Source organism: Equus quagga, chromosome 9 (assembly GCF_021613505.1).
Source record: "Equus quagga isolate Etosha38 chromosome 9, UCLA_HA_Equagga_1.0, whole genome shotgun sequence".
Lineage (NCBI taxonomy): Eukaryota > Metazoa > Chordata > Mammalia > Perissodactyla > Equidae > Equus > Equus quagga.
The window spans coordinates 101,817,535-101,889,623 of NC_060275.1; the positions used below are offsets into that span (position 1 = coordinate 101,817,535).

At 36.0% G+C, this 72,089-nt stretch overlaps 1 pseudogene; it reads left to right on the forward strand.

Moving 5' to 3' along the window:
- The first annotated feature begins 30,566 nt into the window (after nucleotides 1–30,566).
- Nucleotides 30,567–45,470, forward strand: LOC124244613 (uncharacterized; annotated as a pseudogene).
- The last annotated feature ends 26,619 nt before the right edge of the window (nucleotides 45,471–72,089 follow it).

Here is a 72,089-nt window from a genome sequence, read left to right on the forward strand (position 1 = left end):
AAAGCTGATGTACTCTTGAGGTCGGAGAGTGAACATGTATTATTAGACTAGCCGGCTGAAAGCAAACTGCCTCTAGTGGTCGTTACAAACAGTTAGTGGGGAGAAAAAATTGCCAGATCACTAGTTGCATACCAAAACCAGAGTATGGATAAATTTGCTCAAGCAATGAAACAAATCTGGAACAGCAGCTGCAATTACAGTCATCACCTGGGTGAGATTACGATAATCCACTGTCATTTGCTAAAATAGAGCTGTTTCCTGTGCAGAGACAAGATCTTCTCTTTAGCAAGGCCAAATTCTCTACTATACAAGATAACCCCTGACCTTTCATCAAGGATTCCCTCCCCGCACCAAGTCAGATGCTTAACATTTGGAGAAGCCAATTTGGGGATAGGGATAGATTTAAAGAAAACAGCTAATCTATCATAGCATCTCTAGAAAACAAACAGATGAGCAGTTCTCTAATTTCTTACTTGATCCACACAAGCAGAAGGGTTCTAGGCTGCATGAGCAGAAGTCTAACTCAAATCACCAAAACAGAGACTCACGACCCCTTAATAAATTCTCAGACTTGCGCCAGTTTATAGACCTAGAATCTCTTAAATGAAGAGGAGGCAGGGTGCACTTGAAAAAGGAACTAGCATCACTGATAAATATTTATGCTATTAATATTTCTCCCAGTGTTTTCCAAAGGGACATATGACAATTTACCAGGTAACTTTACAGTGGGAAATCAGACTTTATAGGGATTCCAGAACACTGGCATTGAAATGACGCTAATCCCAGGACACCTTAGAAGGCACTGTGGCCCACCAGTCAGAGAAAGGGTTTACGAAGGCAAGGGGGTCAGCAGAGTTTTAGCTCAGGTCTGTCTCAGAGTGGATTCAGTGGATCCCATGACTCTAACCTATGGTATTTCCTCAGCTTTAGAACGTGTAATTGCACTGGATATACCCAGCAATTGACAGAAATCCCACATGGTCCCCTGACCTTTTGTTGGGCTTTTATGGCAGGATAAAGGTAGAGGAGAGAAAGACTAACAGCTATATGATTTGATTCTAGTTTATTTTTACACTGTGACCAGATATACTTTTTAATACACTTACTTACCCAATCAAAAATTTTTATAATTCTTTGTGGGCTTTTATGGTAGAAAAGGCCAAGTGCATGCCATTAGGACAGTCTCTCCCTACAAAAATTGAAAACCAAAAGTAATCCTGCCTTCCTGGAGGGACTGCCGAGATTAATACTATTGTAAAGGATGTGAAAGATTCAGGAGTGGTAATACCACCACATTCCCATTCAGCTTAACTATTTGGCCTGCATGGAAGGAAGTCAGTTTTTCGCAATAGATCTTATATTTCCTACTGGTTCTGTTTCTCTGGTTGAACCCTGACTGATAAAGATTATGGTACCTGGTGTGGAATGCTGCTGAAAAATAGTTGAAAATATGGAAATGGCTTCAGAATTTGGAAGCTGACAGAGCATGGAAGAATTTTGATAACAATGATAGAAAAGAATCCTACATATATTTGATCAGACTACTAGTATAAAAATGGACCTTAAAGGGATTGTGGGTGAGGTCTCGGAAGCATAATAGAGAAAACCTGTTTCATCTTAAAGAATATCTAAATCATCATAAAAAGTCTTTTTGGAAGTGAGGGCTCAAAAGGAAACGAGGAAAATGTTATTGGAAACTGGAGGAAAGGTGATCTTTGTTATATAGCTGAGAAAAACATTATGTTGTATTGCAATGTATCATATGATGAATTGCATTATAAAGATGTGTGAAAAGCAGAACATTTAAGCAATGAACTTAGGTATGTAAATAAGGAAATTTCCAAGTGAAGTGTTGAAGACGTGGTATAGTTTCTTCTTATCCTTATAGTAAAACTCTAGAGGAAAGCGATAACTGGGGGAAGAACTATTAAGTGGAAACGAACCACACCTTCATGATTTGGGAAATTGTAAGCCTATCCAGATTGCAAAAGACACTAAAATGAAAAGATTAACTTTCAGTAAAGTGTGCTCTTAAGAGAAAGCCAGCATTTTGCTAGTGTTCCAGCAGTGTCAAAATATCAGAGTATTTAGTCACACAGAGGGAACCTTTGAAGGGAAGGTGATGTGACAACAGAAGCAGAGAAAGGAAGGGAGATGTGACAATGGAAGTAGAGAGTGGATTGATGTAGGGCTCTGAGCCAAAGAATGCAGGCAGCTTGTAGAAGCCAGAAAAGACGAGAAAATGAATTCTCCCCTAGAGGCCCTAGGAAAATCGAAGCCCTGCCAACACCTTGATTTTCACTGGCTGAGGCTCATTTTGTACTCTGAACTCACTCAAGAACTGTAAGATAATAAGTAACTTGTGTTGTGTTAAGTCATTAAGTTTGTGGCAGTCTATTGCAGCTGAAATAGGAAATTAATACAAGAACCCAAGTGGATTCTAATAATTCAAAAGGGATCTTGGAAAAGACCTTGTTATTATTATGGAAAAATAAAAATATCATTTCTCTCCTTTTGTGTTCTCTAAGAAGAGTTATTCTCCCAACATTTTCCCCAATATAGTTTAACAAATATAGATTATTGATTCCAACAGCCAAATTTCCATCAAACTTTTAAAGATAGATTCCACTTTTCTTTATCTGTTTATGGAAATATTAATCCTAGAGCCAAATAAGAAAATTAATTTCCACTATTTTTTAGTTCAGAAAACCAATATTAAGTAATAAATAACTAGACCTTATATAGTGTTAACTTGTGGTCTGTAATCATTAGAAAAACAGGATAACTAATAAAGACTGAACCTTTTTATCAAATTATATTATTTTCATGACAAATATATTTGGATTACACTTGGATATATTTGGCTTATCTCTCCTCTTCCACAAAGATTTCTGAAAATAGTCCGTGGATAAACTGTGATTTTAGCACATATACCCTTAGAGAAAAACAATTTGTATGGTGTACTATTTTGCTATGGCTGCCATAAAAATAAACAAAAAACCCACAAACTGAGTGGCTTAAACCACAGAAATTTATTTCCTCACAGTTCTGGAAGCTAAAAGTCCAAGGTCAAGGTACCAACATGGCTGGTTTCCTCTGAGGCCTCTCTCTCACACTTGGTCCTCTGTGGATTCGTGCCTCTGGTATCTCTTATGTCCTAATCTCCTTCTTTTTATAAGGACACCAGTCAGATTGGAATAGGACACACCATCACGATCTTATTTTAACTTAATTACATTTTTAAAACTCTATCTCCAAAAAAAGTCATATTCTGAATTATTTGTTAAGGATAGGACTTCAACATATGCACTTGGGGGAGCTCAATTCAGTCCATAACGGAAATGTACATTAGTGTTACATCTATCTCCCAAATTATATTGTGTTCATAGAACTAAATATACTATAATCATTTTTTGTGGCTCTTTTGTAAGAATCCTTCATTAATATCTCTTTGGTCCCTGCATCCTCATTTTCTAAAATATTATATGGAAATATAGAGAACATTACACACTTTTTTAGTTGGTTTAATAATTTCTTTTAAGAGAAAATCTGAGTAATTCCTTGATAGACCAAAATGTGAAGGAGAAAAAAGAAGAAAACAGTTCAAGGACTTTGAATTTTGACTAATCCCTTTCATTAAAAACCTTTAAATAATGAAATACTTGGTGAAACTATTCTTGTGTGAAATAATAAAGAGAGGATGAGTCATCCAACTAAAACAGAGAGAAAGTAAAGTTAGCAGACGGAAACCCTAGGACTGAAAACAAGAGGAGATTCTGAAACTCTGTGGGAATTCACAGAAAACTTAGGGAAAGTTGGGACTTGCCCAGACTAACAAAACCAAGGGCTTGGAAGGGGACCGTGGGATGGTGACCTTCCAAGGAAATTTCACCTGGAATGCAAATACCGTTGTGCATTTTTTTATTTGTTATGGATTATTCAATTGGACAGCCTATCACAAGTAAAAGCATTTTTCACGCATCATGCAGACAGACTATGTTAAAATCACTGTTTCCTGGTATATCAGAAGGATTAAATTACCAACATTGAATGCTTTCTGAAGGAGTTTACAGAATTAGAATAATCAAAAATATTGCCCCAGTACATAGAGTTAAATGTGCTGTCTGCTCTGATAAGCTTTGATGAAATGAGGGTAAAGGTGGAGCTGGGCTGAGGAGAGATTTTTCCAGGAAGTATGCTGATGACAAAAACACAGAGGTGAAGAGAGCATTTTACTTGAAAGACAGAAATCTCAAAGAAGCAGCTATTGTCACAAAACAGAAAAAGATTAAAGGTTTGGAAGGGGCAGTCAACTGCAGTGAATAAGATCCTTTTGCCAGACCCCAGGGTATGCGGAATATCAAAGAAAATGCAGCCTTCTCCTAAAAATCACGCTTTCCTTCTGTCATCTGCTATAGCCACCATAGACTACTCCTTTCCTGAACAAATCAGTCTTTTTCAGGCTGCCACAGCTCTCTTAATGATGAGGAATTTTAGGCTGCTTAATTTTAAAATGGTTTATGATGAGGATTTTTAGGCTGGTTACTTTTAAAACTGCAGATGAGAAGCAGGCTCCGAGGACTGGAATTTTGCTTGCCCTTTTGAGACATTTGCGTTTGTGAAGGAAGGGGGGATGACCTTGTAGGGACCTGAAATTGGCCACCCCAGGATATGTCTCTTTGGCATCAGGATTGTTTTGGGCTGATTGCTTTCGATAAACTGGGACAGGGAAGGAGGCTCTGGGGAATGGAACTTGCCCTTTGTTAGGACACATTTACATTTGTAAGATAAATCTCTATCTGTAAAAGGTGCCTCCCTCTCTGTACCAGGAAGAAGAGGAGCGATGACCTTGTCCCTAGAAGCTCTTAATGGGGAAGGCAAGAACTTCAGTTGGGTTGCTGTCTGGCAATCTCATGTAACTGGTTTAGGGTGGTGGCGTCTAACCTTTCTAACCTTTACTTAATCCGATTTGATTCTTGTCTAAAAGTCATGGGATCACCCAATGACCAGACCCCACCTGCACTGATACCATTTTAACTTTTTTTTTCATGTTCTTTCCTTTGTCTTGTAAAGAGATGACTCACATACCTATGCCTTAAATTTAGTCCTAACCCTCAACTCGGGGCAGCAGCAGGAGCTCTGCCTGCCTATGGGTCCTGTCCCCATGTCAGCGGGGGCAGCAGCAGCTGCTCTGCCTGCCCATGGGCCCTGTCCCCATGCCAGCGGGGGCAGCAGAAGCTCTGACTGCCCATGGGTCCTGTTCTCATGCTACACTATTCTCTAAATAAAAGAGCACTTCTGCCAGATCTTAAGAGTCTAAGAAATCTTTCTTTCGACTCCTCGGCTCACCGACCCCGCATCACTTAATACTCTTCCTTCTGCTAAGAATTGCCTCTACCTTGTTGACTGATGACTAGACACTGATGGAGGTTCACCTCAGACATCGCCTTCTCTTGAAGTCTTCCAAACATCTCTAAGAACACTTCAGTATTCCTTTGTTTGTGTTCTCTTATTATATTGTGAAGTTTATTTTACTTTTGTTCATACTGGAGAATAGGTTACTATTTGAATACTTTTGCCTACAATAAAATGTGCTTTTGGAGCATAGAGATGCAGCTTTGTTATCATTATATTGCCAGTCCGCACGACTACCGCTCCTTTGGCCTCTGTGCCTCCATTGGTACGAGTCAGGGGGGATCATTATTTCCCTTGTCTCCAAATCACCATTGTCAGGAGTGAAGAGGGGTCCCCAAGGTCCTGGAAAGATCCCACCCTCTCACCTCCTCCAAAGTCTGAGACTGAGAACCCAGTTCATCATGCCATTCATCTCTGTTATGTCTATCATGAGAAATTTAGGATTCCTGAGATATTCCTTATTCCCGGGCTGTAAATCTCATGAAACTCAACGAGTAGTAAGTAAATTCATCACCACTCTCCCACTCTGTCCTCTGTCTCTCACTTCCACTCAGCCTCATAGACTTAGCATTATCTGATGTTCTATATATTTCACTTCTTACTTATTTGTCTGCCTCCCCTCATTAGAAAATATGTAGCATGAAGGCAAGTTTTTATTTGCTTTCTTCGCAGCTGTACCCTAAGGAACTGGTACATTTCTTGGTCTATATTAAATGTTAAATTAATGTTTATGGAATGAAAACATATATGCTTAGAATATAGTGAGTCCTTGATAAATGCTTGTAAAATATACCAAAATGTTTATTTTATATAGTACGGTAAAATAATTACAAGGCGACTTGTATTAGATGCAAATTGTCATGATAAGGTAAAACTTAAAAGTTTACTTTTAAGTAAAGAACACCGAAGAATGACTGACACAATTGCCCTAAGGTTATAAGAAATGCTAAATTAAAAAAAGTAATGTGAGTGTTCAGGGATTTTTCTTAATTTTATTTTGCTTATTTCCAACTAAATATCTTCTATGGAGACAGTAATTCGTACATGGTCTTCTACGTATAAACTTGTAAGATGTTATCATGTGTTTTTGTTTTAGCATATATATGTTTTTATTTGGAATGTATTTTTCCTAAATTTTTCTTCATAATTTAGCAGTCTTTATCATTAAGTTTCTTGATAAAAGTGTTCCATTTTTCTCCAATATTCTAGAAATTTCTGTCCAGTGAAAGAGCTATAATTTCCGACAATGCAGCATACTCATTTACAATAAACTACTTCTTTCAATCTCAGCTCCTAAATGTAGCAAAATAGAAGCAGACGTCCCTGAAGAGCCTGCTCAGCTTCCAGCTGTGCTTATGCTCCAAAATGAAGCTGCAGTTTTGTTTTTTAACAGGGGTTATTTTATTAGTAATAAAATAGCTTCTACCTGGAAATTATATTTATGTATACAAGAAATCAAGAGAAAAAACTTTTAACAGATGTTATATCTTAAATATTCTTGCTAGAAAGAATAATTCCCTTTACATAATGTTTTTAGCAAGTCCTTTCATGTTTGTATTAGTACATTTCATTTATTTCTGCTCACATAACCTGTCATTTAATATAACAGAGTTGTTGGCATGTTGCTGATTTCTTTCTTTTTTCTTTTTAACTGAGAAAACATATTCTTGACAGAAAACTTAAAAGCAAGTGTCATTTTAAACGTAAACTTGCAAAGCTAGTTCCATGAAAAATTCTGTATACACTCACTGTGTTCTCCAAATTCTAAAACAAGAATATACTATAACTCAGGTCTATTCTAAAAGAAAAAAAGTATAAAAATTTAAGGCATGGTAACTAAAATTTAAATGCTAATTTTTATTCAGCTAATATGTAAAACAAATTCATACTTACATGCAGAAATTGCATCACACTTTTATGCACGTCAGGAAACTAAAATTTAAACAAGAAAATTATCACAGTAATAGAAACAAAACCTTGCCATATCTCAAAAAAAGAGAGATGTTTTAAAACTAAATTAAATAAGCCAATAAAATAAATAAAAATACAAGAAAAAGAATCCAGAAGAGCTTGACTTTATAATGATTCAATTGTAAGTGTACTGATGATTTTTCTTAAAAAAAAAATAAACCCTCAAAAATACTTCTAAGTGTACACTTCCAGAATAAAATGAAAACAGATAGACAGTTTATTATTTTTTTCTTTGTATATGGATAGTTTTCATTATTTTTTCATTTTGGGTGAAATTTAGAGTTAAATTATAATGTAAGAGAAGAAAATTTTTTTAAAAATATAAATAATGCATTGAATGAAGTAATAATTCCTTTTGCCTTCATAACCCTTAAAGTGTAAATTAAACATATGGAAATGGAGTAATTTTCTTCTCTATTCCTTCACTTTATGTGAAAATGTGAGGCCAAATAGAGCTTAGAATATTTAACAACATAACCATATAGTACTTTTTAGCAGATTCATAAGGTGTCAGTCTTTCGACTCAACTCCAGTAATCTTTCTCCTGGACCATTCTACTAGGCATCAACAGTCTTCTAAACCAGCGTAAACCTCTCTTGACACTTTTAGGGGGCTGGTTTTTGAATATTTTTATGTATTTATTCATTCATCCATTCAGCTTTTGTTTATTGATCTATCTCAATAGCTCTACATTTTAAGAGGTGTAATGATATAAACATTTAAAATATAATGTGATGAGTAAAACAGTGGAGCGATGTCCACCATGCAGCAGTTTCCTTACAAAGGAGGGGGTTACTTTGACTGATGTTCAGGGAGTTTTACGCTCTTGTTTCTAAAGGGTGATGAATTCGCCAGATGGTCGGAAAAGGAAGGACATGCTGGGCAGTGGGAGTAGCATGGCTGAGACACAGGTTTGAAATTATTGTGCGTTTAGGGATCTTTGAAAGTATGCTACTGATGGTTTGTTGAGTTGAGGATTAGAAACGTTTAAAAAAACAAACCTGGAGTTGCATGCAGTTTCCACACAATTTCTTCATTTATTTGTTGAACAAGTATCGGTTAAGTACCAACTCTGAGCCAGATATCAGGAAAGATTTGGAGGAGGGGTCAAATAATGAGTAAAGTAAACATGGATTGTTCTCACAAAACCTATAGTCCAATGAATAAAAGAGCTTATTCAAAAATGCATGTAAAATGTGAAAGGACTATTGTAGAGATAGTAACTGGTCTGGTCATTTGTTGCCGCATAACAAACTTCCCCCAAGTTGACCAATTAAAAAACTATTATTATTATTATTATTTGCTTGTTTGATTTGGTTCAAGTTGGTGGTTTTCTCACTCAATTGTAGTCAGATATTGGCTGAGGCTGGGTCATTTGACTGGGCTGAAGGACCTAAATGGCTGAGTTGTTGCTGGTAACTAGTGAGAGCTGTTGGCAAGCACACCGATGTACAGCGTCTCCGTGTGGCTTGGCCTTCTCACAGCATGCATGCTGGCTTCTGAGAGTGAGCTTCCAAAAATCAGGAAGCAGAAACTTTGGGTCAAAGCAGTCTCATGAACTGCACAGATTCAAGAGGATGGAGAAATATATACTTTTAGAAAATGCTCCGGTAATCCTAGCATTTACTACCCAGACTGGGTTACTTGTGATAAGGAAAGAGGGCATAGTTTTCTAGATGTGTTTAGTTTTACACCTAACTTATAATTCTCCTTATTTCTGACTTCCCTTGTCATCTAGTGGCTTAACGGTTTCCTGAATCTTGCTGAATGTGTCATGGGCCACAGCAATGCAGGCTGGTATATCAAGTGGCCAGAAAAAAAATAGAAGCTTCTCCCTTACTACAAGGAGTAAGATATCCCTAACCATTTCTACCTCAGAGCATTTTGCTTTAGTAACATGCCCTACCTAATGACCTTGAAAGGGAAATCATTAGTTATCTTGCTTTTGGAGTGGATCCAGAAGAGAGAAAAGTATTATCCATGGCCATTTTCTAGGGATAATCTGTTTACTGAACATGCATTTCAGTCTCTACTAGATGAATACCTGGAAGAATCTGGAAATAAAATTTAAATAGTTTTCAAACCCATCCAGGCTATTTTAATACAAAACATCAAAATAACACTTAAATTAAAAGAAGGAACAATTTCAGAAAAATGCTAAACCAGACAGGAATCTGGGAAGACAGACACAGACTAGACAATCCTGGGCAATCCAGAATACGGTCACCCTAAAGGACATACATATGGCTAAAGGAGTACACTGAGAAAAACCTACTGAAAGTTAATGGAGGACATAGAAGTATTTTCTGGCAACCTAAGCAGTTTTTACTTTATCCTCGGGCTATGCACAATCCAAGCATGAAAATGCAAAATCAGATTGGCATTTCAGAACCGTAACTATATAAATATAGGGAATGGATTGCAGTGTGTATATACAGAGACATGAAAGAACAATGAGGAAGCTATAACCATTTTCCAGACAATAATGTTAGAAGAAGGGTGTGAAGTAAAGTGTAGCAATCAGAACAGAGTAATGGAATTTTATTTAACCAAGATCTGGAGTGAAGAATTAGACAGACATAATTACAGACTTTAGCATGGTGCTATCCTATCACCTTTAAAATAATTTAATTTTAAGATAACTTTAAATTCAATGAATCATGGGATTAGAAAATTAGAAATTCCAGCTTTTTTTAATCAGGGAATTAAGATCCAATTGTCTTGTAGAGCCTCTTTACTGACTGTTAATATTTGATATAATTCAACAACAACAAAATTGGTGTTTATCAAAGCTAATTTCTGAAAAGTCAACTCAAAATAATTCCAGTAAAAAGTTCCAATGAAATACATATATTCTGGGAGGTTTTTTATCAAAGGGACTGTCTCAGATGAGATCTGAGTGATGTTTTAAGACTTGCCTATAGAAAGCAGGCTGACTGACGCATTAGAAAAGCTGATGTTGCCACACTACCCTTTCAAGGCACTCATTCTCTACTGGAGGTAGGGAGATTTTAATTCATTGATTTTTCTCAACTAGATGCTTTTGAGTAATAGACAAAAAGAAATTCAAAACTTCCCTTCTTGAGGTTGGCACACGAATGTGCACACATTGTTTGCAAGCTATGAGGGAGAGTACACAGTAGCTTGGAGAAAAGCTAGAATAGCGAACATAGGGAGCAGGGATCAGATGTCAGAAAACTTAAAAATGATAAAGTTATTATTATCTTAGACCCTGTAACTACGATAGTGCCGGGTTGTAATTTGCAGGCCGTAATTTGTTTCTGTGATAATTTTGCCGTGGGGTATCATGTGCTTTTCACATCTAAGGCCATATACTAAAAACAGAAGTCATAACATTCAATCCTTATCTCCCCTGTTCCTTAGCTTAGAAACTGAAACATGTGTATGTGCTAGAAACTTGAGAGTTATCCCCAACTCCTTGCCTCTGGTCATCTTTCCTTATCCAAGAAAAATTCACCAAGTGATTTCTTTTCAACTGTCTGGATATAATCATATTGATCCATGTCTCCCTTGATATTCTGATTTCAATTTCCTGGGCATCCACAATTTCTCGCTCTAATTACTAGTGATAGCCTTTCTAAGTGATCACTACTCCCCACACCTTAGATAAGATTATCAATGTAAATTTTGTCTTGCCTCTACCCTGCTTTAACCCTTCAATAGCCTCCCAGCCTTTTATTTTTTTATTTTTTAAATATTTATTTTTATTTTCATTTATTCATTTTTTTTGAGGAAGATTAGCCCTAAGCTAACGTCTACTGCCAATCCTCCTCTTTTTGCTGAGGAAGACTGGCCCTGAGCTAACATCCATGCCCATCTTCCTCTACTTTATACGTGGGATGCCTGCCACAGCATGGCTTGACAAGCAGTGCATATGTCCACACCCAGGATCGGAACCGGTGAACTCTTGGCTGTGAAGCGGAAAGTAAACTTGCAAGCTTAACTGCTGGGCCACGGGGCTGGCCACCTTCCAGTCTTTTAGAACCGATTTCAAATCCTTACCAAAAATGTCAAGCCCCTACTCAGGCTGTAGCTTGCTGATTTTGCTCTCCTTTACTCTAGATTCATGGCCTTAATGTGTTACTCAGGCAGGCCAAATCCACTCCTTCCTTGGAACATTCACATGTACTCTTCTCTCTACCTGTAATGAACTTCTGTTTAATCTATCCATACCCAGGAAACTCTCTTCATTTGTAGGGCTCAGATGAAATGTCATTTCCTCAGGAAAGTCTTTTGTCAACCCTAGGAACAGTTTAGAAACAACAGTGATACTCTCATACCAGTCAAATATCGAAGAAAAAAGTTCTCTGATGAAAATATTGTCAATTGTCAATTGAAGAATCAAATTTAGTGAATCTAATAAAAATGTGTTGATGCTTGCCTTCTCTCTTTGGAATAGGGAGCTGCATTAAGCAAGCAGAGGTATTCTTGTTTTTAGTTTCTTTTTCTTTTTAATGGAGATATGCAAGAGTTAGTAAAAAATGAGAAGAATGGGGATAACAAGAGTTGAACATATGGACTTCCTAGTTCAGATATGGATGGTAAAAAATGTTTAGCAGCATTGTGACAACTGGTTTGGGAATAGAACTCATTGTTATTCCACAAAGTTATGGCATTTGCTTGGATGAAAGTGGTGCCCAAAGCAGCCATCCTGAGCAAAGCTTGGCTTCCAGAGCCGCGCAGATGTCTGTTCAGGGGTTTTGCTGCTCCTCATGATGGATGTTTTGTAAAGCAGAGAAGCAATGAATACACCAACTTCAGATTAAGGCAAATCTACACCTCCCTCTCTGTATACATATATACATGTGCTATTGTTAGAGCGAGTGAATATCCAAAGTCTGTACAGGAATAGCCAAAAACAACCCTGATATTGCATGGAAATTTCAAATATTTCTGCAGAATGTAAGCAAATTTGATTCCAAAGACACAACAGTGCTCTGTTCAGAAATATTGTTTATTTTTCTAGTCTTTTAATAGATTTGAGATCACTAAGTTGGCAGGAACACATAGAAAATACCAATCACCCAAGGTTATCAGTAAATTTTTGACACTATTTTCATCACTTTTTCTTGATTAACACTAATCTCATTGTTTAAATATACCAGAGGGATCATGGTTTCTGAGTTGGACAGGAAATGGGTCATTTTGTTTAATTAAATATTCATCTAACAGTCAACTAATACAATCTATAAGATGAACCATATGTAGCTTATATATCCACAAATATTTAATATTTCATAAAATATATGACAGGTTATGATTGTTACTTTCTATTATTTCAGTTGTACCCTAGAAAATATTTGCATACACAAAATCATTAAAATGGAATTACTATACTTAACAAAAGCAAGTCAGCGTTGAAAGTCCTTCTACAAAGATTGCTTATAATACTGTGTTTTACTAGAATTTAAAAAAGGAAGAAAAATATCACATAAATGTTAACCGTGGTGTGCTATAGAAAAATATGAAAACATTCCCTCAGGAAATAACTTGTTTCATTATTTTTATTGCTTCATTATTCTCAGAAAATGAAAATAAATGAAAAAATTGCTGCTCAAAAAATGTAGGGGTTGAAAATTGTGAAATATGGGTGTGCAAAATAGGAAAATAGTTGATACATATAAAAGTACCCACCTCACATACTTTAGGATGCATCCAATATGGATTCTTTTCATCAGGGATCATTCTCCACATTTTGTTTACATTGCAATGCAAAGGCAATGACTACTGTATTCAGACACACTGCGGTTCAAATTCTAGCTCTATGTGACTTCGTCCTGTTAATCACGTCTGTAGGTCCTAGTTTTTTCTTCTGTAAAATGTAGAAATAATATCCACAGGATGGTTACGGCATTAAAGAGAATGAAATATTATGATTAATATCTACTATAATTTTATGTTATTATTGGTAATTATAGGCACATGGATACAGTAGGAATTCATATTTTTGAAATCTCTGAATATGCTTTTCTCTTGCATATTTTCATATGTGTAACTTTCTCCTAGTCAGCCATACGTATTCCAGGAATTTAGGTTTGTTTTCTTTCTTTTTTTTTTTTTCATGAGGAAGATTAGCCCTGAGCTAACATCTGTGCCCATCTTCCTCTATTTTATACATGGGATGCTTGCTGCATCATGGCTTGATATGTGGTGTATAGGTTCATGCCCAGGATCCAAACTGACAAACCCTATGCCGCTGAAGCAGAATGCACAAAGTTAACTGCTGTGCCACCAGGCTGGTCCCACAGGGAATTTAGATTTTAACAGCAGGGATACCAAAAGAAACAAGTCAATGTCCAGCACTTGATAAAGGAGAATTTCTGAGTACATAAGCACACCACAGTCCTGATATTCACAACAGAGATACTAAAAAGGACTCTCTAAATTCAAATCTATACTCAGGCCTGGCTAACTGGATTAGTGAGATGTCTTACAAGCCATGGTTAGGAAGCAAGTCATATAAAATCTAAAGGAAAAACTCTTCCCCAAACCAAATATGGAAATTTCATTCTGTTTTTAGTCTAGTGAGGTTATAAGGACATAAGAAGATGGGACAGACAGTCTTTAGGTGACCCCAATGATCATCAACTCTTGATAATCACAAACTTGTATAATACATTCCTATTGAGTGTGGGTACAACCTGTGATTTTCTTCTAATCAGCAGAATATAGCAAATATGGTGAGATGTCCTCCTTGTGGTTATGTTACCATATAGAGGAGTTTATGTAATTGGCTGACTCATTCTAGAGACTCTCCTTGCAGACTTAAGTAATTGGCAATGTTGGTGATGCCTATGTGGCAAGGAACTGCAGTAAGACTCTAGGAATGTCACTTCTAGAATCTGAAGGTAGCCTCCAGCCAAAAGCTAGCAAGAAGCTAAGGCCTTCTGTCATAGGCCCAAGCAAATACATTCTGCCAGCAACTTAAATGAGCTTGAAGGAGATTCTTCCCTAGTCAAGACTCCATATGAGAATGAAGCCCAGTTGAAACTTTGATTGCAGGCTTGTGAACCCATGAGCAGAGGATCCAGGTAGACTGTACCTAGGCTTTTGACCCAGAGAAACTATAAGATAATAAATCTGTGGTGTTTAAAGCCACTAAGTCTGTGGTAATCTCTATGCTGCAATAGAAAATTGATACAACAGAGAAAGAAGGAAAGAGTGATCCTGAAATCCTCCTGGATGGATTATCTTGGTCATGTATGATCTGGAAAAAAATAGCCTGACCCATAGTGGAATATTAAGATCCTGTACGACCCAGTACATGGTCAAGAGCTAAAGATGCACTGCTTGCATCTAACCAAGCCACGAACACAAAGCACACAAGTAGATTTCACCAACTGACAATAGCTGAGACACCAGACTGGAGAACAGAGAAGATACAGATAGCAGTATGTGGAATTGAGGGTCCCTCTCTCTCATCTCCATGTGGTTTGTCCATTCCTTCTTATAGAATAATTCAAATTTTCATTTTGATCTCATTGGCATTACATATCAGTACCGCAGGTAATGTCCATAAAACACTTTGGTCATCATTGTGCAGTGATTTAAGAACAAAAGCTCTGATGCCACATAGCCTGAGTCTGAATCCTAGGTCCTCCATCTTCCAAAAGTATGGCCGAGCTAACTTCTGTAACTCAACTTCTTCATCTGTTGATTGGGGATACCAATAATCTATACTGCCTAGGGATCTAGTCAAGAATTTAATGAGTTGATACATATAAAAACCCTTAAAACACGGGCTGGGATAGAGTTAGAGATGGGAGATGATCATATTTATCATCCAGATCAGGATACCTTGAAAGAGAAAAGGGAATACTCTTTGTAATTATCCTGGATCAATTGAGGACTAAACCTGTCCTAGGCAAAAAGATACATATAGCCACCTAATTGAGGGTTACTACATGTGTTTTGCAGTGTTACTCTCCTGTGAGTCAACTTCTATTTCACATACACATTCAACAAATTGAAGGCTCCTTTATACCGGACACTGTTATGTACTGATGATACAGCAGCTCTCAAAACATACAAATTCCGCTTTCATCATAGGATGAAAGTCGTTATAGGATGGTGATAGACTTCAATAATTGTATAAATTATTTAGTTATATTTGTAATAATTTTACAAAGGAAATTTTGGTGATTAGGTGGTTATGTTTATTTTGTGTTTTTCTGTTTTCCAGTTTTCTAGGCCAAAATAAAAAGGATTTTACTATATACAGTTAGGCATTTCTCCCACAAAACTCATATAAGCTATTTAAAGTAATCTACTTGTTATTAACCATGGTAAGAGGGAAATAAGATCACACACAATTGTTAGAAACACAAAACAAAAATTGCACACACCACAAAAGTGAAATAAAATGAAATTAATAAACCAATTTGCATTAGCAATTTAAAGCTCCAAGTTTTTGTAATCAGGAATTTTAATCTGTTTTTAAGTATCGTGTGCCTAATGTACTACAAGAAATAAAATGTTAAATGGGAAAATACGTGGCTTGGTTTCACAAAAAAAGAGCTTTTAAAAAAATTATAGTTGATTTGTTTACTTTTAGGTCATGAATTGTACAGTACTGGCTCTAGCATGTGGAAGGAAATCTATTTGAATGAAAAGTAAGTTTGTTATTAGTGCTAATAAAATATTAGACCATTTACATGGACATGTATCTAGATTTGTGTAATATTTCAATTATAACTAATATAATTCATTTACAATGCACTAATAACATTTGAATTAGACATTAACATAAATGTGTGGTGGTCTTATGAGATTTAAGAATCATAGGGCAACATACTCCTCTGTTAGTCAAATTGAGGAATGCAAAGCAAAAACAAAACAAAGCCAAATAATCTGCTGAATTGTTTACCTGTTTTTCTTTTTTTTGGAAACACTTCGTACATGAATGGCACAAATCTTGATTGCTAATCGTAGCACTGGAAAAACTTTCGACTTACTCAATTTGACCCAGAAATATTTCTTGTGTCAGTCTTGAAGACAACTTCATAGATAAATAGTAGATGGTAGGAAATCAGCCTAACAGTAACTCTAGTCCTTAAAAATCTCATTCTTAGACATGTTATATATATATCTTAGTTGATATGTGGAAAATTACTAGCTCTATGGGGCAAAATGTGTGCACATGCATGTGTGTGTGTGTGTATTGAGTGAGGAGTATGAAGTAGAAGGGTTAAAGGATGAGATTAAGCAGTAATCCAGGAATTTACTTATTCGTTTTATTCTGAAACCTTATCGTCAGTAGTTAAGCAGTGAGCAGACATAAGGAATGAACAAGGTAAAGAATTGTGTGTGAAAGTCAATGGAATTTTCCATTAGAAAAGGGTGAGTGTCTGGAATCTATCATGACTATTCTTCCATTGACCCCTGTCCGTCAATGGAACAAGAGCAACACTATCTATCACATCTAATGTTCTGCTGCAAAAGTTTGGGGCCAGTAATATGCATTCCTGTCTTAGGATTGTTCAGGTTATAACCTCTATTAAATCAAAACTAGTAACTTACTCTCTGAACTATGTCCATGCCTCCATTCTTATCAAGAAATAGAACAGCACTTCATTGTTCTTAATTTATTGAGAACTTAAATCTAAGAGTTTTCCCTAGGTTGTATTTCTGACTTCCTAGAAGAAATTGGAAAAGTCATTTACCCTTCTTTGCACTCCAACCACACTATTTGTCAGGAGGAGGAATATTCATCTTTCTCCCCCAGGTACTTGGCTTAATTTATATTAGTACAGAACTTTTCATTTCATATCATATTTCATATAAAAATATCAAGCTTTTATTTCATCTTCATGTACTTCCTGTCAATTGCTTCCCCTGTTTTATTTCATAGTAACATTTTTAGGATCAGTGCCATTGTGATCTCTGAAGAAATAGCTTTCAAGACAGTATATCAACAGAGGACCTACTTTTGTATTGCTTTTGCAGTCAGCAAATGTGAACTGAGTGTATATATTTCAGACATTACATATAACATTTCAGATGTCTCTAAACCTTACAGGGGAAAGGAGGAGAAAAGCTTACATGTATATTTTCAAAATTACTTTCAAATAAGTAGGCTCAATTGCTATTATGTGACATTCCTGAAGATCTTAGAATTTTCTTTGACGAACTTCATAGAGCAGTATCTTAGAATACCTTGCTTCTAGGGATTAATGCACTTTTTAAACACCTAAGTGGGATAAATATGACAAATACATTTGCGATTTCATTTTAATCTTGAAAAAACTGCAAATGATTTAAATTTTGGACACCTAATGTCCTATAATGTGGAAAATGAACTACAAGCAATACAAGCTTGTAAACCAGAGAAATCATGTTTACACACACACAATCCAAGAAATTACTTTACCTCAGGTTATAAAAAGTATAAATATGTAAATTTCTCTACTCCCACAAAGATATTTCCATTTATTATTTCTGCCACAGGGTAACACAGTAACAGCTTTTGATTGTTAATAAGATAATAAGATAGTGTTAGCTGTTAACTCAAAAGGTAGTATTCACACCTTTCTCTTACATTTATTAAAGTTAAGATTTTCCATGAAACGTTTACAATTCCAAATTGAGGGAATTATGTGTACATCAGGAGTTTAATATAGCATAATTATTTTAATGGTAAAAGAGCAAAGTTTTCTGTTCCCAGTTACGTTTCAAAACAACTGTTACTAAAAATAAAGATAATGACAGTAAGATGAAACATAATGTTTTAAAAATAGATCATCTACTTCTTAGGTCTAAAACAAATTTCAAACCATAATTAACAAATTATACTAAAGAAAATCACCTTAGCTTCTAGTGTCTGATATATGCTCATATATATGGTATCTGATATAAGGAAGACAAAACAGATCCAATATCCAAAAAGTTACAAAAGGAATTAGTGTATATTCTTGACTAGTGCAATTGGAGACAACTTTAGAAGGGCTGGAATGCTTCAGTCTACATTCAGTATTTGAATCTTAAGTATAATGATTCACAAGCCAAGCCCACATTGTTTGTTTTGTTTGTTTTAGGTCCGGTGGTCATACATAGGGAGCTCCTCATGAGGCCACAGGTGTGAGCTGAGGGATAGGTGACAACGAAGTACAGGTAAGTACCATGGGAGTTTGAGCCACTTGCTTATACAGTTTAATAGAGTTTTAAGGCTTACTAGAGCTCAATTTCATACGTACCCTTTCCAGCCAATTATAGAGCTCAGTGGTACACCCTGATTTTATGACTCAGTGGATCAGATAACATCCAGCTCATTAAGGAGAGCTGAGGAAAATACATGTTCACTTGGTTCCCCAACAAAGGGGGTTTACACCCTGCAATGATGCAACGTGAAGCCATTTTCTCTTCCAATCCTTAGAGACTGGACTACGATTTTCCTATTGGGCTTACCAGCACCCCCATACTACATTTGTAACTTGTGTTTGGTCACAATAGGATCTGAGACATTATAAGGCACAATTGGTGGAGTGACTTGCACTGCACATTGTACTACCAGCGAGTACTTGTGGCTCTGATCCCCACTCAAAAGTGGTAGCCTCATGGGCTTTCTCATTAAATGGTTCAAGGCAACACATACATGTATGATAAATGTTACTTCTATAAATCTAATAAGCTTGGCAAATTATTGAGCTTCTTTCTGAAGTGCTGGCTCCCTAAATTTTCTCTGGAATTTTATTTCACCTTCTGGGAGACATATTGTCTTAACAAGTTACATAGACATTTGCTACTTCTTGCTTATAAGCTCCAAGCAGCATGCCATCACCAACTGAATGGAACAGCATGATATCCCATTCAATATCAGAAGATCAATGTAACAGTGAGCCTGTTCATGACAGGGAGCTGTAGAACTAAAATAGCCCTGAGCTTAAACAGTAAAGTTGTACTATTGTCTTTATAATATGAAAATACATGGTTTCTGCTGGCCTTTCCTATTTGAAAAAGGAAAAAATAAAGCATTTGTATACAAGGAGACAAAGTCTTGGTTGATTGCATCCAGTAAAGATAAAATAACTAGGACAGCATGTGGAATTGAAGTCAGCACCTGATAAAAATAACAATAATACATACTCATTTATCAATATCTATTTTTCTTTAAAAGTCAAATAGGAAAATTCAGAGAAAGTAATAAGAAAGACACCTCTACATTTTTCATGTCTTTGAGTGTGGCAATGATATTTGCAATCTGTCAGCTATGGTATATTGCTTTCGGTTTATTACTTTGTCAGGACAGAAAAGTTCCAAGGGCTTCCACTGTTCTCCTTTTTCTGTAATAAACCCCTATCTATGATTCAGGGAGCTGACACAGAAATTCTGCCAGCTGTTTCCCAACTATGTATTTAGGAACAGGGAAATAGTATAATGTGTGTTTGTGGGCACATTGAGGCGTATTTGAGTAAACCTCTTAATTTGTAATTTGATCACCTGTGCTATTTATTTCCTCTCAGCTCCAAATTTGCCCCTCAATATATGCTCTGCTGTAATCAATGGAATTTCTTGAAGCATCTCTGCCTCCTAGAGAGCATAGTGTTAAGCTCTTTCAGTAAAAGGCACCGGAGGGACATTGCAGATGGAAGGTAATATACAGAGCTTTTGACTATTAGAAATTCATTCAAACATTTCTACATCTCTAAGTGTTGATTCTTCTATATTGTGACAAAGAAATTCTAAAGCTGTATTTATTACAGACTACTGTCGAATCTAGGTTCATGTCATCCAATCAAGCTAACTATTAGAGATGCTTCTGTGGCAGGCACGAACTCAATGACGCCAAACACTTTGGTATGTCCAGCTTTGTCCAATGCTACATACCTCCCTCCATGGGATAACCCCTTAGATTTTTTTCTCACAAATAATTCATTAGGTTCTGCCAACATAAATAGTAAAAACCTTATATTTCCTTTAATTGCCATTCTATCTCCTTCCAAGAAAGGTTTTGTCCTCTCCTTGAGTGATTTAGTCATTTCTCTCTAGTTATCAGATCTAGTTGGGCCTGGATGCAATGAGAAGTAACGGGGTAGACCTTGAGGAAAGTTGGCATATGCGTGCAAGTAAAATGTCCCTTTTTGGAATTTCACAGTTTCTACAAGTAAAAGTAGGAGGGTCTCCTCAGAAGAGAAGAGGATGGCATTGGCTAGGAGGGAGGCACACTAGCATAGAGAGATTTAATACAGTTGGATTCATTGGAATTACCTTAAGTGCCCGCCATTCCAGTTTCGCAAGTTTTGTCAATTACCTAAATCTAGTATAAATGACCTTCAAGGCTATAAATTATACTTACATTGTAATTCTTCATAGTGTAGTCAGACATTTGGCTTAGAAATTGGATATATTGACTCTGGAGCTACAAGAGTTAGATGATTTCAAGACAGTCATACAAGGTCTTTGGTCTTTCTACCTGGTATTGAACTGAGATTTACAATACTTTTCTGGCCTTTGACATTCTGTAAGTTCTCCAGTGTAATAAGAAGCTGTCATCACCCCAAGTCACTTTAATCATTATTTCCAATATGTCATTCTGTAACTTGTACAACTTCATCTCCTAAATCCTTGCCTTCCATAAAAACATCATTCCAGCCAATTATAAGTTATAATTTAAGTAAGTATTTTGTTACTACATTCTATTTGCCTATCCAAACTCAATTTACAACTGATGATAAGAATCTTACTAACTTGAAATCAAACCAAGTCATATACGGAATTCCAAATTTCCATCTACGACGCTCTATTCTGTGAAAACATTTGAAACACCTAATACTCTATCAAGAAAGATTCAAATGGCAAAACACAAGTTACACTATGCATTTCAAATAAGAAGGATTTAATACAGGGGTTTATGATTAAGAGCTATTGGGAAGAATGGTAACAGAGGGTATTCCTGGGTTTCAGCTTTCAGACACTGTAGGGATCATAGGGAAATAATGATTAATGATGTCAGTTGCATTCAATACCCAAGCAGATGATTATTAGAAACATGCCAAAAAGCCACTGGTAAAATTCCAACATTTGCCTTGTTGCAAAGCAAACAGACCTGTCCATAGTAGCCACTAGACAAATAGGTTTTCATTCTGTTTTACTTTCAAAATTTTGTATGAGTACTTTTCATTAGCAACATTTAACCTGAAGCTTAATTTTTAAGGGAGTCTAAGAAATGAAGGTTTAGGGATTTCAGTCCTTGTGGTAAAAGGGGAAGTATGTAAGGGATAAAGGATAATATTGGGCACAGAGAGACATTGATGTTTTGAGTAAATGATGTGTCTTAGTCTGTTTTAACTGATAGAACAGAATATCATAGATCAGGTGGCTTATAAACAACAGAAATTTATTTTTCACAGTTCTGGAAGCTGAGAAGCCCAAGATCAAGTCACTGGCAGATTTGCTATTTAGTGATGGCCCAGTTCCAAGTTCATAGATATCCATCTTCTCACTGTGTCCTCACGTGGCAGAAGGGATGAGGGACCTCTCTGTGGTCCTCTTTATAAGGGTACTAATCCCATTCACGAGGGCTTCATGATGTGCTGAAAGAAGACAGGAGGAGCATGAGGGAAGAGCTAATGAAGTCAGTTGGGAAGTTTTTTCATTAATCAAAAAGAGAGAGAATGGCAGTTTGCTTCAGGATGGCAGTGGTGGGGGTGGTGATAAATAGTTAAATTTTGGAAATATTTTGAAGATGAAACCGATAGTGTCTGCAGGTGGATTGGCTATGGAGTGGGAGGGAAAAGGTGGAGTCAAAGAACATTGTTTGGTCTGAGCACCATAGGATTGAGCTGCCATTAATGTGGATGGGAAACACTGTGGATAGAGTATATTGTGGAATAAGATAACAACTTTAGTGTACATACACAAAATTTGAGAAGTTTATTAGATATATAAGTAAGAATATTGAGAAAACAGTTGCATATTCCAGTGTGGAGTTTTGAGTGCATAATTTAACAGTCATTGGCATACAGATGCATCTAAAATCATAGACAAATGAAATAACACAAATAGTGGATATATTTATGCTAGAGAAAACAACAAATACTGAGGCTCAAAGTATTCCAACATTAAAAGCTTTGGGAAAGAGAAGAACCCAGCCAGTGACACTAAAAAAAAAAACAGTGGGATAGGACAGAAACCTAATAGGGCGTGTCAGATAAGGACTGCAATGTGACTATTCAACCTAGCAATATAAAGATGAATATTAAATTTGACAGGAAAAAATTATGACAAAATGTGTCCAAGAGGCTGCCTAAAATAGATGTGGGTGAGAATAGGGAGAGAAAGGGCTAGATGGAAGTAAAAGATGTTTTGGAGGCTTTCCAAATTTCCTCACATAAAATACACAGCCCCTCCCACTCCCCAGAGATAACACCTTCAACAAACTAGATATATTGTCATGAATCACGAAAATATAATTCCATGGGTTCAAAACACCAATATTAGTCAGACCAATGCAAAATGACAGCTGTGTGCGAGAAAACAAAGAGAGAAAAGATGGGGGTTTTTTGATAGTCCAAATAGCTTGAAGCCTAGAAATTACCAACAAATATTCATTTCTCCCCAAAAGGATGGTTATCCAATAAGCAGGGAGGAACAAGCAGGTGTATTAATGGAATGGCCAAAACTAGGAGTCATCTCCCTAAGTTCCTTTTGCTCATAAACCCGAGAGGGCCAGAGAATACTTACTGCGGTGGACTGGTTCTCAAAGATCTTAGAAATATCCAATGAAAGATCTCTTTAAGAAATCAAAATTAGAGAGACTATTTAGGGTGGAATCAAACTTTAACAGACAGAACACAGAGGTGAAGTTAAGAGAAGTTTGAACACCAATGGGAGATGAGAGTAGAGCAAACAGACAGAGCTCAGAAGGATTTGGGTGTGGGCAGTCCTTAAGGGAATATATAAGTAAAGCTGACAAAGGCTGATGAAAATTTGTTTGAATATAATATATGAATACATAAATATAATTTAGTTCTCAAACTTTGTTACTTTTATAAATATTATTAAGATGCCCAATGTTTTTAAGCTTCTGAATTCTAATATGAAGATTTAACCATTTATACCCTACATGTCTAGTATTAAATTACTATATATTAAGAAAAATATATTAAACGAGTCTTTGGCACTGTATCATTTTAATTACTATTAAGTATAATTTTGCTTCTCTCTAAAGCCATTGACGTTGACCCCTAAAATCCATTGTCAACTATGTGTGAAGCAATTACAAACTCTGTTCCTGCAGTGACCACGTTCTTAAGATTCTCAACATAAGGGCAGAAGAATGTCTCCTTACATCATCAGAAGATAATGGATAAACTCAACTGTAAAATTTTACAACCATAAGCCCTTAATTCAATTCCTTTGTCATAAAGATACAGTCTTTTATAATATGGAAAGTTTGGAAGGGGCTGCTTCTATTTCCAGCTCTGTAATGTATGAACTTGTAAATAAATGAGAAAATTTAAACAGTGATTCTACCGTTGATTACTATCAAGAGAACATTTTGCAATTCATAAATTCTAGTAAAGCCTATTTTGCAGCTTGTCATCTTTTGTAAATCACCATTTTTTTTGTAAAAAATAGATGTTAGAAATACAAAACAGCAAGGTATATTTTAATCCATCTAAATGTGGGATAAATTGTATTTTTTAATTTGAAGTAGATTAAATGAACACATCAGAAATATAACTTAGCCGTAGCTACAGGACATTCAAGTATATTTTCTAAATAAGACTACCATTGATTCGGACAGATAAAATGAAAATAAATCATGGCTAAATATAATCATCTAGTCTTTGGCAATATTTAATCCTTTTGGGGTTGTGATTTATTTAGCTTACATACCTAGATATTTTACTTTGTGAACAGGTGCTGGTGATCTTAATATAAATGGAATAATTTACTATCTCCCTCCCTTTGCCAAGAGAAAATGAAGGAAAACTAATTTGATTCCTTACTACAAGGGGAACTCGCCTGTGGAAAGTGGTCATAAATATGTGATGTGTACTATTTATTATGGTAGTAGGCTCCCAGTTAAAGTAAGAAAGAAACCAATTACTACTTTATACAATCATACAGCTCTTGGATTGCTAAGGAAGATAGAGATGGGTACCTTATTTTTTGATACTATACTGGCACTCAAAATGGATGCCTGTGCTTGAAAGACATGTGTGTTTGATAAACAAAATTTAATATTAAAGAGACAATCATGCTTTCATTTGCCAATTTTTGGTTAACTATAAAGGAAGTCTGACTGGATCCAGTCTTGATTACGGTTTCTGGGGTGGAATTTGGTAAGCAACACTGATCCTAATACTGAATGCCAGTGCTATTATAGAGAATGATATCAGTCAGGATGACAACCAGGGATCAGAAAATAGAGACAGGTCCAGAAATTTAGATATTGTCCAGTGATCAAAGAAGAAGCTTCACTTAGGGAAAATTGCATATGGTTTCTGAAGGAAAAAAGGAAGAAGCTCTACTAAGAAAATAAAAATAAAATGAAGAGTATCTACAAGAGGCCCCTTTGATGGCTTTTGTAGGTCCTTCCTTTGAGAACCCTGGTGAATCCTTATTTTAATAAAAGCCTTCCAAATTCCCATTCCACATTACATTTCCCTTAGAAATTGTTCCCAGCCTTCAGTAATATATACATGTTACTTTTTTATATGTACATATAATATATATAACCACAAAGGAGATCAAGGAGACGGAAGGCCAGTCAGCCTCATCCCATCCTTGGGACGTTCTATAGTTCAAGGAAGAGAAAGCAGTGGAGTGAATGACAACCTAGGGTGGGGCTGGGACCAGGAGTGAAAAACAGCATAATAAGTGAAGAGATATATAACAGCATAACTTTCTGATTTTCTCTTCATAAGAAAAAAAAATCTGAACTATGGGTGGTGGGGACAGGGTCAATAATTATTACCATGTCAACAATCATTTTCTAATGTCTGGGCAGGACATTATGACAATCAGGAGTTTTTTATCAGGCATATACAGAGAAAAGTCACATGAGAAAATTCTGGAGCACCTAATCTTTCTCCCATATTCAGTGGGTCTTTTGTTGTTGTTAGGTATCATTGCTGCAAAAGCAAAACCTAATTTTGGACCTCTAGTTTCTAATATTGAATAAGTAAATTTAAATGAAATTTTTTTGGAATATATCAGATATTAGTGTGAATGACATAATTTCATCATTCATACTGAAAGTGCAGGTAATGTCAATGATGTTAAGTAGATAGACACTCAGAGTATTGAAAGTAGAATAAAACAGAAATACAATACTGATAAAATTTGAATAAAAAGGTACCAAATGTTATTTACAAATTTCTTAATAACTGAATTTTCAAAACTAAACATTTTCTTGATATTCACACTTTTTGGTCCTTCTAAAAGACCCCATGATTCTAATCTCTCTAATTAGAATTAATTTTATACATAGAGAATTGTTACATTATTATGTTTTTTGTTCACGTTTGTGTTTGGTTTAGTTTGGGTCTTTTTTTTCCTTATATGGGTGGTGTTTAAATAAAAGCTTCATATCGCTGATTGTTATTTGAGAGGGCACTAATCATGCAAATTCATCCACAAAAACAAATCCAGTTTTGACTGTTACATGTTAAGATGTAACCTCACCTTCAAAAGCATTTGTTGAGTTCTTATCGTATACCAGGTATTAATGTTAAATCGTTAAACAACATCAATGATAAATTACATGAAAATTTCTCCAAACTATTGTGTCCTTAAAAGAATAACCAAAATATGTATAATAATATCAGTCAGCTTTACAAACATCAGCAATGAACAGCATATGCATGCATGTATGAATGTATATATTCGTATATATGTGTATAATTATTACATATATGTATATCTATATTTTTAATTGGTTACTCCTTACGAATTGAAATGGATCCTTTATTTGAAGAGTGCCTTTGACATTGATTCAAATTGCTTGGCTGGGTAAATTACACAGCAATTATCTCCTTAACTTAGTGGCTACTAGCACAAAATGAAGCATTTCAAGGTCAAACTGAACTTGCCAAAGGGAAAAGCAGCCTTTCTTTTGCATGTTTAATTTTATTATTCTCCATAATGATTTTTTATGGCAATAATGCTTAGGTACAATGTATTCCTTTAAGGTGAATATTATACATTTTAAAATGTAATAGCTGATCTGAAAAGTAACAGTTTCTTTGAGAAAAACTGAACAGGCCTGTAAAATGTTGTATATTGGTTGAAAAAGAACCAAATTTAGTTTGTGTAAGTATAATTTATAGTCTGTCCTTTACTTGACTTTATCAATAAGCTCTTCCTCAAAATTTAGAAAACCATTTTCTAGAGGGAATGCCAAAATCTATATAAGGAGTTAGTGCTTTTGGTCAATGTGGCACTGTACTTAGCATTTAGTGTATATTTCTCATAGAATATTTTAAAGAAAGTGTAGTAAAAATTATTTTTGTAGTAATTCTTTACTCAATGAAAATACTCGTATTATTTTCAAGGCTTTTTCTTACTTTTTTCACTACTTTCCTTCCTATTTAATTCTTTTCTTTCTTCTTTCCTTCATGCTTAATTACATGATACATAATTTGAGTATTTATTTTTATTTTTTATTATGTTCTGGAAATAGACAAAAGGAGTTTTTAATTTCAAAGTGGGAATGCATACACATTTAATAGATTAGGTTGATAGATAGATGGTAGATGGATAATTATTGAGATTTGACCAAAGTTACATGGGGAGCTGGAAATATCGTGTGCAAGGCACAGTTCATGTGTATATGCTAAGTTAGGTATGACATTCTCTTATTTCTCCACTCAGTCAGTTATCCATTCCTTCATTTATTTCATTTATTAAAAACAAAACTAAAACTGGAGATGTCTATTATATGACAAGCACTGTGATAAACCCTCAAGAACAAAATTTCCAGTAAGATACTGGCCTAAATCTCTCAGAGGTCTCACACTCTCAAGGAGGAGAAATACAGGTAAATCAAACATTTTAGTGTAGTATAAAAAAAACTATAGTCGGTTATCCCAATATCATCTTATAACTTCCGAAAAGTCCTTTAGGCCTGGTTACCATATGCCAAGCATTCTGCTAAGTGCTTTACGTATTTAATTTGAACTAATCTTCAAAGCAACGTGTGACTTAGTTCTCATTATTTCACCCACTATGCACTTAAGAAAAGTGAGGTGCAGGAGGCTAAGTATCTTACCTAAGAGCATTCAGGTCAACGGAGCAGACAAGCTTCAGACCAAGTCTACATTGCCCCAAATTCCATGTTATTAACTAGTCCACTAAATGGCCTCTCCGTGGCATAAAATTAGCCTATATTTCCTCTTTGAAGATAATTTCTTGTTTTTAAAAATCTACTCTATTTAGATTTTGGGTTCTGATTTTTGTGATTGCAGTTCTGAGGAAAAAGAAAGAAATAGCAACTTGCTGACCGAGAGTGCCTGCTATCATACCAGGCACTCAGTTGAAAAGTCAAGGGAATGAAGTGATCATATACAGCTGCTTCATTTGTAGGGATGTTGGTCAACCCTGGGTTTTACTTAGAGGCTGAAATTTCACAGAATGCACAGGAAGAGGGTCACTATTGGAGTCCAAAGACTAGAAGCATTTGTGATCAACATATGGGACTAGAATCTTAAAAATATAGTTGTATATAAATAGAGGGCATCAAACAGCCAGATATGTGTGGCAAACAGCCATAAGTTAAGGAGAAACATGACAGCTAACAGATTCTGCCACTAGGAACAACCAAAGGCTAAAAATCTAAGCCAAGTACACCCTGAAAAATAGAGAGTAATTTTCTACAGAGAAAAAGAAAATATCTGACAGAGAAAAGGTCTGTGATAAACACAACCTGTATTTGATGGCAAAGCCTGCAGAGCTTTACCCACGTAACAAGAATGAATTAGAGAAAGACTACATCTTACAAAAGAAAAAATCCAGCTTCAGCTAAATTTATTAGATTAATATGGCTCAATTTCCTGCCAACATTCTTCATACAACGTCCAGAACTGTAATCAAAAGTTAAAAGCCCAATCAAGAGAGGTACAATGAGTGAAAATTAAAACAGAAAGCACTGTAACCAGATGTACAGGTATACTAAGTATTTGAGTAAGTAGACAAGTACTTTAACTGCATTGATTAATTTAAAAGTTTATAATAAAAGATTAGAAGTATAGAAAGAAGGATATAAACGTAAGCATAAGTGTTGCCACCCAAATTGGGGTTCTCTGCCCGATGTGTGCATAAACAAGACAATTAATTATGGCACCAGCTTTTGATGGGAGAAATCAGCTTTTTATTCTGCCAGATTGATCTCCAGACAGACAGGAGGCGTGTGCCCTCAGATCTGTCTCCCCAATTCATGATTTGGGACTAAATTTAAGAGGTTAGGGAGAACAAGGTGGCACGCAGAAAAGCTGGTGGGACAAGTTTTGATTGGTGGGTTTCCTGTATTTATGGTAATGTTCTAAACATTATGACAGGGTCCTAAACATTTATGACAGGATCCTAAACATTTATGATTGGCTTCTAAAGATTTTGCATGTGGTGGAGAAAGAATTTTAACACCAGATCTTCCTGAATGCGGGACACTTCACTTCTGATAAGAGTCCAGCTTTCAAATTCTGGTCGTGTCCCAGTCCCTGGGTTCCATGAGAAGGAGGATCTTTGGTTCTGAGGTCATTTCAGGTCACAATTTCTTCTTTTGCACATGCCCTGGCTGCGTGACTTTGCAGTGTTTCTGAAAGACAATCCTTAACCATTTTTGTTGATCAGAGACGGAGGTCTGTTCAAACTGGCTCTAAATGGGCCCAGGGTTACATAAGAATGTATTTATTAAAATAAAAATAGAACAAAAATTGTAGAAACGAGAATTCACTTTTTGAAATTAAGAATTCACTGCAACAAATGTTTAGATAGCAAATGACAGCAACAATGAAGTGAGTGTCATAAGCATGAGAAAATATCATTCTGAAATAGAGAAGGAAAAAAATCATTGAAGATACAGGGGGAGAGAGACATGTGGGACAGCAAAAGCTGTAACATATGTATAATTTGAGTGCCAGAAATGAGAAAATAAAAACTGAAGAGAGAATTGCTAATAATTTTCCAAAATTGATGAAAGATATTAACAGACAGATTCAAAACTTTCACTGGATTTCAAGCAAGTGACCATAGACAATCATAATAGAACTCTCAAAAACCAAAGCCCTAGATAAAATTGTAAAATCTAGTAGAAGGAAAAAAAAGTATTATTTTCAAAGGAACGACAATAAGAGTGATAGCTAATTCCTCAACAGAAATAATGACAGCAAGAAGATAATCAAAAATTATCTTTAACATCGTGGATAAAAATAGCTCCTAATCTACAATTTTACACTTAATGAAAATATGTTTCTAAAATTGACATTAATTGATGGTGGTTAAGAACACAAAAACAGAGTATTGCTGAATAACAATTAATAGCATTACCAATATCATTTATTTGTTTTGACAATTATACTGTGGTTATGTAAGATATTAACATTAGGATAAGTTGGGTGAAGTGTGTACAGGAACTCTCTGTTCTATGGGGAACTTTTTTCTATACAAAAAATTATTTTAGAAACCTGAAAATATAATGATAAACCGACAGATATAAAATGAAAAATAAGCAAATCCACAACGTTAATACTCTAACGAGTGGCCCAAGGAGGATAATAGATTCGTGAAGTGGTTACTCCAGGTGAACCCAGTCTAGACTAGCTGACCTCAAAGATGACTAGAGGGTATATATGTTGGGTACCATCTTCTAGTACCTGTTTCTGAATGTGGCATAACAAACCACTCAAAAATGCATAGAATCGAAACAACTATAGTTTCTTACCGCTGGGCTTGGATGACGTGACTCAGATGAGACTACTCTGATTCTCATTTCTCAATTCTACTTCAGTAACTGCAGGCTTAAGGTGAACGTCTTTTGGTTTTTTGAGCTTTTTTCCCCTCACGATGATAGCGTATACACAAGAGAACAAGTAGAGACACACAAGGATTCTTAAGACCTTAACTCAAAATTGGACACCTGTCACTTCTGCCTAATTCTATCGGTCAAAGTAAGTCACATGGCCACACTCAAAGGCAAGGAGGAGGAAATATATTCCACCATGGAGGTACGTAAAGAGAATTATAATGAAAACCAATAATGTAGCCTACCATAGTGCACCTTCTTAGCCGCAAAGGGTTATGCCTCTCCCACATGCAAAATGTGCTCACTTCTGGGACTCCAAGTCCACTCAATAATCATGTCAGGAGACTCAAAGTCCAAGATCTCAATTATATCGGATTCAAATATGACTCCTCCTCATCAGATGACCTGTGGACTACACAAGTAAGTTATCTGCCCTCTCATAACACACACCCCACAAAAAATGTTAAAATATGAACAGGAAAACTGCAACAAACTCTCATTCAACAAAAATAATAATGGGAGACATATAACAGTCATTGATTCTTAGCAATTCTGAAATCTTTCTGAGTAAAGGTTGGCAGGTTCCCGTACAATGGGAATAGGGGATGTTTCTTAATTAGGTCCTAGTTCTGCTCAGTAAAATTGTTTATCTGTGCATTGTTCTCCAAGGGTTTTTCTGTTATTGTCTTTCATCACATATAGAAAGAACATTGAACAATATCACCTGTTTGGTGGCAGATAAACATTTTAACCCTGCTTTCTGCCTCTAGAACGTTCAGGTTCCAGAGAAAATTTCATATCTAAGAAATTTCAGTCATCTATCAGGTAAGATATAGATAACTTTGCCAATAATGATTTCTCAAAGCAGATGGGTTTTCCATGTATTTGATTCTAATTAGTCCATTAGACAAAAGCTATACCTGGTATTCTATTAGACATATGCCTCTCTCCAGTCCTAATGCTAAAAAAAAACAAAAAAAAAAAAAAAAAAAGAAAAAACCCAGGCTTCTATAGAATGATGCTCTTTGCTTCTTAGAGTTTCTTTTTCCTAGTTAAAGAGCCCACTAGAAGCCACCTTTATTATGAGTCATGGATCTTTCCTTGGAAACCATATAACACTGGGTGGCACCTGGATTTCGTCTAGGACCACATGCTGTAATTGAATTTGAAAGTCTTTTACTTGTTGAATAGTCTGGATATAAGAACTAGTTTTATTTTCATACCCATAACTTTGCTTTCAAAGTGGCTAATTCTTTTCTGAAAATACAGTCTTTCTTCTTGTAGTTTATCATATGCAGCTAAAAAGAAACAATTCATTCTAAAATATTCTACCTAAAAACCATGACTCTGTTGACAATATCTTAGATACATTTTCAGTCTTTCAAGTTATTGTGAGTTTAATTTTACCAAACTATCACAACTAAATAGTACAGGTCAACATTTTTTCAGTCTCTGTAAATAGTTTCTTCACCACTTCTCCAGCATCCGTTCATTATGTGATTCTAATGACAATGACACATTATAGATTTTTTGTTATAGCTTATCCCAACTCTCAGTATCAAATTTTTGTCTGTTAATTGCTGTGTATCAAATAACCCCTAAACTCAGTGGTGAAAAGAACAATATTTACTTTTATTTGTGCATCTATAGGTCAACACAAAGTCAACTGAAGGAGGCTGGGGTGGTTGGACAGCTCTGAAATCAAAGATGAGTTCATGCACATATCTGTGGACCAACTTGTAGACAACTGTTCTTAGTCATGGCTGAGGTGGCTTATCCCAGCCTTCTTTGCTCTGTGTGTCTTCTATTCTCCTGAGATCAGTAGCATGCCTCAGGTGTGTAGTAGTCCTAATGGCATGCCTCGAGTAAGTACAAGTCAAGTGTAGGAAGCCAAATTCAAGAATATACTGACCATCTTTAGTGGAAAGAATTTCAAAGTTATACATATGGCAAAGGGTGTGGATCAAAGGAGGGCTGAACAATGGGACAAATTACAATCTACCAAACACAGACTTTCATAACTCTTTTGAGTTTTCTCTCAGATATTGCTCCTGCACATATTTCTGCTTGAAGTTTCTTTGCTTTGTATTCTATTGCAATCTAATGTTACAATCATAACTTTCTAGGTGCAGTATAAATCCTCCTTTCTTAAAATAAAGCTTTCTTAGCTTCCTCATCCAGAAATTATATTTTATCTTACTAATCCTTACAGAATGTTATTCTGATTACTGGTTGAATGCATTCTTTAGACCTTTGCACTATATCCACTTGTATTCATTTCTTCAAATACAGCTCTTATTTTAAGTTGTTAAGAAGGAAATAATATCATATCCATCATTATATCACCTTGAGAATGTAGTATATAATCTTTCCTATTGTGGCTATTCAATTACTTAATTTAGTTATTAAAGGACACTAGTTAATGAGTCAATAATGTCTGTTCTTGAACTATAAATTTTGTTCAAGTTTTCAAATTTAGTTTCTTTGCATAGAATAAAAATTGTGTACTGTTTTTGGTATAAATTTATTTAATATTGAAAAACCAGCAAATGTTGAAAACTTATTTGAATCCTCCACTAATATTAATCTGATAAAAAGTTTACATGACTTTGAAATTTCACCTCAGAAGTGCTTTAAATGAGTTGGAAAAAAAGATTTCTAAAAACCATTACACAATTCATTGCCTTATAGCTAACATGACGTTTATAAACCAATTCAAAAGAAGTATTACTATTGTAAGCATTTCACTTTGGTATCTAACCGTGTAAAAAATCATTTTAATCATAGAGTCTACTTTTCACATATCTAACAAACACATTATATTTAATCCATGAACAACTTTAAATGTCTGATATTTGACTCATGTGCTAAAGCAGACAAATAATTGTAGAAAATATATGCTGAATGATCAAAAATATACAGTTTTAGATAATAAGAGCTGCAAGGCGGAAGATTAACGTAAGTATCTGTTGGCAACCAGTAATGAAGGCATATTCATTCCTCAACATAGAAGTGTTAGTAATTTGTCTGGCAGCCATACTTTTCCTTTAGATTGCATGCTATTAAATCTGATGTTTTTTTGAGCTGAAAGGATTTGCTTTTTTATTACCAAGCTTATATTATGCGTCATTATTTTATATCCTGATAACATGATTCTCTCATCTTAGATTAAGTTTCAACAGCAATTTAAAACAACTAATAAACTCTGGAGCAAATTGACATTAAAGAAAAAAAGGAAAAACACAGTGCTATTTGAGGGTGAATTTAATTTAAAGAATCCTCTTAATCAGCAAGAAATATTTACCAAGTAGTGCATTCCTTTATGTCAAAAGTAATCTTTATCATGTTAGATTAGTAGCCATTAAGCTACCCTTGAAATATTAATCTTTCCAACATAGTTTTTTATGCAGATTATGTTACAAAATCATATCAAATTGCATGGTTAAAAGTAATTTTGCATTCTGTATCTAATCATCTGTTACTCAGACTTGACCCAATCAATCATACACATTTTTTGTATTATTGCTACATATTGGATAATGTGTCCCTATGAAGTTTATATATAAGACATGGTTTGTGCTGTCAAATCGCTTAAATTACAAACACATGAATCTGATTCTATTATGCATGGAGGGAAGATTATAAATCGTACCTTAGAAAAGTAGATGGCAGGGAGACATTTTTCTCCTATAACGTATTCAACTTTTCCTGTCTTAGTAGGGATAGACAAATAGTAGATAGGATAAAATGTCATATGACGTTCTTATCTTTATTTAAATGTCAAATTATCAAATGATTTCTTGCAACAATAACTTCCTTAATTGTCTTGAGATTATACTAGTCAGAGGATGCTTTCTGAAGAGAAAGCTGTGGATATATTAACATAGAGAAGTGAAAAAACAAAATAGGATAGATAAACATTATGAGTTAAGTCTTACAGTTAAGAAAGAACATGGTTTACATAAAAGTGGCTGTGGGAAACAGCCTGTAGAATGGTTCCTATGACACCTAACTCCTGGTGTTCGTGTCCTTATGAAATACTCTCCCCTTGAGTGTGGGTGGGACCTGAGACTTACTTCTACCTAATAGCATACAGCAAATCTGATAGGATGTACATATTAATTAATTGTAAATGATAATTTTTCATAAGAATGCCATTCATGTTGCTAAAAGATTCTATTTCCCTTGCTTGCTCTTAAGTCTCAAGCTGCCATGTTGTATACTGCCTATGGAAAGGGCCACAAGGAAAGATGCTGAGGGTGACTTCCAGTCAACAGCTAGCAAGAAACTGAGGTCCTCAGCCCAGTATCCTGCAAAGAACTGAATATTGCCAACAGCTATGTGAGCTTGGAAGTATAGCCTCCCCCAGTTGAGCCTCAGATACGACTGTAACCCTGCTCAACACTTGGAATTCAGTCATGTTACACCTTAAAAACAAAGGGCCTAACTAAGCTGTGCCTTGACTCTTGACTTACAGAAACTGAGAGATAAACAAATGTTGGTTATTTTAGGCCATTAAATCTATGGTAATATTTGCACACAGCAACAGACAACTAATACAGTAACTAAAGATCTGAGTCTTTTAAATGGTAAGCTTACGATAGAACCATGAGAAAAACTGATAGATTGTTTGCTACTTAGAATACTGTCAAAATGTGAAGGATTGTAAATGCCAGTATTGTTCAAACACTTTCCTATAAGCAGTGTCTGTCAGGGAGGTGGGTGACATGGCTTTTGAATATTTTGCTAAAGGGAGGAATCAGATAAAATAATTGGAAGAAGTTTAAATATGAATACGATAAAGAGATCAGAATTTAAGAGGCTTGTAAAGAAATTGAGGGACGAGATGTGATACGCTGTGCTTGGCTGGAGGCAGCAATGAAAATAAACAGAAGAAATAAATTTCCGTAGTACAAATTAGAAGTTGCTCATAAAAATGGGACGAAAAGAATAAAATACAAACTATAAGACTATGCTTGAAAACATGCTTTTAGACTTTGATATTAAGAAAAGAAAAAGAAAATAAGGGAAAACTGCACTGATCTGTCAGGAGAAAGATCTGGAAGGAGAATATGATGAGTTCATTTATCCATGTTACATTTGAGATACCAGCCAGGTACCTTAAGTGATAACATATGAAAAGGGACTCAAAATAAGAATGAGCTAAGGTTGAAGCTGGGGGAATGTACGTGACCATCATTAAGATTGAAGTAATTATGAAAGTTGATAAACAAGCAAAAAGAGAGGGGAAAAAAAATCCCCAAAGAGAGAAAGGGACAGGAAACAAAGAGGTAAGCTTAATGTCATCAGAAATAGAGGCATTATTATAATACATTCACTACTTAAAGAATATAATATTTACCTTTTTAATAATCCTTACAATATTTGTGTTATTTTTTATAGAAAATATTCCTCCATGACCCCTCTGTTTTATTGAACAATTAAAAAGTGGAATTATATTAAATAGTTTCATAAATTTCAATTTTTGCATTGAATTTAACATAAAAAATCAATACATTTTATTGATATCAATGTGATGGGCTGAATTGTGTCCCCTGCCAGAATTCATATGTTGAAGTCCTAATCCCCAATACCTCAGAATGTGACTGTATTTGGAGATAGGATCTTTAAAAAGGTGATTAATGTTAAATGAGTTTACTGGGAATGGACCCTACTCTAATGTAAGTGGTGTCTTTACGAGAAGAGTTGATTCTTATCACAGACACAGATATGCACAAAAGGAAGACCGTGTGAAGACATCAGAAAAAGATGGTCATCTACAAATCAAGGAAAGCAGCCCTCAAAAGAAACTAACCCTGCTGATACCTTGATCTTGGACTTCTAGCCTCCATAAACGTGAGGAAATAAATTCCCATCGTTTAAGCTACCCAGTGTGTGATACTTAATTATGGCAATCCTAGAAAACTAATAAAGTCTACAGTCAATAAAACAATAAAGTAATTGTTTAAAATTTATAACAGAATGCCAAATTATTAATGACTATCCATAATTACAAATAAATCTAGTTTCCTTATGATTTGTTTCTGTAGAATTGTTTTCATGTCTCCTATTATGACAGATAAGAAAACAAAAAAAAAATATTTTCAAACATATTACACAGGAAGCATTGTTATAAATTTCAGATTTTTCCAGAAGATGAATTTCCAAAGATGGAGTAAATATTAGCAGTTTCTGTCTAGTCACTTATATGAGAAATCTGAAATAGTCAAACTCATAGAGGCAGAAGGTAGGATGGTGGTTGCCAGGGGCTGGGGGAAAGGACAAGTGAGGAGTTGCTGTTCAAGAGGTATAAAGTTTCACTTATACAAGATGATTAAGTTCTACAGATCCACTGTACAAGATTGTTCTTATAATTAACAACACTGTACTGTACGCTTAGAAATTTGTTAAGAGGATAGATCTCATATATCTGTTCTTTCATATATAGATGAACTATATCTACCATATATATAATCACCATGTATGTATATATATTGCATACTTATATATTATATACATATTAGCCAGGGAGTACGCAAGAATACAAGTGTCGGAGGCATATTATTTTGTCTTTTCAAATTCCCACCTCTTATTCTAGTTTCCTCCATCTCCTGCTTCACTGCCAGCAGGGACAGCTAGGATTTGAACTTGAAAGAGTTATCATGGAATCTTGACAAGTAATGCTGAGTCCTGGCAAGTAAATGGACAGGAAATTGGCTTCTGTACTATATAAAAGAAATGTGCATGCTTCATAATTCTCAGTTGTGTTCTTTCTAAAGATAATTATTTCACTTGCTGTAATAATAAAAGATAATGTAAGCTTTGTGTAAAATGACTTACAACCAATCAAATAAACTCACTTTTTGTTTCCTTTGTGGAAATGCTACCAGGCTGCATCATTTTGAACAGATGCATATATAATCAGTGTTTTGTGGAGTTGTGAACATAATTTCCTAAACCTACTTCAATTGTATGATAGTGATTATAATCTGTATAGACATTAAAGTTAGCCTTATCATTAAAATATTTTTAGAAATGTTCAAAAGTAGGTAAAAATTCTTTTTTCTGTTGTATATAGATACCATCACACACAATCTGCTTACTCACAATCCCCATTTTCCATACATCCCCCCCTTATCACTTTGGAACATTGTATAAGTCACTTCTAATCTCTAAGTATATATTTACTTCTATTTTGTATGCTTTTCAAATTTTTTATTGTGTATTCCCTAGTAGGGAACTGAGAAACTGTTGCAAATACAGCTGTTTATTTGATACTAGGATCCATCTGTGTCAACAGATATGCTAGGCATGTAAGATGAAAGGTTTCTTGTAATTATTCTGATAGAATATTCTAAAGTGACTGTGGGTTTGGATATATTCATATGTATGTGTATTTTTAATATCTCAAAACTCTTAGCATTTTCCCATTTCAACTGAAAAATACTTAGGCCATTATATTCTCATTGCCAATAACATATAACCCAAGTTGTATGTTTTATACAATTTAGCAGAATTATATGCATACAGCATATGCTGTCACATAAGATACTTATTTTGATTTCTATAATCAAATATCTTATTATCTTGCTGTTAGCTTCTTTTTAAAACGAATGCTTTAAAAACATGATCTCATCAACATACATGCTAACAGTTACTGTTCTAAAGATAATCTTCTTGAAAACACATATGCAACTCATGTTTTGTCTTGTAATGTATGTACATGACAGAGAAATTCATAGCATGCATGTCTTACAGAAACTGATGATATAAGCAATAGGAATGTCTTTAAAAATAACTCCTGTTGGGGCTGGCCCAGTGGCATAGTGGTTAAGTTCACATGCGCCGCTCCAGCAGCCCAGGGTACATGGATTCGATTCCCCAGCAGGGACCTGCACACTGCTCATTAAGCCATGCTGTGGTGGCATGTCCCACACATAAAATAGAGGAAGATTGGCACAGATGTTAGCTCAGGGCCAGTCTTCCTCACACACACACAAAAGAATAATTATAACTCCTGTGGATTCTGATTAGGTCAAATTATCTATTGCCTAAATTTAATCTGTGAATGTAAAATCCATCATTCCAATCCCATACCCTTATGTGAAACACGTCCTTCTAAATTAAGTCTGTAAATGCTTTCAAAGATCTTTAGAAAAAAACTATCTTGAGAATGATGCATTTCTATTTTCATTTTCATTTTAGAAGAAATAATTTAAATCTTTAATATGTACCTTATAAGCTGTTGTTGAGCATTCTTTGCTACGATTGGCCCTGAGCTAACATCTGTTGCCAATCTTCTTTTTTTCTTCTTCTTCTTTCCAAAGCTCCCCAGTACATAGTTGTATATTCCAGTTGTAGGTCCTTCCGGCTTTGCTATATGGGATGCTACCTCAGCACGGCTTCATGAGCAGTGTTAGGTCCACGCCCAGGATCCAAACTGGCAAAATCCTGGCCTGCGGAAGTGGAGCATGAAAACTTAACTATTTGCCAAGGAGCTGGTCCCTGGGCATTCTTAATGAGAAAATATACAATGATTTTTATTTATTTATTTTTTTTTTTTTTAAAGATTGGCACCTGAGCTAACAACCGTTACCAAACTTCTTTTTTTTCTGCTTTTTCTCCCCAAACCCCCCCAGGAACATAGTTGTATACTTTAGTTGTGGGTCCTTCTAGTTGTGGCATGTGGGACGCCACCTCAACATGGCCTAATGAGCAGTGCCATGTCCACGCCCAGGATCCGAACTGTTGAAAACCTGGGCCGCTGACAAAGCGGAGTGTGCAAACTTAACCGCTCGGCCATGGGGCTGGCCCCACAATGATTTTTATTATATTCAAAATAAGATGGGATTTATAATTTCCTGTGCTATATTATGTCAGTAACAGTGTGATACTATGGCTCTTACATGCTTGAAGTTGAATTCTGACTCTGCTACTCCCCACTGTATCATAGGCATCTGGGTAAACTTTTATTGCCTCAGTTTTCTCATCTTTAAAATGGAGATGATAGTAGTAGTTGCTTCATATAAGTTTTATAATAAGTAAATGACAGCATACAAATTAGGCTTGCAAAAGAGCCTGAAACAACAAACAGAATTATTACCGATACTAACTTTTATCATTATGTGCCCTTGCTTCAGATTTCCATAATCCTCCTCCAGACAAAACTATTTCAGAGTATATGGAAAGTTAGCCATGCTAATCATGATGTCATGCTTCCACCATGAGTTAATGTTAAAAAATATTTTTTCAGCAGAGAAACCAGGATGAATTGGAAAAGACTTGCCTCATACTTATTAAGATGTTATGGATCTGGGTAAAAGGCATTTCTTTAGTGACAGTGTCATGGATATGATTATTATTCACAACTCTTAGGTACTTATTGATAATAGTATTCTATTTCCTTGTTCTTTGCTATACGACTCTGTGGTGCTTTCCAGTAGACTAGAAAGACTGTGCACCCTCACCACCACTCCCGTCTTGTCCGGGTGAATGGCTTTGACCAACAGAATGTGGGAAGAAGAGCAGTGTACTCAGTCTAAGTAGAGGCTTTAAGATGCATCATCTTATGCTTGCCCCTTCGAGCTCTCTTCAATAACATTGTCATGTCCAGAGAACAGCTGTTTCTTCAGCCGGAGTCCTAGAGTGAAAGGACTTGTGGAGTCCAGCTGAGCCCAATAGAGATACAGACACCAGAGGAAGAAAGAAACATTGGTCTTTGTAAGCCACTGAGGTTGGGGGTTATTCATCACCACAGGAAAAGCTGATTAATACGTGTGCTAAAGGCATTTATATAAAAAGAGGACATATAGTTTCATTCCACTAGTCTATAGAGAAGGGAAAAGAAGAATTTAAACACTAATTAAAATTTATGTTTCCCTGCAAAAGTGCTAGCATTAGTAAAACCTATTGAAATAAGAAGGTATTTGTATACAATGAGAAATACACAATTTTGTGCTACATTTTAAATTAGGGTATAATGGTTAATTTTGTGTCAATTTATTTGGACAAGAGTGCCCAAATATATGGTCAAACATTGTTCTGAATGCTTCTGTGAGGATATTTTAGGAAGAGATTAACATTTAAATCAATGGACTTCAACTAAAGCAGATTACCCACCGTAGTGAGGGTGGGCCTCATTCAACCTGTTGAATGTCTGAATAGAACAAAAGCCTGACTTTCTCCAAGTGAGAAGAAATCCTGCCAGAAGAACGTTCTGGCTTGAATTGCAACATTGGCCCTTGCCTGGTCTCCAACATGAATGCTTGTGGACTTGAACTATAACGTCAAATCTTCTCCAATCTGCTGGCACTCCCTGTATATTCTGGCCTTGCCGGCTTCTATAATCATGCAAGCCAATTTTTAAAAATAAATTTCTCTCTATCTCTATGTCTCTGTCTCTCTTTCTTTACATACACACACACACACACACACGCATACTTTCTATTGGTTCTGTTTCTCTGGGGAATCCTGATTAATACAGATTTTAGTACCAAGAATGAGGAACAGAATCTTAAGAATGAACTGAATGAATTGTTTTTGGGGTTTCTAGAATCGACTTTCTACTCTGATTAGGTTTAAAGGTACTAACAACTCTATTTCCAGCAGGAAAGAGAGCACCAACAGTCTATCTTGTGATGTGGCATAGAGATATGCAAAATATCACCATTGGACATTCCTAACAAAGCATTTATAAGAGGCAAGGATTTGATTGACCCTGTATGATACCTTTGAACATTTTTGTCAAACAAATGAGTAAAAGGAGATTAGCTGGTTGCTCCTAATGTCTCTGTACAAAGTAGAGAAAGAGTAGGAGGAGCTCAGGGATTTGAATTCTAGGCTCAAGGGCCACATAAATGACCTGAAATCTTCTACATCTGCCTTGAAAGAGACTCTCATCTCCTGGAGTCACATGGCTGAAATTGTTAAAATCAAACCCCAAATTTCATCCTCCCAGTGGCTGAATTACAATGCATATTGAATCCTAGCCTCGCAGGGTGTCTACTGTTAAAGTGAGAACATTGATTGGGAAAGAATGGGATACTGAAAGTTGGAATACAGATGTGTAGAAAGACCTTAATGAAGCTGGAAAAACTGAGCCTCTAAATTCTGATGAGTCTTCTTTGCCAGTAACGGTAGCTTCGCCATCCCTGTCTGAGGAAATTAACCCTGGATTGCCTGAAGAAAATGTTATGGCCTCCTTTGGGGAAGTTGCCTTGCAAGACACTGCTAACCCACTCCCACAACCCCTTTTTGCTTCTAGACCTATAACTAGACTCAAATCTCAGGGTAATCCTAAAGGCGAGGCACACAGCATGCCTCAAGGAAGTATGCTACACTCTGAAACAACTACTTGATTTTTCTAATTTGTAAAGACAAGTATCTGAGGAATATGTGTAGGAATGCATCATAAAGGTGTGGGATAATGGGGGAAGGAGCATAAACTTGGATCAGGCCACATTTATTGATATAGGCCACTAAGCAGATATTTCAGTGTTTAATATTACAACTTGGGGAGTTAGAAAGAGCTCTATCAGATTGCCTAATTGGCTGGCCCACATTAAGTGAACTTAAAAATGCTAGACCTGCCTTGGCTTACTGTAGAAGAAGGGATTCCAACGTTTAGGGAGATTGGAATGTTAGAGTAGATTTATCAGTTAAGAACCACTTACCCACCCCAGGAGGGTCCAGAAGATGCAACATTCAACAATACTGTGAAGTTAAATGTTCTGTGATAGATCTTTTCCGTAAGCCAGAACTTATAGTGGGAATTGCTACGACCGAATTGAGAAACCTGAATGCAATGGGAGTAACTGGACACTGGAGTGGCAGGGCCAAACAGCAGCACTCAACTTCAAAGGCAAGGTAGGTATGGCTACCTGAATGGGCAGCAGAGTCAAAGCAGCTATGGGAATAGTCTGAGTGATGTAAACCTGTGGTGTTGGTTAGTAGATCTTGGTGTTCTTAAAAGTGAAATAGATAGGAAACCTACTAAATTCTTACTTGATGGGCATAAGCAGAAAAGTTCTAGGACAAGTAAACAAAAGTCTAACATGAATTATAAAAACAGAGATCATGGGCCCTCAATCAATTCCCAGATTTGAGTCAGCTTTCAGACCCAGAACTCCTTGAATAAAGGAGAGAGTGCATCCCCTTGAGGAATGATCTTGGTACCTTGCCAACAGTTCATACTCTTAATATCTCTCCCAACCTTTCCCAAAGGGACCTTTTTCCTTTTACTAGGGTGACAGTGCATTAAAGAAAAGGAAATAATCAGATATGTCATGAACTACTGGACACCAGCTTTTAACTGTCATCAATTCCAGGAGAACCAAAAAGTCACAGTGGTACACAAGTCAGAGTAGAGGTTTGTGGAGGTCAGGTGACCAATGGTGTTTTAGTTTAGGTCCTTCACATGGTTGGCCTAGTGGATCCGAGAATCTGTCCTGTGGTTATTTCCCCAGTTTCACAATGCATACTCAGCAACTGGCAGAATCCCCACACTGGTTCCCTGACTTGTGGAATAAGGGCTACTGTGGTGGCAAAGATCAGGAGCAACCCACTAGAACTACATTTACCAAGAAAAATAGTAAACCAAAAGAATAACCACATTCCTGGAGGCACTGCAGAGATTAGTGCCACCATCAAGGACTTGAAAGACGCAGGGGTGGTGATTTCCACCACACGCCCATCCAATTTACCTTTTTGGTCTGCACAGAGAACAGATGGATCTTGGAGAATGACAGTAGATTATCATAAGGATAACCAAGTGGTGACTGCAATTGCAGCTACTTTTGCAGATATGGTTTCATTGCGTGAGCAAACTAACAGATTCCCTGGTGCTAAGTAGGCAGCTATTGAGTGTGCAAATGCTTTTTTCCTACATCCCTGTTGATAAAGACTACCATGAGAAGTTGGCTTTCAGCTGGGAGGTGAGCAATACACCTTCATTATCCAACATCAGGGGTATATCAACTCTCCAGCCTCATGTCATAATTTAGTTTGCAGGAATCTTGATCACCTTTTCCTCCCACAAGGTATCACACTGGTCTATTACATTGATGACATTATGAGGATTAGGCCTAGTAAGCAAGAAGTAGCAACTTCTCTAGACTTATTGATAAGACATTTGTGTGTCAGAAGGTAGAAAGTGAATCCAACAAAATTCAGAGCCTTCTACCTCAGTGAAATTTCTAGAGGACCAGTAGTGTGGGGCATGACAAGATATCCTTTCTAAGGTGAAGGATAAGTTGTTACATCTGGCCCCTCCTCCAACCAGGAAAGAGGCACAACACCTAGTGAGCCTCTTTGGGTTTTATTTCGGGTGTGTTATTCCCAACCATTTAGCAAGTGACCCAAGAGCTGCTAGGATTGAGAGGGGCCCAAACAAGAGCCTGCAACAGGTCCAGGCTGATGTGCAAGCTCCTCTGCCACTTGGACTGTATGATCCAGCAAATTCAATGGTGTTTGAATGTCAGTGGGCAACAGGGGTGCTGTTTGGAGCCTTTGACAAGCCCCTACAGGTGAATCACTGTGCAGTCCTCACAGTTCAGGAGCAAAGCCCTGCCATCCTCTGCAGATAATTACTGTCGTTTTGAGAAACAGCTTTTGACCTGCTCTTAGGCCTTAGCAGAGACTGCATGCTTAATCCTGGGCCACAAGTTACCACGCTACCTGAGCTGTCCATCATGAACTGGGTGTTTTCTGACTCACCCAGACATTAAGTTGGGCATGTACAACAGCACTTCATCATCAAATGGAAGTGGTATATATGTGATAGGGCCGGAGCAGGACCTGAAGGCACAAGTAAGTTAAATGAAGAAGTGGCCCAAATGCCCATGGTCCTTACTCCTCCTCTACTACCTTCTCTCTCCCAGCCTGCACCTGTGGCCTCAGGGGGAGTTCCCTGAGATCCGTTGACAGAGGAAAAGAAGGCTCAAGTCTGTTTATAGAGAGTTTTGTGTGAGATGCAGGCACCACTGAAAAGTGGACAGATTCAGCACCATAGCCCCTTTCTGGAATACCCCTGAAGGAGAGAGATGAAGGGAACTCCTCCCAGTGGACAGAGCTTCAGGTAGTGTACCTAGTTATTTATTTTGTTTGGAAGGGAAAATGGCCAGATGTATACTGTATCATGGGTTGTGGTCACGAATTAGTGACAAGGAAGACTAGGGAAGAGGTATGTGGATAGAGCTCTCTGAATGGGCAAAAAACATGAAAATATTTGTATCCCATTGAATATTCAACAAAGGGTGACCTCAGCAGAAGAGGATTTTACAAGTCTACTGGATAGAATGACCCTTTCTATGGATGCCAGACAACCTCTTTCCCCAACCACCCCTGTCAGTGCCTAGGGTAGTATTTTGTTATAGGAGCCCAAGCAGACTAATATACCCACAATCGTGAAGCAACCTACTTGATAGAATCATAGAATGGCATTTTGAAGACTCAGTTACAGAACCAGCTGAGTGGCAACACCTTACAGGGATGAGTCAAGGTCGTCTATGAGCTCTAAATCAGCACCCAATATACAGTGCTGTTTCTCCTATAGCCAAGATTCATGGGTCCAAGAATCAAGGGGTAGAAATGGGAGTAACACTACTCACTATTATTCCTAGTGACCCATTAGCAAAATTTTTGCTTCCTATCACCAAACCTTATAATCGGCTGGCCTAAAGTTCTTAGTTTCAAAAAGTGGAATGTTTTCACCAGGAAATGCAACAATGACATCACTGAACTGGCTGTTAAGACTGTCACTCAGCCATTTTGGCATCCTCATGCCCAAGAAGGGAATTACTGTACTGGCTAGGCTGACTGATCCTGACTACCAAGGGGAAATTAGACTGCTATCTTACAATGGAAGTAAGGAATAGTGTGTTCTGGAATATCAAAGATCTCTAAGGGGTCTCTTAGCATTACCAAGCCCTGTGATTAAAATCAATGGAAAACTATAAAACCCAACCCAGCCAGGACTACTAATGGCCCACACTCTTCAGGAATGAAGATTTGAGTCACCTCACCAGATGAAGAGCCATGACCAGCTTAGGTGCTTGCTAAGGGCAAAGGAAATATGGAATGAATGGTGAAAGAAAATAATTAACACCAGTTATGACCACATGGCCAGTGGTTGGTTCTGTTTCTCTGGAAAATCCTAGCTAGTATTTACAGGCATAGAAGACATGCCCAGATAAAAAAGTAATCATCATCAATTTTACAACTATAGTAAACTGAAATTTGGTAATGTGTGATTAAGACAAAATATTCTTCAATTATTTTACTATTTAGAAATAAAAAAGAGTTTACATGTATACTTGTGTTTGCATATGCATTTATCAAGACAAATAAGTATTTCAAAGCATAATGTTACATTCTTCGGTAAGTACCTCAAAATTGCCACGTTACATCTTGAGTTTATCTTATTTTTTTAAATCCAGAGGATTTTAGACAAAGATCAGGATAAATAAGTTTTTTTTTTATCCATGTAGTGTGATAAATTCTCTGTGACACATGACAGCATATCCTCCAAATTGTGAGAACAAATTAATATGAACATTAAACAATGATGCGATTGCAAGATAAAACTTATTTTAAACCCTTTACCAAATGGCTGTTTCCTCTTTGGAAAGGAATCCATAATTGTTTTCTGGACAATGATTTAATAGTTTTTTGATATGCATATATTTTAAATCAAACATACAAAATACACATCAGTAACTTTTATGAGTGGCTTAAAAATTTAGAAAGGTCATTTGGAACTTCAAATTTCAGGAGAACAATACATAATGGGGAACATCATCTCTCCTTTTATTCAAATTCTAGAACAATTTTCCACATAAAATTAATTTGTAATTTATTATTCATCCTTATTTTCACCATTATTTGACTTTGTAAATATTTGTGTAATTGCAACAATATGATTACAATGTTATCTGCTTAGCTTCAGTGCATTTTACCTTCTATAGATGATTCTCAGTAAGTATATTTTACATGTTAAGCATCTGAATTTTAAAGATCTAGTTTAAAATTATGTCAATTTTATATTTAATCATATTCACTCATTTACCATTTTGTTAGCTGGATTTTCTTTGTTCTTTATGATTCTCCATTTAGTAAAGTATAAACATTTTATTGCAATCTTTATTAGTCTGCTTGGGCTGCCATAACTAAGAGCTATGAAGGAATGGCTTAGACAACAGAAATTTATTTCTTGTAGTTCTAGAGACAAGGAAGTCCAAGAACAAGCTGCCAACTCCTGGTGAGAGCTCCTTTCCTAGCTGGCAAGATGGCTGCCTTCTCCTTGCATCCTCACATGGCGGAGAGAGAAAAAAAATATCTCTCTTCCTTTACTTATAAGGCCATCAATTCTCTTGGATTAGGGCCCCACTTTTATGACTTCATTTAAGTGCAATTATCTCCTCAAAGCCCTATCTCCAAATACAGTCATATTGGGGATGGGGTCTTCAACATAAGAATCTGAGGGACAAAACTTTTCAGTTCACAGCACAAGCCAAGTTCTGAATTTCATGACCAAGTTGATGTCTCTAGAAGTCTCTACAGTTTAAGTATATTTGATTCCATCCTGAAATGACTGAATTAAACTTTTACAAATCTCTATGGTAAGATAAAAGTACAGATTGTGTCTCTTCTATTTGGGTAGTTTTGTGGTTGCTGTTTTGTTTTTTTGACTCTTTATTCTCAAAAACATTCTTGATTATTTTAATGATGTTGAAAGTAAACACAAGGATTTACTAAAAGAGTCTCCTTGAATGAGCATGGGCGTCAGAGGCAGAAGCAAGGCAGGGTCCGGCCACCAATATATATGGAGGAAAAGACCTCATGTGTCTGAATAGGAGGCCCATCTACCTTGTCTCCTCTCTTCCTTGTACTTACATCTGTAACCAGAAACTACATGCAATACCCAGGAGAAGTGAAGCCCATCTGGCCTGCAAGAGATGTCTTTAATCTTATGTTTTAAATACTCAGATTTTCTCATATCTATATTTGCTGATTTGAGTGGGCAGTACAGACACATGGCGAAAAAGAAAAAAAAATGAGATTATTAAAAGAATAAAACTGTGAAGAATAACTTACCCTTTCACCAACTATCTCTTCCCAAAGCTTTAAATTTCCGAATTTGTCACTGAACGCATCATTTTTTCTATATTTCTTTCTCTTTTCCTTTTTTCTTCTCATTCTTCTCATTGTTCTCTCTTTCTGTCTCCTTTCCGCATCTTCTGTGCCATGGAATGCACACAAGATTACTTCTGAGGTAATCTTCTAAGCCAAATGTCATTGGCTTTTGATTTCTAACCTCTATCAGCAAAAATAACCACTACTGAACTTGAAATAAAGGGACTTGTTTTAGTAAATCAAATTAATAAGCATAATTTCTCTCTTAGTGTGCATAAGCAAATGTAAGTCATACAATATAGAAACGTTTATTTAGGGACCGGCCCAGTTGCACAATGGTTAAGTCTGCAGCCCAGGTTCCCCGGTTAGGATCCCGGGTGCATACATAGCACTGCTTGACAAGCCATCCTGTGGTAGGCGTCCCACGTATAAAGTAGGGAAAGATGGGTAGGGATGTCAACTCAGGGCCAGTGTTCCTCAGCGAAAAAAAAAAGAGAGAGAGGAGAGTTGGCAGCAGATGTTAGCTCAGGGCTAATCTTCCTCAAAAAAAAAAAAAAGACGTTTATTTAATCTGCTCAAAATACAACTTTGACACTCAGCTCCCTACTTAGAAATAGGTTATGGATACTTTGTTAGTTATTCTTGCTTTAAACAAGTCTCAGTATATATTTTTTCCATTTCAACTACGTAGAAAAAGTTGACATACAAACACTAGATTAATATCAATGAACGTTAGAGAAATAAAGAAGTGAAAACTAAATTTTGATGCCATGGTCATAATAATAAAATCTTTCAATCTTCCATTGATCTTTAACATTCAACTTGTGACCTCATCAGGAATACAGTTTTTTCTTACCATAAGGATCACAAAGCTAGATATTTTATTTTCTTTATTTAAACATGTATGTATGGCCCAATTACTTCTCTTCCATTGGTGCTGAAGAATGGGAAGTTTTAGAATAACAAAACCATTGTTATTATATTAGCAGATATTATATAACAATTAAGATTCTAGGATTTAAAGGAGACTGCTTCCAAGCTCTAGAAATAGCTAGCTATGTGGCTATAGGGAAGTTGTTAAACTTCTCGGGTTGTTAGTTTCCTCGGATGTAAAATGAGAACTAAAACAGTATTTATCTCAGTTCGTTGATGCAGTGATAAATTGTTTAACAAATGCACAATATTTAGAATAGTATTTGGACTGCACTAAGCCAAAACATAGTTTTAATGTATATAAGGCGACATTCAAATTTATTCTCCAATTAAACGTAAATAGTTCCATCAGAGGATTAAGTATCAGATATACAGAAAGGCAAAGTGTGTACACCGAATTGAGAGGAAATAGAGGGGAATATGGAGCACATAAAAGCAAAGTATTAGAAATTGGAAGAAGAAGAATTATGCATATATATTTAATGTAAAATAAATATCATTATCATTTTCATATTTTCACACTCCTAAAGATACACTGAAAAAAATCAATTTTAGGGAATCCAGGCAGAACAAAGGTCTACATTTAGCGTTTGATTTTTATACGAAATGTATATAGTTGTAACTAAATTTATAAAAGCATCTAAAGTTGTAACTTATTTAGACTTGATATTTAGAGTTATTCGTATTTCTGAATTATTTAAATTCTGCTTACCAGAACAAGAAAGTTGTGTATTTGAAAGATACCAAAAATATGTGAGTACCATCTAGTGGTAAAACAGGAGGTAAGCAACAAGCTATGAGAAAAGGGGGTTAAAACAGGTCAGGGAACACACGGCCAGAAAAAAACCGTAAAGAAGAATGAGTGTGCCCAGAATCAGTAAATATCAAAAAAGAGCCCAAGTCTTTGTTATAGTGTGTACGGGTGGTTAGACAATAGATCACTTGAGCTGTGACCAACAGGAGAATAACGTGCATCTACCAAAACTGTGTTCCTGACCACATTTCTGTATAAGACCAAACTAAATTCTAGAACACTACAGGCTGGGATTATTGGAACTTAAAGCCCTCAGATTGACAGAACACCACAGTAATGCTGCACAACTGTGAAACAAGGCCTGACATTGGCAAGAGGAGCGAGGGACATGCAGATTACTGTGTAATATACAGAAGTAAACATTGCAGGCTGTACTGTCACAGGATAACAGAGTTTCCCTTAAGTATAACAGCAATCATTATAGAAACAAAGGTTTGTTTTGTAAGATAGTGTTTCAATTATCTTAAAAGTCCAGGTGAGAAAAACTGAAGTATGACCAAGGATTCAAATTTAGTAAGACACGAAGCGGGAATTCAAATTCAACGCTGTTGGGTTACAGAATTCAAACTCAACAAATAAAAGATGCTTATTCAAAATATATAGTGAGAAAACGTGTTTAATGTGAATGTTGTACGAGAGCCTAAGGAAATAACAAGTGTAAATATCATGATGAAATAAAGTTGTGAAATTCCAAGCTGTCTCAAAGCAATCAAATCAGCAGCAGATGAAGAATATGTGCCTGATTTGGATATTATGAGCAAACAACCAAAAAATAAATAAATAGAAGAAATTCACACTTATTTAAGAGATAAAAGTATAATTTTGGCCACAGGACTAAAGTTTTTTCATAGATATCTACATGAAAATGAATTGATAACAAATTTAACTGACAAAATGCACTATATATGCATATGTGGTGCCTATGCATAATGCAATATACATAAAGTATTTATGTATAATATTCATATTACATATGTATATCGCATATGGACATTTTTTCAAAGTCTAGATACCATAATTCATAGAAAAATTTGTCATTTTAACAAACTGGAAATTTCAATCTCTGTTTATGTTAATAAGGGTTCAATAGAGTTTTATTGCAGGACATTAAGCAATAGAACTGAAAAAAAAAATTAAGGTGCTGGAGGCTCTGAAACAGGTATGAGGAGTTCCAGGCCACCTACAAAGTTAGAGGGCACACAGCCTCCATGAAACCGGCCTTACTTCTGACACTAGCAGCTCATTCAGAAGGTTCCTCAAAATACCCTCAGCTTCAACTATTTGCTAGAATGACTCAGAATTCATCGAAAGCTTATACATTCAAAGTTACAATTTATTACAGGGAAAAGATACAGATTAAAATTTGCCAAAGGAAGAGACACATAGGGTAGGATCTGGGAGGGTTCCAATTGTGAGTCTGTTGTTAGCCTCTTCCTATGGAGCCAGGGCACCTTACTTTTGGGGTATCCATGTGTCACAATGCAAACAATGAGGTTCACCATAGCCCTGTGTTCAGAGCTTTTCGCTGGGGCTCCATTCAGTAGACATGGTTGATTTATTGTTTTCCCATGTGGTTGATCTCAGCCTCCAGGTTGAATGATACTGCATCACCCAAAGTCCCCTCCTGATCCTCATTGTTGGTCTTCCTGGCATGATCAGCCCTGACCCTAAGAATATAGGGGTATGGCCAACCCCACCCTAAACAAAATGCTTCTATCAGATATAACCTAGATTACTTCCCAGAAGCTGAGGGCAATGTCAGAGCTCTCTTTGAGCAAGGCCAAATTATGCAGTACACAGTAGGTCATAACAAGGTTTTCAACTGGGAGATTGGTAGGGGTTCATATTAACAAACAAACATGATAAGTTTGGTTTACAATGTTAGCCCTTATTTCAAGAATAATACAGCACCTATTATACTTTTACCATGTTTCAAGCATGAAGAGACTGGAATGTGTATGTAAATGTATATACTATGCATATGCTGTGTACAGATAGACATGGGTATGGATATAGATAAGATATACAGTCATGTGCCACAAAATGACATTCAATCAATGATGGTCCACATATACAATAGTGGTCCCTTAAGATTAAGACCATATGGCCTAGGTGTGTTGTAGGCTATACCATCTATGTTTGTGTAAGTGCACTCTATGATGTTCCCACAATGATAAAAATTACCTAACGACACATTTCTCAGAACTTATTTCTGCTGTTAAGTGACACACAACTGTGGATATGACATGGATAGATAGATATAAATACACTTTTTTCTCCAGTAACTGTGTACTCTATTCATTCATGGAAGTTGAAAACAGAAGTTGGACAGCTAATTAGGAATCCATTAATCCACTGCAGGAATCCAAGTGAAAACAGATGGCCAGAGAGGGAGAAGAAGATATATTACTATGAGAACTATCTAAGAGGTAATATTGGTGACAAGTTCTATATGTAAATATGTTTAAACAGACTATGATGTTATTTTGGATATACAGACTGGTAAATATTGAACGTCTGGAAAGCCTTCAAAGGAGTGTAAAGTCCTAGATAATGGTATTAGAGTTAAAAATGGAAAAATTATCATGATAAGGAGAGTTTCCACTGGAGAAGTCAGTATAAAAAAACAGATGTGATTTGTATAGGGAAGGACAAATCAGATAATCAGAAAATATACATCCATCTGTGCACGTTTAGAGCGTTCTCCCTATTGCAATAGTTATTTTCAAATAAAATTTCTCCCAGCTCTGGATTTGTGTTTGATGTAACAGCTCAGTGCGATCACACGGATCGTTGTGAGACGGAGGCAGCAGAGCCAGAGGAGGAGAGGGGTGATGACAGAAGCGGAGGCTGGAGGGAGGCCACTGCAGTGGGCCCCGCTCAGGAAATGCAAGCGCCCGCAGAATCTGGAAAAGGCAAGGAAAGGGATTCTCTCCTAGAGCCTCTAGAAGGCAGCAGACCAGCTGACGCTTCGCCTTAGCCCAGTGAGACGTGTTTGGATTTTTTACCTGCAAAACTATAAGAGAATAAATTTGTGTTGTTTTAAGCCACTAAATTTGTGGTAATTTGTTACAGCAACAATAGGAAATTTAGACATTTCTTGTGTAAATTTTACCAAATCACTAATTTCTCCATGTGTCAAATGACTGCATTGAATAAGTTATTTTCCAAAGATATTTTTAGGCTAAATCTTCTGTTATAATATTGTGGTCAAGTCCATGTGCCCAGAGTGTTAAGCCAAACAGCACGACTTTGCAGGTTTTGAACTTAGACTTTAGAAATCATGTATCAACTACTTGAAAAGGAAGATGTTTGGTCTAAGTAAGCAGGTAATGTAAATACACCAGAAGCAATAAGAGCACTTCAAATTTCTCATGGAGTGGGATTGTGATTAAGTCAGAAAAAGACTGATCAATCATGACAGAGTATGAATATGGAATTATAAGGGACCAGAAGCAAACCCAAGTACCAAGAAAATAAACAACCAAAAAAACAAGAGAAGAGCTCAGCTAAGGGACTGGATAAGAGGTCAAAGTGGGAGCGACAGACAAAATGACTCTCTTGGAAAAGGCATCTCCAGTCTTCTCAGAGTGGCAATGAAGTCATCATAGAGCTATCACCTGCCCATTGATCAGGACTTGTCCAGGCTTAAAAATGTCAGCCTCAAACATGGAACTCACACAGTTCAGAAGAAAAAGTAATTCCAGACCCATGTCAGGCAAATGCAGAGCTTTGACAATGTGACAGTGTCACAAAGGCATAACCTTTTGTGTCAACTTTTGATAAAGCATCAGTAATTACCATAAATTACCATGGAAAGATTTCAAAAATGTACAAGACAATTAGCGATATTTTTAGGCTTCTCAGGAGTCCTAGGAAATTGAAAACCTACATATTCTTATGAATAAAAGACCTCCTGGAACACTATTGTTTAAAACTATATACAACTATATGTCTGTGTGTTTTATAAAGAGCTAGGCGATATTTTTGAAGTTATAAGGTTGCGTTAGCCTGCTTGGACTGCCATAACAAAATCCCACAGACTCAGGGGCTTAAACAACAGAAATTTATTTTCTCACAGTTCGAGAGGCTAGAAGTCCGAGATCAGGGCACCAGTGTGGTCAGTTCTTATGAGGTACTCTTCCTGGCTTTCAGAGAGCCTCCCTCTGGCTGTGTCCTCACATGGCAGAGAAGTTCTGGTGACTCTGCCTCTTCTTATAAGAGCTCCCATCCTATCAGATGAACACTCCACCCTTATGACTTCATTTAACCTTGACCGTCTCCTTAAAGGACTTATCTTCATACAGTCACATGGGTGTTAAGGCTTCAACGTATAAATTTGGGGGGACACAATTCAGCCCATAGAAAAGGTAATATGCAGAGACCGACCCTGTGGCTGAGTTGTTCAAGTTCAGCACGTTCCACTTCGGCAGCCTGGGTTCGCAAGTTTGGATCCCAGGCGTGGACCTGCTCTGCTCATCAGCCATGCTGTGGAGGCATCCCAGATATAAAGTAGAGGAAGACTGGCACAGATGTTAGCTCAAGGCTAATCTTCCTCAGCAAAAAGAAGAGGAGGATTGGCAATGGATGTTAGCTGAGGGCAAATCTTCCTCACACAAACACACAAAAAGGTAATATGCAGAAATTACACATTACAATTTAGGTTTATTTACTATTAAATAAATCATTTATTTTGGTGGAGAGGGGAAACATTTAATTAGTAATAAGAGCAAAATTAGCTACATTCCTACTCCCAGGGGTAAATGCTCAATATTATAGTTTCTTTATAACCATAGTCTGTAAGTGTTGATTTTACAGAATAAAACTTTAAAATTTGACGTTGCAGCACATATTTTTTTCTATCATAAAGAACATTACCAAACATTCTAAAGGCTTTAAAGTATTTCAATGAATATCTGAAAAAAAAATATATAAATGGCAACACGTTTCATCTTTCGCTGGTCTATCTGTGGGCTCTCCTCTTGTTTTTTTCACAAGTGGAGGATACATTAATGCAATTTATCAGGTTCTCTCCAGTAACTATTTCTATATTCTGTCTCTTTATGTCAGAGTCTCTTAGTGTATCCAGTGTCAATAGTTACCACAAATGGGTCACATGTGGGCAAGGTACAGATGCACCCAGTGCTCGGGATACTGGGTGGGCTCTGGACCCTTGGGGCCTCTTGCTGGTAACACCCCTGTCTATTTAGTCCAGGGTATGGTTCAGTATTAGGATTTCCCGTGTGTACCTCAACCTGGAAACATTTAGGAAGAACTGCTTAAGTCTCACATTCTAAAGGCACTATGATGCACATATTTGTGAGCAAAAGGGCATTCAGTGTTTCATATTCCTTGTTAGACAAGATTCCTCAAAGCAAAGGACTAGAAAAGGGATAAAAGTTTTCAAGTAAATGGTTCATAGTGCAAGACAGCTTTTTATAAAAGTTGCATCAATTCACACTCATACTGTTATGGACTGAATTCTGTCCCGCAACATTCATATGTCGAAGCCCTAACCCCCAATGTAACAGGATGGGGACACAGGGCCTTTAAGGAGGCAGTTAAGGCTATATGAGGACATAATGGTGGGGCCCCAATCCCAAGTAACTGGTGTCCTTATAAGAAGAGGAAAAGACAGCACAGAAGAAAGGCCATGTGTGGACACACCAAGAAGGCATCAACCTACAAACCAAGAAGAGTGGTCTCATTAGAAATCAACCCTGTTAGCAGCTTGATCTTAGACTTCCAGTCTCCAGAACAGTGAGAAAACAAATTTTGTTGTTTCAGTCACTCTTCATAGAAGAGCTTTCACAAAGAAATGATTTCAAATCAATTAATTAGAATTTAACAGTTACTGTTAATTTTGCCTGCATGATTTTTAAACTCAGAGAGATTGGAACATTATTACTTTTCCAATGCACATTGCAATTGTCAAAGCAAATGATATTCCAAGGATAAAGACAATATAATTCTAGAGATTTATTCTGGAGTTAATGGCTAAGTAAATAAAGAATAATTTTTATTTATTTATTTGGGCTCTGAGATAACATCTATTGCCAATCTTCCTCTTTTTGCTTGAGGAAGATCGTTGCTGAGCTGACATCTATGCCAATCTTCCTCCACCTGGTATGTTGGGCACTGACAAAGCATGGCTTGATGAGTGGTGTATGCGTCCGTGCCTGAGATCCAAACCCGCAAACCCTGGGCTGCTGAAGCAGAGTGCAGGAACTTAACCACTATGCCACTGGGCCTGCCCCAAGAATAAATTTGAAACAATTTTTGTCAATAAAAGAAGTTTAACATATTTTAGAAAAAGTGAGTTGATTTTTGAGGAGATGAACAGCCTTCTCAAATGCTACCAGTAGATGGTGTAACAGGAGTAATCAAAATTGAGAAAACATCCTTATGTATTTTCTCAATAACCACTCTTTAATTTCTTTGTTCAGGACAGTTATTTTTTTAAATAATACAAATTACTTTGATATGAGTACATGCCTGTGTAAAGTGTATTTCAATTAGATCTACGCTGTTCTAAAATTACCACAACTGATTCAAACATAAAAAGCAGAAAGATGACGCTTCATTTTTTCTCTTTTTCATTTAGTTCAGGCACAAATATTTCAGACAAAGTTTACTTGCCTATGTGCAGTTAGTACTTCACATAGACTATTTGCACACTACATATGTGTACATGTATCTTTATCTCTTCCAAAACAGTACATTAGCTTTTATAAATCCATGTTACTAGCATCTATATTGGTCTATGAGAAAATATTGTTTTTATTTTACTAATGCTTATAAATGTCTTGCTAGGATTGAATTAAACACTATATTTGTTATTCCCTTAGCATCAACAATACATAAGTATCAAAGAATATATGTGTGTCTAATTATAGACTCAGTTTCAGCTACAAAAATTTCATGAATCATCACATATTTGTGACCACTCTAAGAGGACCAGTGCAAAATCAACATAATAATGTGTAAAATATAAAAGAGCAACCTCTTGCACACCCATATATTCTATGTTATGTGGTCATTGCCACAAAAGTTTCCTGTTTACCATGTGGCCTCGAATAATGACAATTATTTCATGTGCTATATAAAGCGGTGCAATCATGATCATTTTTATAATAGAAGTTTGTTTTTTAGCTTCATTCTTTTCACATCCCTTTTTAAGACAATTTAGTCACGGGCTGCACCCCCCCCCCATCCTCGATTGGAATATTTTACAGATCATCGAAGATTTATACCAAAAGCATAGACAAAGCAATTGATGATGCTCAGCAATTCTTTCCAGCGCTATCTCTACCACTCCTGTGTAGGATCACACATCCTACTTCTTTTCTGAAGTAAAGTGTGGCCCCAGGACCTGTTTTGGACGCGTTATTTTGTGGAGATTTATGAGTCAGTACAGGATTCACCATATTTTTTCCGTGCAGAATTTGAACTTTATTGATTAAATGAATTACTATCCATCAAGGATATAGGACAGCACCTGATACAAGTGTTCACAAATGCCCATTACTTACCCACTGATTCAGCTTGACTAACTCAGTCAGGCTTCTCACCTCCTCATAGACCCTAAACACTGGCTCACACTAAGTTTAAGCAAGCACTAAGGAGCAGAAGATGCCCCTGAATGGCTCATTCCAAGAACCTGCTGACCGTAGAAGGAAACATTTCCTGCTGAAGAACCTGAGTTGGCCACCTGCTCACCCAGCCTGCTTACCTGCCCCTCCACGAAGTTTCTGCTGGTTCTGCTCACCTCCGCCTACAGAAGAAAGGCATTTTCTCTGCTTAATTTTGACACTGGCAATCCTGAGGTCATAGTGTTATCCCTATTATAACAGTCCTTTAAAATAAAGTCTCTCCTCAGCTAAGTCGCAATTTCTTTTTTGTATATCATATAATTATTTGTTGTTGTTATCAGCATCTATAAAGACAAAAATATGCTGCTAGTGTGTATCTCATGATATTGAATTAAAATCTGTACCTATATAAGATGAAACATTTGAAATTATTATTACTTATTTGATCTATAAATTGGCAATTTCTCATGATTCAGTCTAAAATGTTGCTAAGTGAGAGTAGTCCATTTCTTCTTTGTTGTGTTCACGTTCCCTGGTCGCTGCTGGTTTATAAACTGAACTGGGAAATTTCTAGTATTCATTGTTGCTATTGTTCATCTGAAATGACTTATAAATGTGAGAGATAGAAATTTATTGAAAACTTATTTGATCTTTCGTGCAACGTCAGGAGTACTTTGATATTTTGTTGTTCTTATAGATTGCTTAATGTTTTCTACTTCTTTTTGCCAAATTGTTAGGCAATGTAAAGATTTCTTAGTAAACTCTCGTTATTTGATTGGCTTAAGTTGCACATTTTTATTCCTATTTCTTGTTTGAAAACCATGCATTAGATCTCTCTTCTTCTAAGGGTTATCACTAAATGTTCAAACTAGAAATACGAATGTATCACTTATCAATACGTGGAATGAATTAATCACTAGATAATAATATTAGCATTCTTTTCTTTGTTACTCGAAATATCTTCTACAATACACCATTTGGTATCATACAAGGTGGTCTTGGACTTTCTGATTGCTATTTCTTTTTAGATTTTGTTTTCTAAGAGCTGTTTTAGGTTGACAGCAAAATTAAGAAGATACTGAAATTTCCTATATATCCCTTACCCCCCACATACATAGCCTCCTCCATTATCAACATGCCCCACTAGAGCGTACATCTGTTACAACTGGTCAACTTACATTGACACATCATAATCACCCAACGTCCATAGTTTACCTTAGTGTTCATTCTTGCTGTTGTACATTCTATGGATCTGGAGAATGTACAGTGTGTGTATCCACCATTATACCATCATATGGAGTATTTTCACTGCCCTAAAATCCCCCGCACTCTACCTATTCACCCCCCAATCCGCCCCCTGGCAACCACTCATATTTTTACTGTCGCTGTGGTTTTGCCTTTTCCAGATGGTCATATAGTTGGAATTCTATAGTATGTAGCCCTTTCAGACTGGCTTCTTTCACTTAGTAGTATGCATTTAAAGTTCCTCAAGTCTTTTCATGTCTTAATAGCTCTTTTATTTTTAAACCTGAATAATATTCTGTTGTCTGGATGTATCACAGTTTATCTACTCACCTACTGAAGAACATCTTGATCACTTACAAGTTTTGGCAATTATGAATAAAGTTGCTATAAGCATCCATGTGCAGGTTTTGAGTTTTCAATTCCTTCAGGTAAATACTAAGGATAACAACTGCTAGATCATATGGTAAGAGTGTGTTTAGTTTTGGAAGAAAATGCCAAACTATCTTGCAGAGTGGCTGCGCTGTTTTGCATTCCCAGCAACAATGAAGGAGAGTTCCTGTTGCTCTTCATTCTCATCAGCATTCAGTGTTGTTAGTGTCCTGGATTTTGGATATTCTAATAGGTGCGTTGTGGTATCTCACTGTTCTTTTAATTTCATTTCCCTGATGACATATGGTGTGAAACATCTTTTCGCTTGTTTTCTACCATTTACGTTCTTTGGTGAGATTGCCTGTTAAAGTCTGGCTCATTTTGTCAAATGGGTTGTTTGTTTTCTTATTGTTGAGTTTGAAAAGTTCTTTGTATACTTTACATAACAGTTCTTTATCAAATGTGTCTTTTGCAAATATTTTCTCTGAGTCTCTGACTTGTCTCTTTATTCTCTTCACATTGTGTTTTGCAGAGCAGAAATTTTAATAACAAACTCCAGCTTATCAATCATCCCTTTCATGGATTGTGCCTTTGGTGTTGCATCTAAAAAGTCATCACCATATCCAAGATCATCTAGGTTTTCTCTTATGTTCTTTTCTAGGAGTTTTATAGTTTTGCATTTTACATATAGATCCATGGTATATTTTGGGTAATTTTTGTGTAGGGTGTAAGATCTGCAACTAGATTCATTTTTTTGCATGTGGATATCCAGTTGTTCCAGCACTATTTGTGGGAAAGGCTATTTTTCCCTGTTATATTGCCTTTGATCCTTTGTATCAGTTGTCTACATTTTTGTGGGTCTATCTGGGCTCTCCACTCTGTTCCATTGATCTATATGTCTATTCTTTCACCAATACCACAGTCTTGAGTGCTGGAGCTGTATAGTAATCTTAAACTAGGGTAGTGTCAGTCCTCCAACTTTGTTCTTCTCTTTCAATATTATGTTGGCTATTTTACCTCTTCATATAAGTTTTAGAATTAGTTTGGCATTATCCACAAAATAACTTGCTGGTATTTTGATTGAGACTACATTGAGTCTATAGATCAAATTGAGAAGAACCAACATCTTAATAATATTGAGTCTCCCTATCAATGAAATTAGAATCTCTCTCCATTTATCTACTTCTTTGATTTTGTTCATTGGAGTTTTGTAGTTGTCCATATATAGATCTTGTGTACATATTTTGTTAGATTCTAACTGCTATTTTAAAAAGTCATTTTAAAAGACTTGTAATATACGTTAGTAAATCAAACCAAATCTGGAATTAATAAGGAGAGATTTCATTTGAAAATATTATTTTAATAAAAGAATGGTCCAACCAAAAGATCTGCAAGCATCTTAAAATCAGGCATAAAAAGGCTTTTATTTTATAGGAAGGGTAAAACAAAAATAGAAGGAAACAGGATCAGCAATTAGAACAAGAAATGTTCTCCTGAGGTCTGTCGATACCTAGTAGGGCAGCTCTGCCATCAGTTCTGCCCAGGGCTGAGGATGGGTCTATGTTCCAGATGCTTTGGGTCTTTGTGAACAATATATAGAGTTAATGTGAGGTAAATATAAACCCTGAAAGTCATTTGGTGCATCGTGGATATATTAGTTAGGATTCTCCAGAGAAACAGAACCAACAGGATATATATATAGAGAGAAATGGATTGATTTTAAGGAATTGGCTCACATGATTATGGAGGCTGGTGCATCCAAAATCTGCAGTGGGCCAGCTGGCTGGAGAACCAGGGAACTGATGTTGCAGTTCGAGGAGGATGATGATCTGCTGCAGATTTCTCTCTTGCTTGAGAGGGATGAGTCTCTTGTTCTGTTCAAGCCTTCAATTGTTTGGATGAGGCTCACTCACATTATGGAGAACATTCTGCTCTACTCAACAATTTCAATGTTAATCTCATCCAAAAACACCCTCAAAGAAACATCCAGAATAATGTTTGACCACATGTGTGGACATCATGGCCCAACCAGGTTTGACACATAAAATTAACCATCAAAATGGATATGAAGGCTTTTCCTGCCAGTCTCTTTTCCCTAATGCAGTGTGACTCATGTAGTAACGTGCATGGAATCCTCTGGGGTATTGCTTAGATAGTGAGAATTCCAGACACCTCTGTTTAGTATTCAAACTCATTAAGCCTCAGATAATGGACGTGAATTTACAATTTCAGCAGTCTCTTAGGGGGAATTAAGATACAGGTGATCACACGCCTTCCTTTGAGAAACACTGTCAGTGATTTTCTTCTGACACTTAGTGTTTAATTAATGTTTTATGAAGTCATGGAGATTGTAAGCACCTGCAATTGTTCATCATGGTCATGTTTAATAGTCTGGAAATAACATGTCATGATCTATAATATTCTTTGAAACCATTAGTTTCTCTTACTTTTTTCATCACTAATTTACTAGGCTCATTACGCTTACATTTTTTACCACTCTGAGTAATAAGACTTGTTAAATGTGAACTCTAAATATCATCCCCTGTAGATGTTCTTTTCGCTGCCTTATTTATTTGGTGTTCAGTTAAGATTGTCAGTGAATTAGCTGAATGATGATACCAGAAGATTTTAGCAATTTGCTCACTAAAACATGTATGCCTGTTTTATTATATGCAGAAAATTGTCTACTCAATTCAAAATTTAAAAATAGAAACAAAACATAATAGAAATAAAATAAAAATATAAAAATATATCTATATTAATTTTAAAAACAGACATATATTTCTATTAATTAAAATACTTTTAATTAATATAAATTAAATTTATGTTTGTTTAACAAAATACTTAATGGTTTGGACTTCTAAATAATTAAAAAGATAGTAATTTTTCATATTAGATGAAAATAATTTAATTACCAACACGGACATTTAAGAAAAATGACCATAATAAGTATGAAAATATAAATAATTTGTTATTTGGTGAAATTTCTAAACCTTACAGTTTTCTGTGGTGTTTGCATAGAAACAGTGTACGGACAGCATATATAAAATAATTATAATCACATTTTCAGCAGAATTAACATTTATTGGGTATATTAGATGCTATAAGACAATAGAGAAATACCTTCAAATTTTGAGGAAAAAATATTTAAATATGACAATAATGTGATATATTGTCTTGTCTCTGTGCATGCAGACTGATAAACAAGTCCTATACACTTTTTACAAAGAAATTAATCAAGATTAAATTACAGAAAAAGGAAACTAATAGAAAATATGTGATATAAGAATTAGTGGCTTATATGAATTATAAAATATATTGCAAAAAACTAACGCAGATGAAGAGGCATGCTTTATTTAATTTATTTTTAAAACATAGGTATTTTATATGGGTAAGTTGTAAACCACTGTAAATTTTTATGCATTAAATAAAATATTAAATATTAATTAAATAAAAATATTAAATAAAATATCAAAATACTCTGTTATTTAAATGGTAACCACCTCAACTTTCTAGCTCTTCACTCAATCTTTCTCTTTTTTTTTAAGTGGAGGAGTGTTTTGCTTAATATCTGAATCACTTCTTCCGAGTACTGAATTCCATCATTTCACAAGTTCTAGGAAAATTTTCGCTATTGATGGTCTTTTTCCTTATATAATTGCAAAACCACTCTCTCTACCAGATCTTTCACATCTGCATTTCAATATATTATGTTCTATTCAATTTTAAAGATTAAGTAATTCTACATCAGGTAAAATTCAACTCTTGTCCCAAATGTTTGCTATACCTAATACCCAAATTTTCCCATGATTATAAAAACTACATAAACTAGCTGTATTTCAGCAAAATCTGAAATCTTCAATTCAGTTTTATTTGACCTATGATCTTACCACTCAGGTTAAACTTTTTTTTCCAAAGCAGTTTTTATCTTTAAACACATATAAGCAGAATTCAAAGGATTTGCCTGCTTTTTTCTTTATTAGATAAATTGTTTTCACCATTTGTTCATATAGATATAGATATGTTTGGATATGATTATACATCTGTGTCAATAAATTAAAAGTACCTCCCAGTATTTCAAATGAACATAACATAAAATAACCTGTTTTTAAAGACAATTAGAAAATCATTGTTTGCTAGTAGATGGATTGAAGTAGATTACATTTATTTGAAGAATGTATATGACTTATACCTCTGTTCTTTTGTGTATTTAAATATATTTGAATATTAATTTGTTTTACATTTTGGCTATATTAGTATAGTTTTAGGCAATAATATATTAAGGAGTTATGGGGCCAGCCCCGTGGAGGAGTGGCTAAGTTCATGCGCTCTGCTTTGGAAGCCCAGGGTTTCACTGGTTCCTATCCTGGGTGCGGACATGGCACCACTTATCAGGCCATGCTGAGATGGCATCCCACGTTCCAGAACTAAAAGGACTCACAACTTAAATATGCAACTATGAACTAGGGGGATTTGGGGAGAAAAAGCAGAAAAAAAAGGAAGATTGGCAACGGTTGTTAGCTCAGGTGCCAATCTTTAAATAAAAAAAAAAAGAAGTTACACAACCTGTTTTATTTCTAATATCGGTTAATTTATGATGTAAAAATAGTGACCACAGTGGAGAAATTTAGCAAACAAACACTTCAACAAGTAATGACAGTTAACATCACCAATAGATCATGTGTTCATCATGTACACCCCAGACAAATGTAAACAGGGCACATAACCTCTGTTTTATTTTTTCCAAAAATCTGTAACTCCAGTCTAACAAAATGAAACAGAAAATTAAAAAAACTAGATTAAGACATGTATACTCGGTCCACATTCATGAAGACTGTGAACATCATGACAAACAGGAAGGGGAAAACATCACATATCAGGGGAGGCCCAGGTGACATGGCAACTAAATGCACTCTAGAACGTTGGATGGGATCCTGGAGCAGAAAGAACACATTGATGGAAAAACAGATGAAATCCAAATAAAATCTTGAGCTTAGTTTAACTAATAGTAATAGTAATGTACCCATGTCGGTTTCTTCGTTTTGATAAATATACCACAGTAATGTAAAGTGTTAATAATACGGGAAACTTGGTGATGAATGTTCAAAAAGATCTCGATATTAACTTGGTAACTTTTCTAATTTCAAAATAAAAAGTTTAGCTAAAAAGACATACATACTTGTATGTTTGCTTGTACGTATGTATGTATTTACCATGGACTTCAGGTGTATTTGTTGAATGTACAGCACATTGTCATCATTTACATGTTTCTTTTTATTCTCTATATTACAAAAGAATTTTCTACATTATGTATTCACAGGTTCTGAGTTTTGTAGATGCTTATATCAATTACCAATAATGGCAGTTTTATTTCTTCTTTCTTTATTTGATTGATTGCAAAAATGGCCCTGATTTCTGAGCCCACTCTGTGTCTGCATATTTAACAATGTTACTTTGCAGCTTCTCCCAGGATGAGGTTGAGTTTATTTCCTCATTCCAAATTTCTGCACTGGGCTTATGATTTGCCAATAGTATGTAGCAGAAATGCTGTTGTACCACTTCCAAATATAAGATTCAAAAAGCTTGGCATGCTTCTTCTTGCTCTCTTGGAAACCTGCTGCTGCCATGTGAAAGGTTTTGGCTAATGTGCTAGATCCTGAGAAACACATTGTCTGATCACTCCTGTTAACCCAGCAGCCAGCCGGCCAATTGCCAGATCTGGAACAGCGGCCTTCCTAGAATAACCAGTCTCCAGCCAGGCATACAGTTAACCACTGAAATAATAACGAGTCCAACTGCGATCAGCCAAGCAGTATTTGCTCAAGTGATCCACAGACTTGTAAAAATTAATATATAGTTCTGGTTGTTTGCTACTATGGACTAGTTAATCGAAACATTTTCTTATCATATATATACATATATATAATTTTTTCTTTATATTTTATGGAATTTTTGATATATTATTTTAAATAATTAAGAGAACTTATTTCTGTGTACTCTAGCAAGTAATTTTTAAGTGTATAGTGTTGTATATTTATCACCTTTTATCTATTGAAAGAAATAAAATAGTTTTCTCCATTATTTTATTAATGTGTTGGTTTATATTTACAAACCTTTTGATGATAAGCCACCTTTGCATTCTTGAAATATAGAGCAGAGTTCATCTTGTCCATTTTTCAAAAATTAAATTGTGACATCAGTTATATAGTGCTTTACACAGGATTTGTGTTTTTGTCATAATTTATAAGTGAAATAGGCCTACGGTACATACTTACTGTATTGTCTTTTAGAGGTTTAGAAATCAATAGTATACTAAATGCATATAATGAGTTGCACCTTGTTTGTCTATTTTTGTGTGTGTGAGGAAGATTGCTCTGAGATAATATCTGTTGCCAATCTTCCTCTTTTTGCTTGAGGAAGATTGTCACTGAGCTAACATCTGTGCCAATCTTCTTCTATCTTATGTGGGATGCCACCACAGCGTGGCTTGATGAGTTGTGCTAAGTCTGTACCTGGGATCTGAACCTGCAAACCCTAGGTTGCCAAAACAGAGCACATGAACCTAACCAGTATGCCACTGGGCCAGCCTGTTTGTCTATTTTTTAAAAACAAATCTTCTATGAAATTAACTGCTCTTGGCAGCTAGGTAATAGTTGACTACAATAACTTCTTGCAAATAGCTTTGTATTAGGAAAATTTTTTTATTTTTGAATTTTTGAGTTCTTTTCCATGTAAAACTTTTGATTTTTTTCCTCTATTCTTATATTTTATCTGTTTTACTAATTTCTGCTTTTTATTGCTCCTGATTTTTTTCTAATTATTTCAAAAACCTTTTTTTGTGGTCATTGTGTAACTGATTCTAACATTTATTTGGCCAGGACCCAAAAAGGAAATATACACTTAAAGAATAAGGACAAGGTGGGGGCTGGCCAAATGGTGCAGCAGTTAAGTTCACATATTCCACTTCAGTGGCCCAGGGTTCACCAGTTCGCATCCTGGGTGCAGGCCTACACACGACTTGTCAAGCCATGCTGTGGCAGGCATCCCACATAAAATAGAGAAAGATGGGCACAGATGTTAGCTCAGGGCCAGTCTTCCTCAGCAAAATAGAGGAGAATTGGCAGATGTTTGCTCAGGGTTAATCTTCCTCAAAAAAATGAAATAAGAACAAGGTGGAAGGATTTACTCTATGAGGCGTCAAGAATTATTTTAAAGAATACATGGTATTGCATTTCCAGAATGACAGCCTAAAGAGTTCTGTGCACCTATTTCCCAGAGAAACAATCATAAAGGCTGAAAATTATTTAACAAATAACCTTTTAAAGTCTCTGGGAATTCCTCTAAGGGCATACCAAAAGTTAAGAAATAGGTACTTAAGAAAATCTACCAAATCTTATAAATATGAGCAAGAACATTTGGAGTCTTTGGCACGTGAGCCATGACTCAATCCTCCACATTCCACCTGAGCTCTGTGTGACAGAAGCTCCACTTGAACCACGACAATTGGGGTCCATCTCACTTCAGCTCCTAGTCAAGGAAAACAGTACATCATCGAGAGGGTCAGGCCACAAGCATTGCTCAATCCCCCGTTCTAAGTTACAGAGTATAACCTGGCACCCATAGCAATGAGATTGGGGCTCCCTTCTTCCACCATCTCCCATTCATAGGATGGAGTCTCTACTCCAGGAACCACCAAGGATACTGAAACCCTGATTACTCTCACCCAGCTTGCTCACATGATGGACATTCCAAACCAGGAGAGTCAGACTGAGAAAACAAGAGGTTTCTACTCCAGCCTAGCCCCATAGTCATAAAGCAGGGCATCATTCCAAGAGAAAAAAATAGGCCATAGTTCCCATTTCCAGGTCAGGATCAGTGATTCAGTGATTTTCAACAGCAAGACAGAAAGTTCATAGGAACAGAGAGCTGCAAAGCTCTCCCTAAAGGAACGGACTTTATGTGAAACAGAGTGTGGGGCCTAAGGGTGCTCTCACATACAATGAAGACTTTTAGTGGCAAACAATTAAGAGGAGGCTTTTAGTTTCATTAGAGAAACAAGAAGAACTATAGACCAGGTAGTTTATAGGCAAGAACCATGAAGAGTGACAGCTACAAGGAACCATAATGAGGGCCAGCTCCATGGCCGAGTGGTTGGGTTTGCACACTCCGCGTCAGTGCCCCAGGGTTTCACTGGTTTGGATCCTAGGCTTGGACATGGCACCGCTCATCAGGCCATGCTGAGGTGGCATCTCACATAGCACAACCAGAGGCACTCACAATTAGAATATACAACTATGTACTGGGGGCTTTGGGGAGAAAAAGAAAAAGAAGAAGGAGAAGGAGAAGAAGGAGAAGCGTAATAAAGTTAGAACAAACTAAATGGATTGCCTCAAAAAGTATCCCAGAAAAGAGGCTCACATTTAATTGTCTAACCATGGAAACATTTATGCTCCAGGACATTGTAGCTTCACCTCCATGGATCCCAAAAGCCCTAGCCACCACTGTGACCCACAGGACCTCTGAAGTCTTGGCCACTGAAGACCTCTGCAGTCTGTGCCAATGTTGACCTCAGTCGAGGAAGCTACATAGACACTACATCTCTGCACTCTCCTTGCAACCAAAGATGCTGTGCGCCCCCCAGTTGGCACCCTCACAGCCACCTTCAGGTGAAGCTCTTTCCCCACTGAAGCCAGGTTGAAAATTTTATACTACCCAAAGCAATCTATAGATTCAATGCAATCCCTGTCAAAATTCCAGTGGTATTTTTCAAAGAAACAGAAAAACTATCCTAAAATTTGTATTGAATGATAAAAGCTTGATAAAGAAGAACAAAGCTGGAGGCATCACACTTCCTAATTTAAACTGTATTCCAAAGCTATAGTGATCAAAACAGCATGGTGCTAGCATAAAAACAAATACATAGACCAGTGGAACAGAATAGGTAGCCCAGAGATAAGCCCAAGTATATACATTCAACTAATTTTTGACAAGAGCACCAAAAATACACAATGCAGAAAGGATAGTCTTTTCAATAAATGGTGATGGAAAAATTGTATATCCACACACACAAAAAATGAAACTGGACCTCTATCCTACATCACTCATAAAAATTAACTCAAAGTGGATTTAAGACTTAAATGTAAGATCCAAAAATGTAAAACTCCTTGAAGAAAACATAGGGAAAAAGATCCTTGACACAGGCCTTGGTAATAATTTCTTGGATAAGACTCTGAAAGCATAGGCAGCAAAAGCTAAAATAAACAAGTGGGACTATATCAAACTAAGAACCTTCCACACAAACAAAGAAAACAATCAATAAACTGAAAGGCAAACTACAGAATAAGAGAAAGTATTTGCAAACCATATATCTGAAAAAGAGTTAATATCCAAAATATATAAAAAACTCATACAACTCAATAGCCAAAAAAACCAAATAATTAGAATAAAAAATGGGTTGAGGAACTTAATAGACATTTTGGATGACAATCATCCAAATTAAGATAAACAATACTACCATCTTCCCACAAAGTTTAACCATGTCCGTCCCCAATCGGTCTTCTCCACTCCATAAGTAGGAAACTACAGATTTCTATCACTAACAATTAGTTTTATCTATTCTAGAATTTAATATAAATGGAAGAGCAACAAATATTCTTCTGTGCCTTGCTTTTTCTTCTCATCATGATATCTGTAAGACTCATCCATGTCATTGCCTGTATTAGTATTTTTATATTTTATTCTCAGTATTATATCCTTGTAGAATTATACCAAAAATTGTTTTTGGGATTCTTTTTTTTGCTGTGGAAGATTCACCCTGAGCTAACATCCACTGCCAATCTTCCTCTTTTTGTATGGGGGCTGCCACCACAGCATGGCCACTGACAGACGAATAGTGTAGATTTGTACCCAGGACCTGAACCGGGACTGCCAAAGTGGAACGTACTGAACTTAACCACTATGCCACCGGGGCTGGTCCCCAAAATTGTTTATCCATTCATCTTTGGATGTATGTTAAGACATTAAATTGCATACAAGGTTTGCTATTATGTGTAAAGCTGCTGTGAGTATTCATTTACAAGTCCACTTATAAACATATACAGTCATTTTCCTTAGAAAAATAGGTGTTCAATTGCTTTGTCATATAAGTTTATGCTTATGTTTTAAAGAAAGCGTCAATGTGTTTTCCAAGAGAAAAAGTAAAAATAAATTTTCCAGTCTATATTCTCATTAAATGAGTGAAAATTCTGAATGTTTTACTTCCTTGTAAACAGCTGGAACTGAAGCCCTTTTAACTTCAGCATTCTAGTGAATATGAGATATATATCTTAATAATTGTTGTTTGCAATTCCCTGATGACCAATGGTGTCACATATGTCTTCAGGTGATTATTTTCCAATTACATATTATTTATTTTTTTTTATTGAAGATTGGCACCTAGGCTAACAACTGTTGTCAATCTTCCTTTTTTTTTAAGGATTGGCACCTGGGCTAACAACTTTTGCCAATTTTTTTTTTTTTCTGCTTTATCTCCCCAGCACCCCCCTGTACACAGTTGTATATCTTAGTAGCAGGTCCTTCTAGTTGTGGGATGTGGGACGCTGCCTCAACGTGGCCTGATAAGCTGTTCCATGTCTGCGCCCAGGATCCGAAACCTGGGCCCCCGCAGCAGAGCACGCGAACTTAACCACTCGGCCACGGAGCCAGCCCCAACACATATTATTTTTGAGAAATGTCTATTCAAGCTCTTGCTCATTAGCTAGGGTTGCTTATATTCTTAATTTCTAGGCGTTCTTTATATACTGTGGATAAAATTACTTCATCGTATATTTTTCCCAGACCTCAGCTTACCTTTTCACTCATTTTCTTTATGGTATCTTTTGAAGAGGAACTGGTTTCATTTTGTTGGAGACCAATTTATCAAATTTGTCCGTTTTGGTAATTTTTTTGTGTGTGCTAAGAAATTTTTCCCATCTCAAGATTGCGTAGATTTTCTCCTGTGTTTTCATCTAGATATTTGTAGTTTTTACATTTATGCCTATGATTGATCCATTTCAATTGATTTTGTGTATTACGTAAGGGAAAGATTGAAATTCATTCTTCCATACAAATGTCTAGTGGTTCCAGCATCATATGTTTAGGATAACAAGGTTCATTGAATTATTTTAGTTCCTCTGTTGAAAATTAATTGTTAGTGTGTATGGGAGCTTAATTCTTCACTCTTTAATCTGTACAATGATCTAGATATCTACCATATGAGAATTACATATTTTGATGACTGTTCTAGAATTATGGTAAGTTATAAACTTAGGAAATTGAATTCTGCAATTTTGTCTTTGTTTTTCAAAATGGTTTTGGAAATTTTAGAATTTCTGCATTTCTTAAAATATTTTAGCTAAAATTTGTCACCTTCTACAATAAACCTCTTGAGATATTAATTAGGATTGACAAACATATTGATTTAGGAGATTGGAAATCAATAATATTCACTCTTTCATTCTGTTAACACGGTAAATACCTACAATGTATTCATTTTATATTGTTACATAAGAAACTTCCACAATTTTATAGCCTTAATATATATTTATTATCTCAGTTTCTATGGTTCAGCAGCCCTGGCATGAGTTTCTCTGCTCAGTTTCCCCATGCTGCAATCAACACGTTGGCTGTGCAGTGTTCTCTTCTGAAAGGGTGAAACCTCTTTCAGGCTCCTTCAGGTTAGCAGAATTCAGTTTTTAGTCGTTGGACTGAGGACCAGCTCCTGGAGGCTTCCCATCTCCATGAGTGGTTCACAGTTTGATTTATTCTTTAAAACATACATCATTTAGCAGTGTGCTAATTTAATTTCTGGAGTATTTTTTACTTCTGTGGTTCCGTCCTTACTCCTAAGGCGAATCTGTTTGCAAGCTTTGCCACTAATAAGGTGTTCAGGAGACCTGCCTACTCTGGCGCTTCTCTAACCCAACACTGCCCACACTCTAGTATCACTGTCTGCTCTCAACTCCCTGGTACTCTTTGGATAGCCTAGTCTTGCGCCTGTTCAGTTTGGTCTTCAGCTGCAGAATTGTAGATGTCTTCCACCTGGACTTCTAGAACACCTTCTAGGCATAGCCCCTCACTTCCTGTGCTGCACTCTGTGGATTCTAGCTGTTTTATGGTCACAAATTCTTTTCTTTGTCATCTTAGTTCAACAGGTCCACCATGTTTTATCGGAATCAACTTGCTGCACCAGGGCTGGGAAAGTGTTCCCAAGACTCAGAGCAAACGTGGGGTTCACCTTGTGGTTCGCCTTCTCACAGGGACCACAGTTAGATTATTGATGTATGATTCCTGAGAACTGTTTTTGAATATAATTTCTATAATTTGGGGGGATATTTTCAGGGCTAGTCAGGTACCAGTTACTAGGTTCAGGTACCAGAAAATAAAAATAAATTTTACATATTGAAATGTATGTATGAGCTAAAAATCGATGGAAAAGTTATACTATTAAATACTTACTGACTAAAAAAGAAAACAAAAATTAAATGATCTATGTAACTAGTTAAAGAATTTCAAAAAATGCAATTATATAATCCTAAGGAAAACAAAATAGCATAACTAATGAAAAATAAAAAGAATCAATCAATAAATTAGAGATCAGAATATATGAGGTAGAAAAAAATAAATCCAAATGACAGTTCTTAAAAGTTTCAATAAAAAACAAATAAATAATCCAAATGTGTAATAATGGGTAAATAACTAAAGTAAAATAGAAATAAAAAGAGTTATAATGGACCACTTTGATAATATTACGGAAATGAAGTTGATAACTTCAATGAAATGTGTTATTTTCTAAAAATATATATTTTACCAAAGCTTTCCCCAGAAGATAGAAATAAAATCAAACCAGACATACTTCTATACAAGAAATAGATGATTTAAAAAAGTCTCTTATCTCCTTGCAAAACAGAACCAGCCCAAATATCTTCAGTGGGGTTTACTACAAAGGATTTCGAGGAATGTCTGGTTTTGCCAGTCAGATTGGAGATGAGTGTTAAAAAAGAGTACACTCGTCATAAAACAGTATAAATAGTCACTCTTTTTCATTGCCAGTGGAAGTGTAAATTTGTACAACCTCTAAGGAGGCAGTTTGATAGTATCTATCAAACTTAGACACACACATAACTCTTGTGCCAGAAGTGTTGTATTTACATTACTGATAAATTCTTACCTGAGGGGGATGATTAATGTATAGAGCATTGCTTTGAAATAGCAAAATATAAAAAACAACCTAAATGTCCTTTAAAAGGGAAACATTTCAATAAATCATAGTGCATTCACATATTGGAATACAAAGAATTATTATAAAGATTGGACCACTTGCACGTACAGTGGTTGGGAGGTACCACAGAATACATTAAGTTAAAAAAATCATGGTGCAGAATAATGCTACAGGATGCAACACTTTATGTTTAAAAAATGAATACATGTGCATGTACTTTTGCACATGCATAAAATATCTGTGGAAGAATAAATAAAAACGTAAAAGCAATTGCCAATGAGTAAGGTATCTTTATGTCTAGGGCAGTGATTGGCAAAGCTTTTTATTTTGTGTAAAGGGCAAGATAGAAAATAATTTAACCTTTGTGAGATTACATAT